The sequence below is a fragment of the Panicum virgatum genome, chromosome 2K (genome assembly GCF_016808335.1).
Source record: "Panicum virgatum strain AP13 chromosome 2K, P.virgatum_v5, whole genome shotgun sequence".
In the NCBI taxonomy this organism is placed as follows: domain Eukaryota; kingdom Viridiplantae; phylum Streptophyta; class Magnoliopsida; order Poales; family Poaceae; genus Panicum; species Panicum virgatum.
The window spans coordinates 50625640-50692978 of NC_053137.1; the positions used below are offsets into that span (position 1 = coordinate 50625640).

Below are 67339 nucleotides of genomic sequence, written 5' to 3' on the forward strand. Positions count from 1 at the left end.
TACAGAACTCGTCTGTAAATCGCGAGACGAATCTAATGAGCCTAATTAATTCGGCATCATAGGTTGTTACTGTAGCATTACTGTAGCATTACTGTAGCAATTTAGCGTCTGATTACAGCCTACTTAGATTCATTAGATTCGTCTTGCCATTTACAGACAGCAGTCACAATGCGTTTTTTATTTCGTTTAGATTTAAGTCTCCACGCAGATGCCGGAATTTTTTTTTGGAATTTTGAATCTTGGAACTGAACAAGGACTAGGTTTGGCTTTCGATCCGTACGTGTAAGCAATCAATCGGGGTCAAAAGCCTAACGTGTCTGCGTCGCTTCTCGCGGACGTGGTTGGCATCACTAGCCAGATACGGCCGCTGGGGTACGGTGGTGTGCAAGCTCAATCGCCTTCGGACGGATCGGAGAAGAGTAGACAAACTTTGTCTCGTGCGAGTTTGAGGGAAAAGGAAATCCAAACCTTCCAGGCCGCGGCTCACGACGCTGACACTGGATTGTCACGGTGACTCTTATACTAGATCTGTACCACCATCCTGGATTGATACGGTGGCGACACATGAGGAAAAAAAACCCATGTACTGTATTCTCCAATTACGCATGCGAATATAGAATCATCGTTTGTTCTAAATGAGCATTAATAAGGCTTTATGTAGAAGACGAGAACGACAAGAAAGGTTAAGCCTGATAATAAAGAGCACACACACAATTGCAAACGATCGACGATCTGGACACGCCGCCGGCCGGCACTCGTGTCACCGGCTAGCTGGTACCTACCTCGGCAGGACGTGTACACGGAACGTTGCCCCCCTTCGAACCACGTAACGTGCGTACGTGACAGGGTGACCCGCAACGGAAGAAAAAGGTTTAAACCCAGCGCTGTCCGTCCGGACAACCCAAAACGGGTCGGCCGCACGAAACTAACCACCCGCCACAACTGTAGCCACGCCCACGCGGACACGGCCGGCCCGACGGGGGAGCAGAACAAAACCCGAGCCACCCGCGGCCGCGGCCGCGGCCAGGCAGGACCCCGGGCCCGCAACGGCGCTTGGCGGGCCCAGGCTGTCAAGGAGTCCGCCCCGCCGAGCTCAGGGGCTCAGGGGCTCAGGGCAGCAGGGGCTTGTATTATAAAGCGCCCGGCTCGGATCGATCCCTCTCCCCCAAATCAAATCCCCAAACACACAGCCAAACCCCGGGCCTGCTCCGCCGCTCCGCGCCGCGGGGTCGAGCGCCGCTGCCGACGAGGCCGCCAGCACCGCCGCCCCCTATGGCCATGGAGGTCAGCCGCAGAGTCCCGCCGCCGCACGGGGGGGCGGCTCCCGCGGGGCGCCAGCCGCGGCGCCGGGCGGCGGCCGGGGGCGAGGGGGAGCGGGAGCGGGTGCGGGTGCAGGCCGGGGACGCGCTGCCGCTCCCGATCCGGCACACGAACCTCTTCTTCTCGGCCCTCTTCGCCGCCTCGCTCGCGTACCTGATGCGGCGCTGGAGGGAGAAGATCCGCGCCTCCACGCCGCTCCACGTCGTCTCCCTCGCCGAGATCTTCGCCATCTGCGGCCTCGTCGCATCTCTCATCTACCTACTGAGTTTCTTCGGGATCGCGTTCGTCCAGTCCGTCGTCTCCAACAGCGACGACGAGGAGGACTACCTCATCGACGCCCGCCACGAGCCGTCGCCGGCCCCGGCCCCGGCCCCGTGCGCGCTGCTGGGGAACCCCGCCGCCGCGCCGGAGAAAATGCCGGAGGAGGACGAGGAGATCGTGGCCGCGGTCGTGGCCGGGAAGATCCCGTCCTACGTGCTGGAGACCAGCCTGGGGGACTGCCGCCGCGCCGCCGGGATCCGGCGGGAGGCGCTGCGGCGGATCACGGGGAGGGACATGGACGGCCTCCCGCTCGACGGGTTCGACTACGCGTCCATCCTCGGCCAGTGCTGCGAGCTGCCGGTGGGCTACGTGCAGCTGCCCGTGGGCGTCGCTGGCCCGCTCCTGCTCGACGGCCGCCGCCTCTACGTCCCCATGGCGACCACCGAGGGCTGCCTCGTCGCCAGCACCAACCGAGGGTTCAAGGCCATTGCCGAATCCGGCGGCGCCTCCAGCGTCGTGCTCAAGGACGGGATGACGCGAGCACCGGCCGTCCGGTTCCCGTCTGCCCGCCGCGCCGCTGAGCTCAAGGGATTCTTGGAGAATCCCGCCAACTTCGACACCCTGGCTACAGTGTTTAACAGGTAATGACGCTCAATTACAAATCAACGTCACATTGTCCCTTTCGACCCATGCTTCACGATTGCGCTGTAGGCTACTGTGACTCGTGTGTTAGACGATACGTCTCTGCCATCAGTTGTCATCTGTCAAATTTCTACTGATAATTGCTTGTACAGTTGCCCAGTTTTTTACCTTAAAACCCTGTTTTAAGTTAGGACGATTTGATGATCGAGCTGTTTTGGCCTTTGGGTGTGCAGGTCGAGCAGATTTGGCAGACTGCAGGGAGTGAAGTGCGCGATGGCAGGGAGGAACCTTTACATGAGGTTCACCTGCAGCACAGGGGATGCCATGGGGATGAACATGGTCTCCAAAGGCGTCCAGAATGTGCTGGACTACCTCCAGGATGACTTCCCTGATATGGATGTCATCAGCATATCAGGTTTGTCCCATATCATCATATATTCTTTTAAGTTTATTTATTTGTAAAATTTGAGTTGATGAGTTGTGCTGTGCCATTCACTTTCAAGTGCATACTTTAGGTAACGTTGTACATAACATAAATATCGGTTGTATGAGAATATTCAACACATATAATTGATTGTTAGGTTGCACATGTAAGCACTTTCAAATTGTGGAAATTTCTCTTCATCTTCACTCCAATTTTACCATTTTTTTCTAAATCAGACAGCGAACCATCTAGGCGTGACCCAGATAGCTGATGTTGACTGTGACCCAGATAGCTGATGTTGACTTCAATTGCTCCCGTTTGTAGCAGTGGGGCTAGCTTCTGCCTGGTTCATCCACCTGTATGCAATTAACAATTGAAAAACTAGTACTGATAAAGAGAAATCACACAAACGAAAATTTTAGAGACAACCACTGTGTTATTTTGCTTGTATACTTTTGCAATAGCATAAACAACAGCAACTGGCCCGTTTCCTACAGTACAGTTATGAAGTGACTTTGCACAATATTAAAATATCAATTGACTAGTGCTACAAGAGAGATTGGAGAAATAGAAACTGCAGCCTTTTGGTGGGTTTCTTTTAACTCGTTGATTACTAGCAAAAGGTTGGACCCTTTACGTTTATAAGCACAGTTGAATTGGTGTCAGTTAACATGATATGTTAGCAAAATTGTCTCCTGCCACAAAGCTTTGATATTCAACTGATCCTATGTAATGAAACAGGTAACTTCTGTTCTGACAAGAAGTCAGCTGCTATAAACTGGATTGAAGGGCGTGGAAAGTCTGTGGTTTGTGAGGCAGTAATCAAGGAAGATGTTGTGAAAAAGGTTCTCAAGACTAACGTTCAGGCACTAGTAGAATTGAACGTGATCAAGAACCTTGCTGGCTCAGCTGTTGCTGGAGCTCTTGGGGGTTTCAATGCCCATGCAAGCAACATTGTGACAGCCATCTTCATTGCAACTGGTCAGGACCCTGCACAGAATGTGGAGAGTTCCCAGTGCATGACAATGTTGGAAGCTATAAATGATGGCAAAGATCTCCACATCTCTGTTACCATGCCGTCTATTGAGGTATGAAACAATATTCTCTTGTGCTATTGATGTTTTGCTCTTTACTTAGTTTGTGGTCCCTAATCGTTTGACATCCATGACTTTTTAGTAGACCTAGTGATTTCTTGAAACAATTATATGCTGCCATGCCCTTCTTAAAATAGTTAGTTGCAATACAGTTTTTTTATAATAGGCAAGTGCCTTTTTTAAATACTGCGTTGAACTCATCAAGGAGCAGGTCTCTCATGCTAACAATACTGCAATATTGCTTCCTACCCTTCATTTAAGTACACATAGAACCTAGGAATTTCATTATGAAGCCATTGTACAATTGAGATGTCAAGCTATGCTTTTATGATCTTTAGAATTGATGGTGTCTATGTGATCATGGAGTTACCTCTTAATTATTATTCCTGCTTGAGCTGATCTGTATACAAAAAGGAATCTCTTGCCATTGTCTGATCTTGTTTTCATAATCAGCAGGCGCTGGCAATACCAGTCCACATCTATTTTATTAGTGCTTAGTAATCTGGAGTGGCATCTGCATATAGACACTTGCACAAGAGTTGTTTGCTAGTGTCATTATCTTGTGGCCATCCATTATACTACAACTGATGAGGTGTTGTCCTAACCAAAACACAGGTGGGCACGGTTGGAGGCGGCACGCAGCTGGTCTCACAGTCTGCCTGCTTGGACCTACTCGGCGTCAAAGGCGCGAACAGGGAATCCCCGGGGTCGAACGCGAGGCTCCTGGCCACGGTGGTTGCTGGTGCGGTCCTCGCTGGGGAGCTGTCCCTCATCTCTGCTCAAGCCGCTGGCCATCTGGTCCAGAGCCACATGAAATACAACAGATCCAGCAGAGACATGTCCAAGGCTGCAGAGGAAGCAGACGGACCCAAAAAATGCTGAATACTGCCTATTTGTTTGATGCCCCTTGGGAAAATGGAAGAGAAAGGGTTTCGTAGGTTTGATTCCTTGTGGCATGCGCAGGCCCGCATGAGGGTTAAAAGGAAGAAAACCCTTCAGGTAAAAGCGAAGATTCAGTCGACTTGTCATATATTTACCAGGCCGTGAAAGCTCTAGGTGTCAAACACCTCATGGATCCTGGAGTATGACGTATTTGATTATTCGTTGGTGTTGTAGCTGTTCGTCTCCTGTCGTTGGCACTTGATCCCTTTCCGCCACCCCTCACTCATTCTTAGCATCTTGTTTTGCCCGTCCCCTGCGACTTTGGAGAATCAGACCTGACCAAGGGGTTTGTCGTGGAACCATCACAGCAAGGCAGTCGCAGCCACTGGATACTTCCTCCGCTTTGGCGAGAAGTTCGCGTCGGCAGAGGTGCCTGATGCCTTTGTATTTTCAGCTCTGTAAATTTACCTTTATTCTTTTTCTTTTAAAACTTTTGAACCGTAGAGTCGTCGTCGGTGATGTGGGTTGTAAAGAAAAGATGTGGTCCGGAACAGTTTTTATATCTTCTTGTCTCCCTCGCTCGCTCATCTCAATTGTATGTTCCAGTTGCCTGCCTGCCCACGGATCGGGCTTTCTTTTTTAACAATAAAGCTGACACTTCGGCAAAGCGCCAAAGCCTGTTCCCGTTAACCAATTGTGTATCTGGCTTCAGCACTTGGGATCCAAGAGGCTCAGTGCTTCTCTATCTGCACAAGCAAGGCAAGCGTAGCATGTTCTCGTTCGTAACGCAAGAGTTCCAGTGTCCCACCCAATCAGTTAGATCCACGATTCGGAATTACGCATGGATGATGGGATTGGGAGGCCGCCAGGATTCTAAATCTATACCTATTTTTAAAGCATAAAATTTTCTTCTAAATTTTCAGATTGGTCCACCTAAATTTTTTATTTGATCCGCTTGTGTCATTGATAGGCGTGTCTTAGTTCATCGCGTAGGAGAGTCGGACTAACCATCCATCCACGACTTGATTATATAGATTTCTACAAATTAACACAAGGACAAATTTGATATTTACACTAACTTTGTCTGTAGCCGCCGCACGGGCATATTTGAGGTTTCTATCTAAATTTTTGATTTGGTCTGCCTCGTGTCATTGACATATGGGTTTTAGTCCATCCCGTATGCAAATCAGTCTAGCCTCATGACTCGATTATGTAGATCTCTACAAATTAATATACCGACAACTATACGTATCCGATACGTTAGTGAGGGAGCACTACTGCAGGCGATCTGAGTTCCGTCCCCGTGCCACGCCGGAGTGGGCACTGGTCTCATGGGTGAACGACAACACGACGGCGACCGGAAGCGGCGATCACAAACTCTCCATATGGGATGGGACGCACGCCGCGGGTGGGCGGCCGTGGGGCTCTCATGGAGTCATGCTGTCACGCAGGACGGCGGCTCGAGGCACCCGCGCGCTCGTGGTGTTCACGCGGTCGCGTAGCTGCACTGCACCGGTGCACGAGGTGTGCCGCACATCCTGGGGACCAAAGCTTTTGCGCACGTGAGTGGTGAACTGGACCGCGGTGGAGCTAGCTAGAGAGACCTCTTCTCTGATTTTCTGAATCATCGAAGAGGCTACAGGGCCTGGCTACGGCTTTGCCAATTGCCAGCGTCGCAGCCGTCGGCCGGCGCGGGACCAGAAGGAAGAAGCCGAGGATGATGATCACGGATGGGCAGCCGGGCATGTCCATCCTCCAGAGCCGGTCAGGCATGTCACAGCCTTGCGAACCATGCCTGCTGGCAGCAGCGAGGTCCGTGGCCTCAGTAACCATCTCGTCGTCGTCGCGCCGCGCTCTGGAATAAAAATTGGAATGGACTGTGGAGTGTCAAGCGAGCGAGCCCTGCCGCCCATTTTCCACGCCTGCCGCTGCAGGCGGCCGCCGGCGTCCTTTCCTCGTCGGCGCCCCCGCAATCCGCCGCCTTTGCCGTGCCGGGGCTCCGCGTGTTCGTACAAGATACGAGTGGGCCGTTGTTCACGATGCCTCCAAAATGGTCTCTGATCCGAGTGGGCCGGTGGGCTAGCGCCGTCGGCCGTTTGTGGATCCAGTGGGTCGTCGGCCCGATAGACTAGCTAAAACAGGCCGGGCTGGGTTGTATCGGATTACCGAAGTTGCAGTTCGCCAGTTCGGCTGTTGTTCGGCACAGCAAATCGTCGTTGACAATGTTTTCTTCGGAGTCCCATGTTCTTGTTTCAGACCTCAGACAGGCAGTTCGTTCAGAAGGCTGGCTTTTCCGTGGGAATCGAATCTCGAGCGTGTTCATGAGAAAGCTACCGACTGATGGCGCCCCAACGTTTTTTTGTCATATAATGCGCATAAGTGCGCAAGCTTCCACTTCCGTCTCCCATGATGCGATGCGCGACCTTTTGACTCTTTCTGCCTGATGACCCTTTGGACTCGTCCCATGAATCCATGATGCGATGCTGGTGCGGCCGGACTCGAACGGGTGGACGAGGGAGGATCGCGAGCACGAGTGGCCTCCTCGGCTGCAGGCTTGCAGCGACGCCACCGGGGCTGGCAGTGGCAGTCCTGGTGGCAGTGCAGGAGGGCAGCCAGGAGGTGGGCCACCGAGCACAGGACATTTGATACGAGTTGATACTCACTCTGGTCTGCTGGCTGCGGCTGGTACTGGTATGTTGTGAGAAAAAATTACTATTAACTAGTTGGTGGCTGATGTTGATTTGGTGTAAGAGAAAAATATTATTATTTGCTACCTGTGCTACGGCGCTAGAACCGCGAGTTACTCGTCGAGGCCTACTTTTCTTGCTTTCTACTCCGTATAGGGGGGGGGATTCAGAGGCGGATTCAAGTTTAAGCGACGTCCCTGTTCTTCCTCAATACCATTCCCTCTGCTGCTCATCAAGATTCCAGATGTCCCCTTGCATCTGCGTCCTCTATGGCGGGAGACATTGGTGCAAACGCCAGCATTGATTCTGCATGATGTAAGACGACTAGCTGCTTCGAGATGCTGAGCTCTTGATACTACATGGATAAGAAACTGCGTGTTCTTTTGACAGCAGCTCTACTGCCCCAGGCACTCAATCGCCCAACAAGGGCTGTGTTTAGTTCCAAAATTTTTGAATCCAAATTTCCTATTCACCTATCACATCAAATATTTTATCTCATGTATGAAGCATTAAGTGTAGGTAAATAAAAAAATTAATTGCATAGTTTTGATGTACACGACGAAACAAATTTTTTGAGCCTAGTTAGGTCATGGTAGTACAACAATTACCACAAACAAACAAAAAATGCTACAATGTACTACAGTGTTTAATGTGACCCTTTTTACCACCATTTTACCCATCTAAACACAGCCAAGACGGACATACTAGCGCCCTTATCCTGTTTGCAGGGGCTAGATCTGCGTGCCGTGATCCCAGATCCAACTAGTAGTACCCAAGTAGTCGCTGGGCATTTACGCAGCGGCAAGTCTTCTCCCGCACTGTTCCGCCCGTGGCCGGCGCGTCCAGAGCACCCCGGATGCCGGATAGCCAGCCAGATCGACCGATCGAGACACAGACGGCTTCGGGGGGGGGGGGGGGGGGGGGGGGGGCACCGGCCACGGCCGCGCGCGTGATCGCTTGCTTGCGTGCGGCGCGCAAGCGTAACGGCCGGCCTGATCCGATCCGCCCACCGCCGGTAGGTGGCGGCGCGCGCGCGGGTGCCGCCGCTGCAACGCACGCCGGGCCGGGACGGGGCGCGACCGCGACGGCGACGGCGACGGACGGCGGGAGCCGTGCGTCGGCGCGGCTGGCTTCAGCCCGAGATGCGGCGATCTCCCGGCCGGTGGCAGGTCGCCCGTGCCGACCGCGCGCGCGGCCGCCGGCTTCTGTCCCTCCCTCGCTTTTGTTCCGTTGCGTGCGTGATCCCGTGCCCGTGACGCGAGCGGGAGGCGTCCGGAGAGGCCGGCGTTGCACGCCACAGGCAGCCGGCCGGCCACATGCCAGCCCAGTTGTGGCCACGGGCGCTCGGCGTGATGGGGGGAAGAAACTAGGGTAGCAGCAGCAGTGCGATTGGAAAATTGGACTTCCGTGCAAGGAACCGCCCGGCCGGCCTTTTCTTCCGCGGGCCCTTGACTTTTCTGAAGCGACCGGACCGGCTCTCGGAGCTGCTGCGTGCAGCGGTGGTACGAAGTGCATTTCCTTCAGAAGAAACTCGAGATCTTTTCCTGGTCTGAACAGGCAGAACGCGAGGTTGGCTCAGAGCGAGCTGTGCCGAACGGAATTACGTGCTGGGTAACTGGGTTGCTGCGCTACCGGTGGAGCTGGGACTGGGACGCACTGGCAGGCGTAGCGGTAGCGGATCTGGGGGTGGCCAGCCTGGTCAACAATTCCAGCTAGTGGTCACCACGTCCTTTCGGTTGGCTCAGTCTGCAGGCAATGGGGGTGAATCGGAAGGCAGCCCGTGATCCAGATCCTGGAGAAGCTCGGGCGCTCGGCTACGAGGAGGTCCGATGTACTCGTACTAGTATCTGTGGGCAGTTGGTCCGGGGGTTGAGGTGCGGAGATGAATCACCAGGGGGGGTTCAGCGGCTTCGTCATCTTTCCGTAAAAGGGCAAACCTGTGCGGTAAATGGTAAAGGTCGACAAAAGGTTTGGCACCGAGCTCGCGCACGGCCAGGCCCACCGAGAACCAACCAACCCGGCGGGTGAATCTGATGAGTGATGGCGCGGGGCAGCAGACTGGCTGAGCTGCTGGTGAAGATGTTGGAATGACTACTGATGATGTGCTACTGCCTTTATCTCAGATTAAGTCTCTTTGGATCATCATTGGACATTAATTGTTAAATAAAAACGAAAGTATTATAGTATCAAAATTCAATAAAATCCGCGAACTAAACAAACCCTGAAAAGAAAAGGTGAAGCTACAGCAACTGCTTCGTGGTGCCTGTAGGCTGCTGTAGCCAGAAGCCCAGGAGGCCACAGGACAGCAGAAGGAAGGGAGAGCAGCATGGTTGGGTCTGGACTGGTGCCCCGTCAAAGGCGGCGGTATCGTTGGCCGGATCCAGAGCTTCTCCCGATCCACTTCCGCTTGGGTGCCTGTCAGTGAGTGGTGTGTGAAACGACCCGGGGATTACGTACGCCTTTACCCCACACGCACGCCTGCCTGCTCGCTTGCTTCCTTGGCTCGCCGAAAGCAACAGCGAAGCGATAGGTCCACTGATCCCAGCTCCAGCCCGCCACGCCCGGATGCCCGGATTAAACTAGCTGACCCATGTGGCCGTGAAAGCAGCGGCGCGATCGGTATACCGGACGGAATATGCCCGTGCCCTTGCGTGCAGCGATCTCGATGCCGATGCGATCCGGGCCGGGCGTCCGTGTCGCTGTCAGGCAGGCAGAATTCTCCCCACGGATTAAAGAACAAATAGGAACCCCGTTCCGTTCCAGCGGTCCAACCGACGCCCCGCGCCTGCTCCGTTCCGCGGCCTCAGCGGCACGGATCGTGTAACACTTCGGGTGTTAATTATCTTTCATTTAGACTAATTATAGTCATTAAGGTCTAAATCGACGGGACAAATTACTATGAAAATTTTCTAACAATCTTTGACTGGCTCAGCTCGGACCGGTCCGACCGATCGGAGCGACCGGTCAGACCGGTTGAAATGGGGCTAAGTGGTCCCACATCATTTAAACTACACTCTCACTTACTCTCACTCTTTCCCGTCGCCCCAGCTCTCTCGCTCTCTCCCGTGCTCTCTCTCACTCCAAACCCTAGAGACCCAAAACCCTCCCTCTACCCTTGATCTAAGGCCCAAGGGAGCTTCCATTGAGTGGTGAATCATCTATCCCGCGTGCTCCTTCCCTGGGCGGCTTGAGTTCGAGCTCTTGGTGCAAGGAAGAGCTCACCCCAAGGTAAATAAGCTAGGGTTTGGCAAGTCCCTTGTTCTAGGGGGTTTAAATCGATATCCTCCGGTCAATCATCTTTATTTATATTTCTAAGCTAGAGCCTAGATAGGTTTGTGCAGTGGGTTCAAGTTCTTGTGGGGGAAAACTCATTCTAGGTGTTTTAGCTTGTGTTTACTCGATCTCTTGTTCTAGATGGCTTTAAGCGATTCCCTTTGGTCAAACACATCCATTTGCATCCCAGAATTAGAGCCTAGATGGGTTTTGGAATTGGTGGACGATTTTGCCGCGCCAAGGATTCTAGGTTTTAATCTGGGTAGGACCGGTCTGGTAGGGGTCCGGACAGTCCGGCCATTGGTTCGGATACTCCGGGTTTGTGGTGGTTTAGACATTCCGGGTTTAGGTCTGGAAACTCCGGACTTGGGAGTCCGGATACTCCGAGTAGGTGTCCGAATACTCCGGATTTTTGGTCTCGAATCGCACAAAGGCCAGACCGGTCTGACCGGTTTGGTATACCGGTCTGACCGGTGCTAGCAGGGTTAAGAGGGTTTAATTAGGGTCAGTTGGCACAATTGGATAGAAATTAATTTGTTTGTTGATTACTTGTAATTTTTGCAAGTCATGCATGCACTCTCTCATATCATATGCATATACATACGTGTAGCAGCCGCAGCAGAGGAGGCGATATACGAGGTGGTTGCGGAGCCCCCGGAGCCATTAGAGCAGGCCCAGCAGGAGGAGAGGCATGGGAACCAGGCCCAGGGCCCAATGGACCCCGGTGCTGAGCAGCAGACGCAAGGCAAGCTCCGGTGCATGTCCTATTATTTTAACTTATGATTCATTATATATATAGCTATTATTTGTGCATTACGTTTTAGGAGTTATTTGGAACCCTAGTTGCATGAACCTTAGGATTCCTTGAGTTTATAGTAGTATGTATAGGTCGATAGCGATGCCATGCTTAATAGATCTCGATAGAAGACAGGTGATTTCTTGTCACTCGCGAGATACATGATATTTAGAAATCGAGTAATTATTGGTTACTCGCGAGATAAATATACAATTATCGTTATACTTCAGTATTTGAGTTATGGAATGAAATGTGGAAGTGATGGAAATTTGAGACCGGGCGGGGAATAATGATGATATGTAGGTATGGCAGCAGGATAGGGTTCCTGGTTGTCTTAGCCCCGTCTGTGTCGATTAAGGACCGGTCGTTGTCGGCAGTGCTGATCGGGGATTGAACTGTACTAACCGCATGCCGGGAGTAGGAGGTAGTCGAAACCGGTAAGCCTAGTACTACCTCACTTCGAAAGTATAGGACTGTTGTCGGTCGAAACCCACCGGCGAGCAGCGACAGGCAACACGAAGAGCCGGGAGGTTGCCGGGGCGCTGACAGGCACTGCTCCCTCGTCGACGTCCCGCAATTCCAGCACACGCCGCGGCTTTCGAAGACGCAGGGCGTGCCACCTGACCTATACCCGATCAGGAAGGTGCGAACGTGCTTGCAATAATTTGCCTGCATACACAAACACGTGGAAACATAAGTCCGAGCCGTGGTCGGCTCCCCGGGACGACTCTTGCATCGACTTTAAAGAGCCGATCGAGTCCCGGTGTCATATGTGATCTGTTGCATCCGGATATTGATGATTAAAGCGAATAACTGTAAGGCTGCTTCAATTAAATCTAATTGATTTAATCCACGACGGTAAATGCTTCACTGCTAAATCGAAACATCCTACACGTGATTGGGCCTAATAAACGTAACAGATAACCAAACCATAACCAAACCATAACCAAAACAGAGGCCTAAGAACTAGCAAGAGCCGATCCCCGGATCAATTCCCTGTTAAGAATAAAGCAGAGCATCTAACACGCCACCGGATCGTCCAACCCGTTTGCAAGGCCTAACCTAGCAGATATTACGCCAACTCTCAAGAATAAAAGCAAACCGTAACAGATCAGATCTACTAAACATAAGAGAAGCAGGGTGTTGCCTTTACGCTGCTAACTCTATGCAACAAGAGCTAGTATAAGATGATAATATGATCGTGTAAAGACAACATGATATTCGTAGACAATAAGCAACAAAGCACGACAGATCTACTAAAAGCCATGCTACGAACATCAGGATAACTAGTACTACTCGCCATCAAAAACGCTTCAGTACGAGTAATACCAAGGTAAAAGCAAGAACAACGCTGCCCTGATCGCAAGAAGCGATCAGGGTAGCATGGCGCTTACTTGGATGAAACCCTAAGATTAGGGGTGGCGATACGCCGAGATTGTTGATTGCGAGACGTGATGACGTTCTCTCTCTTTTTTGAATAACATAGGGTACATATTTATAGTCCGGAGACTTGGGAAACAATCTAAACTGATCTTGTCCCGATCGGACTCTATCTCTAATCTTAAACTAAATCTAAAGATACATGGCCCATGTGGCCCAAACGCTCACACAAGAGCCGATTTACAAACCTTCTTCAATCTCCTGCTTCAAGCTCATCTTGCTTTCGGCCCATAAATTAATCCTGTTAATTTATGGCGATAACAAGGACCCCATCTCACCTCCTGGGGTAGTCGAGTAGTCGCGGAGAAATGGGATGCATGTATTTAGTTTTGGTGGTCTCACGTTGAGCTCGGCTGACCATATGATGGTGGGGCGGTCCTGTAGTTCGAGGCGGGGAGGAGAATGATTGGTGCGTGTGGTCCGACGGGACTTATGCGTGCCGTGTTGGTTAGGTCCATCTTGCAAGGTTAAATCGGATCGATTCGCCGTGTCTCGTGGATATGTGGGCCTTGATCTCTTTGTCGCCTCGTAGAAAATTTAGTTAGAATATTAGTGATATATGATGGATACTACTTTGAATCATTATTGAATGCTCCAACATGGTTGCTTTAGATATGCAAACATTAGTGGATAGTCTTCCTATATAAAATATGCGGCTAAAATATTGAAAATAAGGATCCATCTATAGATGCATTTCTGCAAAATAAATCACCAGCTAGAAAGCTTTGCATGTCTAGATATGTGGTCTAAGTATACCAAATAGTCGGGTAAGTCTTACTGAGTATTAGTATACTCAGGGTTTGTTGCCACAATCATTTCATGCCATCCGGATGTTGACTTCTGTCTCTGCTGTGTCAAGTTCATCCGCCGAGATGCCATGGGGTGGGAAGTGGTGGAGCGAGACCCCTAGGCTAGGGAGTTGTCAGGTTGCACCCTTGAGGGCTGTGTGTGCAACCCCTCTGTTTTGCGAGGACCGGTCTGACCGGTGGTGTGGATCAGGCAGTGGCAGCCGGACTGACCGGTTGGGTGCAGGCAGGATAAGGTGGAGTAAAGTTTAGGTGTAGAATTTGTTCCTTTAAACACTGGCTACCCTTGTAATGTTTTGAAAAATTATTTCGTTTACGTAACCTTTATGAATATTTGGAACTCGGTTTGTAAAATAAGTGTTTCATGTTGTTTTCATTCCTGTATTTTCAACTATTATGTCGTATTTGTACCATCTGCGCCCACCTTCGCGTGGGACTACCGGTATTTTTCGATCGGGCCGTGGATTGAGAAAGAATCGTCAAATTAAACCATTAAGCTAATGCACCCATTGTGTTCAAATGACGACCATTACGTTTAATTAGAATTTTTATTTGGCGGTTTCGTCACAGATCGCGGCGACGGTGAGGGCGGGCGGGGGCGGCTGGTCCCCTCTCCCACCCTCGCGGCCTCGCCTAGGCGCCTCCGAGGTCCCGGGTGACGGGCGACCGGACCGGGCGAGCCTTTTGCACCCCCGCGGCCGCGAGCCCGCGCGGCCGCGTGCGCGCCGTCGCTCTCGTTGGAGCGGAGCGGAGCGGAGGGGGGAGCGCGCCCGCCCGCCCCGTCCGTGGCGCGGCGTGGCGTTCGTTTGACCCGGCGCGCGCGATGGGGCGGGGTGCTCTCGGTTGGGATTGGCTTCGGCCGGTCGCCGTCACGCTCGCGGGCGCGCGTCTCGGCTGGAAACCAGCCGGAAAACGGTGGGGATTCGGCGCAAGCCGCGGCGAGTGGTGGAGCTAGCCGCGCCCGGGTCCTCGTCTCGACGGCTGGCTGCTGACGGAGCGTCAACTAGCAGTAGCCGTGGCGGAGGACAGACTACTGTTGAGGTATGGCGCAAATCTTAATTCATGGTGATAGTATAAAAGAACTACCAAAATGAACAAGGATGTATAAGAAGTAGAACTCCGGTAGAACAAGGTATGGCAACGGTCACACCTTGCCATACTGAGAGCTCCGCCATTGGCAGTAGCCACTAGGTGCTAGTTGTGCGTCCGGTTCCCGTCGCGGGCGCCGCCAAGTTTATCGGCCACACGTGCGGGTGCGGCCACACCTCCCCGGCGAATAGTCAGGTCAGGCCTGGCGGTGGTTCTTCCTACAGCACATATTTTGCCCCCCACGAACAGTTCTCCGCCGGCGTCGCACTCGCGCCAACGGCGTCCCTCTGCCGAGCGCGGACGGCGTTGCCCGTCGTGCTGTTGTTACGGTACGGTGAAATCGGCCCGAAAGGTTGCTACGGCACGGTGAAATCGGCCCGAAAGGTTGTTACGGCACGGCGACGCGGGAGATCTACCGCTGTGTGAACTGCAAATCGTGGGACGATGTGAGATACCACGGCGTCGCTGTCATCCGCAAACAACCACCACCCGATCAGCAGCTAGCGTTCACATGTAAGCCAAGTGTCCCTTTCAGGTACGCGCACAGATCGCAGCGGGAGGAAGCATCCAACTCGTGCACGTACGGCGTACGATTTTTTCCCCCGGTGCAGGTTTTTTTTGTTCTGAACAAGGCTAGATTTCAGTGACACACTTCCAAGCTGATGAGCTATCAGCTTATGTATCATTAAATTGCATTCCTCTTGTGCCCAATCCGTCTGAACCATGAGGGCCACTCATGTTCGGCATAGTTTTTGAAGTTTTTCTTTCTGAAGATGGTATGGTTTGAAGTTAGTTTTATGAATAATGTTAGATGGACATTGTGGAAAGAAAATAGTGGTCCACATACAGCGACCTAACAAAGCCATAACCGGTAACTCTTTTTGGACCATAAATTTTTCTCATTGCCGATTGAAACTTGAGGTAAAAAAATCTCAATCGTACAGCAAAGTGTTTACCATTCATTCATGCACTTGTCAGACTCTCAGGCTCATGCACTTGTCTGCGTCATGCATGATGTAACCGGCTATAAGTGCTTCCTAATAATAGTACGACTTTTTCTAAACAGGTAAAATTACATTCGTAATAAAGCGGCGTGTTAAATTTTTTTTTAAAAAGAGGCGTGTTAGGTTGGAAGGCGTGATTTTTCCTACCAAAATTTAGTAGTATATATCCACGTATGTAGCTACACTTTGGATAGCTTTCAAATGATTCCGTATGATGATGGTTATTATGCCTTGGATTTTATGTTTGGTTCACGGGGCAACTAAAATGTGCTTACCTACGAGGTGTTAGATCCAGGAATATGTTTGATGCATAGAAAAGGGAGAAATATCTTTCAGTTTACAAATAGATGTAGAACCAGTATCCCCATTTCAAATCCAAATCGAAAAAGTCTATTCTATATATGTATAGACTCAAATTGTGTGAAGCAATTAAGATATTTGGCCTCTAGCTGAATACTAGCTCAAGGAAATTGCTATATGTGATTTTGCGATGTTATTATGTAGCAGCATTCAAAATTGATTCCTATCCCATGACTGAGCAGAGGAGATAAGAGATCTAAGTCGAGAACAAGAAATATGATTTGACGCTCCTTTTATTTAATTTTGGAATAAGCTGTTGATTTGCACAGTCAAGTTAATACCCTTAGTTGTAATAAGCGTGGTTGTCAGATTCGAATCGGACAATTTTGAAAAAGATAGTCACCTATAGGCTGCATGGTTTAATTAACACTCTAACATACACATATATTTGTTTGAACTATAGTCATATGGTTGTGATATAATAAGTCTAATCTATCTAGCAAAATCTTCCACGCAACTCTGACAAAGATGAAACCTCAAGGAATTATATTCCATATGAAGATAAATGTACGCGTATAGTGGAAGCATGTGCAAAAAGTAGTCATCAGCCATTTATTTTTTTCGAAGAAGACATGTCTCCACGCTTAAAATAGCCGCACAAAAATGTCGAATATGTTCTGTCAACAAACTAAGTACATCGCCATTTTCTTTCATGGGGTGAGACGATAAAAAGAAGAGGGGAAAAAGCCATGCGTTCTAGAAGCACCAGCTAGACCCAAAACTCCAAAAAGGCTTTTATCTGCAGGCCTCCGCGTATGATAATCTCACGACGACGTCACGCGAGCGCGGAGCGCCCCTGACGTGGGCGGAGACGCCGGCCTGGCTGGAGCCTTGTCGGTGGGAGCGGCTCGTGCTGGCGTATGTATCCGAACCACGTCCCAGACGACGCCGCTATCCGGACGCAACGACCTGGGCGCGCCTTGCAGTGACAGTAGGAGGAGAGGTGAGGAGGAGGAGGAGGAGGAGCCGCTAGCCGTCTAGTATGCCGTATAAATCCAGATCCCGGCCGGGGTTAAATCGCGTCCGCCTCTCGAAAACCTCTCCTCCCCGAAAGCGCACACCACAGCAGAGCAGGTAGAGAGAGACAGATCCGTCCGGCGCGCCCACCTCCTCTCGCCGATCGGCGCGGAGGTGGCCGAGTGGGGAGGAGCAGCCTCCCGGATCCGCCTCGCCGTCAGCTGTGAGTTGCTTCCCCGGGCCTCGATCTCCCCCTCTCTCTGTTCCTCTGTTTCTCCTCGGGAGCTGTTTGGTTTTGCGCTGTGTGGGCGCGTGCTGTTTGTTTGCGGTGGCTAGTGCAGGTGACCTCTCTGATCTGCGATCTCCGGGGGGCGCAGGCTGCTGACGCCGGTCTAACGAGCGGGGCGCCGCGGTTCTGTGCGCGCAGGATCGGGGCGTGATCCGCGGGGGGGAGGCGGCAATGACGGCCGAGGGGACGGCGTGCAACGGCGCCGGCGAGGCGCCCAAGGCGGAATTCCCGCAGGGGAAGGCGGCGCCCGTGCCGCCGGAGGAGAAGGCGGCCGCGGACCGCGTGGGCGAGGGCGAGGACGTCGGCGGGCCGTTCGTGATCGTGAACGGCGGCGACTCCGACGGCCACTCCGACCGCGGCTCAGATCTGGGCAGGGCGCTCGACGAGGACTCGCCCTCCGAGGAGGAGGACGTGCCCGCCTCCAATGCGGCTCCGGACGCGGCCGCGGGCGGGGATCACGGCGCCTCCGGCGGGGAAGTGAGCGCTCCGGGTGCAGTGCTGGTTGCTTCGTCGGCTGACGGGGCTGATCGTGCTGCCGACGGGGCTGAGGGTGACTCGGATGAAGGCAGAGGTGAGCCGAGTTCTGATTTTGTTACTCAAGTGCCGCGGCAGGAGGTTGCCGGGGAAGAGCACGGCGGGGCAGCCGCCTCGGCGTCCAGTGCGAGCGACCCTGCCGCCACTGGTGCTGATTCTGAGGCACCTGCTATGGATTCCGAGGTTGAAGGCAAGGAGGAAACAGTGGATGAAAGTGCTGCTACAGATTCCGCTGAATCAGTGATGCACGAGGTAGCTAGCAAAGAGCAGGATGGAGAGGATGCTGCTGCAGAGTCCTGTGGGCACGATGATGCACTAACATCTTCCAAATCCGGTTCTGCTGTTGTGGAATCCGAGGTTAATGGAGAGGATAGCAAAGAAGAACAGAGTCCTGCTGATGCTGCGGAGCCAGTAGTGCAGGGTACAGGTGGACCAATTGCTTTGGTGGAAAATGAGCATCTTTGTGCTGACATGAGGGCTGATTCGTTTCCAGCAGCAATTGAGTCTGAGAGTCAAGAGGATGCTGCTGTGGAATCTCTTGGGCATGATGGAGCCCCACTGCCTGCCGAGTCCAGTTCCGCTGCCATGGAGTCGGGGGCTAATGGGGAGGATAGCAAAGAAGAACAGAGCGCTGCTGATGTTGTCGAGCCGGTGGATGAGGGTATAGATGATGCATGTGCTTTGATGGCTAATGGGCATGTTTGTGCCGACATGAGGTCTGATTCATTTGAAGCTTCAACTGAGCCTGAGAGTCATGCTAATGAGAGCAAACCAGAACAGAATGCCACTGAAATTGCAGAATCAGCAGAGGGGAATGCTGTCCGTGAGGATGGCACAGACGCATCGCAGACCAATGGTCATATTTGTGTTGCATTAAGTTCCTACTCTTGTATAGTTGCTTCTGAGTCCGAGGATCGTGCCATTGAGACGGAAGGGCAAGAAACTAATCAGCAAGAGGAGGGAGCTCAACCAGCTAAGGATGAAGTATTGGAAGGATTGCTAGAAGCAGCTGACAGAAACTGTGAAGGTAGTGTCGAGGAACTCATAGAAGAGGAAGTCAATGCAGATGGACACAGCAATGCAGAAGGTGGTGCTGATGCGTCTAGGGAGTCGGACGTGGACAAGCAGGTACAAGGTGAAGCCACATGTGGTATTTTTCAATTAGAGGAGAAACAATCCTCAAATGAGGGAGTGGAGCTTCCTATGGAGAAAGTGACAAATGAAGCTGCCCCCGATATGTGTGAGCCGGAGGAAGTAACTGAGAATATGAGCCAAGACACCGTGCAGGGTGAGGCCAAGGATGGGGTTCCCATTTGCACACTTCATTCTTTGAAACCAGAAGAATCAGATCCTTCTGTTAAATCAAGCCTGGAACATAATGTCCATGATGGAACCACAGCAGAGTCAGATTTGAGAGCTGACAATGTGGTGGAAGTGGAAACTGCAGCTCGTGAAGTTGAGGAAATTGAGGTCAAAGATGAGGCAAATCTAGCTCCTTTCTTATCTCAGCAGAATTGTGAACCTTCAACAGAAACTGTAGAGCATGAGAAGATTGAAGCAGCAAGTGCTGGGCAGTCTAATGTAATTGAGAATGATGTAGCAGAAGTAGAACCAAAGAAAGAGCATGAGAGGGAGGTTGTTGATGCTATTCCATTGCAGAAAGCCTCAACTTTCCACAATGAGCAGAGGTCCATTGATTTGGTTGACAGTGATAGCATCAATCATTCTATAATGGTTACTGAGCTAGAATCTTGTGACCACGTACACACTGAAGAGAGCAGATCCAGAGAAATATCAGAGACCGCTATTGAGAAACTTGTATCTGGTGTTTCTTTGGAACATGCAACTATGGTGGGCGATGAAGCTGAAATGACTCCCGAAACAGAAAATGGATCTCAAGAAGAATCTAGTGATGCTGCTGTTGATCATGGTGAACCTGTCCAATTGAAAGGTGAACTTGTGGTTGATGATGCTCAACTTGGTTCAACTACAGGGTATGATTCTCTTGTGTCTGATACAGCTGGAAGTATTTCCGAAAAGGACGAATCAAGTGAGACTGTCGGAGGTAGCAAATCACAGGAAAACCAGTCAGAAATTTTTAACACATCTACTAAGTCTGATGAGCGTTCTGCCACAATTGGAAATGAAGTCCCCTCACCAATTAACGAGGCAGATGAGACATGCAATGGTACCTGTCCTGAAAATGTAAATGTGTCTATTAAATGTTCTGAAGAGGTCAAAACCAAATGCTTGGAAGGTAAGCAGCAATTTTTCACTGTGACGTTTTATTTGTTTAAGTCTCCTTAAGCTAATTATAGCCCACTTTGGGAGTTAAAATGCTTACTATCATAGTCCTTAAATAACAGCGTTAGAGCCTTCATCCACCGACACGGCTGTTCCAGCAGAAGACAAGAACAACGACCAGCATGCTCCTGGTGGGCTGCATGGAGATCATGCAGAGGTCATTGGGCCACAGTGGGTCTACATGATAAAAATCCCAAGATTTGCGGGTGAAGATATCTGGGCTAAGATGCAGGCTGCACAGGCTCGCTTAGATCAACTTACCCAGGAGAGAGATGCAATTAATGCTCTTAAGCAAGAGCAAAAGGTAATAAGCATCCAATGTTCAGCATCCTAATGTTTATCTTCTTTCCTTCACACTTCATATTCTGAACAAATGTACTGCAGGCTCTATGTGATGAATACAGGGAGAAGCTAGAGGCAGCACGGCGAGAAGAGAGGGAAGCTAGGGCTGCACATGGGGTTAAGAAGAATGATTTAAATAGTGTACGCTCAGTGATAGGGAAAATGCACCAAGCAAAGTCCATAGAAGAAATTGATGAGCTGGTAAGAATTCTGCAATGGTTGATCTCCACCCTGTAATATTGCACAATGGTCTTTAGATCTTAACTCCTTTTCTTTTGATGCTGTAGATTGTGATGAAAGAGAGGACTATGCAACATGAGACCATTTCTTTGAACGCAGAAAAGCAATTACTTAAAGAGATTAATGACCTAAAAGCCCAACGAAAGCAGTTGTCCTCCAATATGGGCTCAAAGGCTGAACTCAGTGAGGCATTCGACCAAAAAGATCATATTCATGAACGACACAAGGTATTGAATGCAGCACATCATAATTGACATCTTAATATCATTTAAACATTTTAATTTTTACATATTGACCATTTTTAAATATTGTATAGGCACTAAAAAAGGATTCAGATGTATTATTCACCAACCTGAAATCACTAGAGGAGAACACAAGAAAGATTCTTAAATCCTTTGAAGATGGGAAAATAGCCTTCAGGAAATTAAATGAGGAATACCGAGCTGCTAATGAATTACGTCAAAAGGCCTACAGTGAGTGGTCTGAGCTTAAAGCAGAGCCCTTTAAGAAGGTAGGAGTCTTTACTTGCTGCAGTTCTTGTGCATTTGGTTTCTGCAACATTTAGACAAGGGAATGGTGAATTTTGTGCGTCTCGTTTTACTGCACTCACAAATTTGAACTGTATGGAAGTCGTGAATCAAACAGTATATTGAATAGAGGACTAGTTTGAGAAGATACCTGGTTCCATGGGACTGAAAGATTGACTATGTGTTAGGAATTGTATTACCCTTTCAGTTTCATCAAGACATCACTCATCTGTGATGTTGTGCTCCTCGTCTCATCCTATCTGTTGTGCGCATGTGCTCATTTTATCAGAATTCAGTTTCTGAGCACTGGATAGGCAATTTCTTTGTTATACACTGCTCCTGCTTGCAACAAACAAAAGTAGTGTAGAACAAACTTACAGACACGTGATTTTCTTAAAGGGAAGCATGCGATCAGTATTTTATGGTTTCTTATTAGTTTTTTTTTTCTTCTAAAAACTGAATACGTTCCTTCACGTTTCTTTTGGTGTGCAGAACCAGTACTTTTTCACGTACAGGGATAACCGGAGGTTAGCAGAGGTTTACAAAACTTCTGGTGATATATATGGACTTAAGTCACACTGTAATGACAAGGTAAATATCAGATCCTGTCTTCAATATGGCTGCACTTGCGCATTCCATCTATATCAGCATTTAACCTGATTTTGATATTCTGTTGATTAAGCTGGTTTGATATTACCTGTCATTTATGTTAATTAAGGAGCAGTATGAGCTCATACCATTAATGTTTGTGAGTATTGCAGTACTGCAGCTAAGTTTTGTATCCTTAGTCCTGCCTTATTACAAGTGCCAGAGTTGTAGGGACTCCAACATTTTCTCATTTGATTGTTGTGCAGTCCCTGAAATCCAATGCTCGTCTTGCCTCGGCATTTTGTTAAAGTTCGACCCTCCCTGCACCCACCCTAAAATCCCATGCTTGTCTTGCCTCGACATTTTGTGATGTACTGACATTTTTTTCCTTCTTTCTTTTAGATCGAGAGAGTTATGAAAATGTGGAATGAAAATGAGGACTTTCGCAAGCAGTATGTTGAAGCAAACAAGTTTAGCACACTAAGGAGATTAGGGACCCTTGATGGACGAAGACTTGGCCCTAATGAAAATCCTCCAGTCATTCCAACCAGGAGACCAATGAATGCATCTCCATTGACTGCCTCAAGCCCGGACATGCCCACTTTAACTGCAGTACCACCACCTGTATTGGCTGCTCCATCTCCAGTCCCTACTAAAGAAGACTCCTTTCCTGTTTTGCCATCCCCTCAGATCAGTAAGCGCGCCAAATCAAAAGCATCTGGTAGCTCTTCTCAGAATAACAATGCTGTTTCGACATCAGAGGCAGAAGATATTAAACAAACTGAAAAGGAAAAGGCTCGTCTAATAGAGGAACAATTGGAGTTAGCTAGGAAGGCAGAGGAGTTGGCCCGTAAGGAGGAGGAATTGAGAAAAGAGAGGGCTGCAGCTGAAAAGGAGCGGCTCCGGTTGGAGCAGAAGGCCAAGGCTAAGGAGGCCGAGGAGCGAAAGAGGCGTAAAGCAGAGAAGGAGAAGGAAAGAGCTGAATTCAAAGCACGGAAGGAAACTGAGGAGAGGGAGAAGGTATGATATTTCTACATGTTTCTGCTTTGATATTTGAATTAATCTTAATGATACAATGGGGACTGTCTGCACAAGAAGTTTCTAATTGAAAACGTCACTTCCGAACATCTGCAGAAGAAAGCAAAGAAAGATAAGAAGAAAGGCACAACGCCAGCAGACTCCAGCGCTACCGGCGACAGCAATGCCGCAGCAATGGCTACAACGGATACTGACAGCAATGCTTCAGACAACCCAAGGGAAGTTGAAGCTCCTGAAGCGACAGCCCCCAAGAGGCTATCTAGACCGGCAGCTGCCATCAAGCAGCTGAACAGGGTGCAGCCCATGCCAGCGCCCCTGCGTAACAGGAGCAGGAGGAAAATGCGGCAGTACCTCCTTATCGCCGCGGCAGTGCTATCGGTTCTCGCGTTGTTCGTGGCTGGCAACTACATTCCCAAGTTGAAGTCGCTTCACCAGTAAGTTTATCCGCACTTCCTATGGGATGCCGAGCCCATAGGGACAAGAGGTGTGGTTTCTGATAGTAAAGGGACGGCAGTGCGAGTCCATACAGGGGACGAGGTGTGGGTTCTGATAGTAGCGGGACGGCCATTCTGCCGTGGTGAACTTGTTCTACCTAGACGGTGCTTCTTGGATTTCGACTGTTCGGGTTGGTTTGTATTTATTTTCCCATATATAGGTTGTGAAAGTTGGGGGTGTATTGCGTTCAAAAGTTATCGGATGGTGGTGAAATATTCGTTAGAACATGGTAATTAATAATAACTATATATTCTTTTTTGTACAACGTCTCTGGTGGTAGCGCTGACATGTCTGTGGTTTCATTTCATCCTGTGGCGCAATTTGTGGCCATCGTTCTGATGCCGCTCATCCTGAACTATGAAACATGGCAACATGGCCTTCAAAAATTAGTCCCCAAATTAGTTGGCTAATTTCGGTTGTAATTTGAAACACAAGCGCCGAAATACAAGTGCCGCAGCCTGTATATATATACTGTAGTTTGTTTTATGTGTCGTACGAGACGGCGAACGGCACGAAGAAGATGCAACACACACACACACGCGACACACCCCATTCCATTCATCTGAAGCTCCTCCTGCTCCTCCCGATGTTCTCGACCAAGGCCTCGCCGATGCCCTCCCCGATCCCCTCGATGAGGCCGCCGAGGACCCCGAACAGCGCGTTCACGGTGACCTTGGCCGCGGCGGCGATCGCGCTCCGCCTCTCCGGCGGCACGATGCCGTGCTCGTACAGCCCGTTCACCATGTCCTTGGCGCACCGGGCGTGGAGGCAGTACCCGCACGGCAGGCACCGGTACACGCGGTGGTGCTGGCCCGCCGCCGGCCCCGCGGACCGCCTCGCCGCCGTCGCCCGCCTGCACACCTGGCACACGAGGCTCGTCTCCGCGCCGTCCTGCGCCGCCAGCTCCAGCGGGTGCTCGTGCGCCGCCGGGAGCTCCATCCGCCGCGCCATCGCCGCGCAGCACGGGTGCATGTCGAACCCGCACGACGCGCACCGGAACGAGAAGCCCTTCACCGACTTGCCGCAGATGTCGCACTTGCACCGGAGAAACCCACCTAGATAGAACACAATACAATACAAAGCCAGCAGGTCAAGATAAAATTTTGCACCCCATTTCAAGAGACGAGCACCCACCTGCTGGCTTGGCGAAGAAGAGGAGGTGCGGGTGCTTGGGGTGGAACGGGTGGTCGTGGAGCGACGGCGGCGCCAGCGCGCAGAACTCGTGGAGCTGGAAGCCGCAGGCCTGGCACATGAACCGCTTCCCGGCGCCGTACTCCTTGCACCCCATGCACAGGAACAGGTAGGGGAAGTCGAACCGGGCCAGCCGGTGCTCCGGGTGGCTGAAGTGCACGATCTCGCCGTCCTCCTCCTCCGCCTCCTCCGCCGCCTCGCCCTCGCTCGTCTCGGGGGCACCTTCGGACGACGGCGGCAGCCTGCTGCTCAGCCCGCTCGGGTTCGTGGACACGCACCTGTCGCTGCTGCTGCTCATGTTGCTTGCGCTCTCCGTTTCTAGCAACACTTTCTTTTGCTCTTTATTTACCATTGCTGATGAAGTTATGATTTTGGGAACTTATATAAGGCGGCAACATAAATGGAAAGAGTGATCGGGAAGATCTCGCTGGCTGATGCATGGGTGCTTCACAGGCGGCGCAGAATTGAAACTGCTGCTCTGATCTACTCCAGCTATGACTGTGCAGGCTGCAGCCATCTTTACACCCCGTGGTAAAGCTAGGTTTTGATGCTTGTGTGACGATTAAGTCTGGCCTCCTGAGCGGAAGTAAACCGCCTCGAGAAATCTTCGCCCCCTCTGCGGCATCTAATTCCTGATGGGTTCAGAACCCGTGCCAAGCTAGGTACGAACAGAAATTGCCACTTTTAGAAACATGTTACTTGCATTGCGTTGCATGATGTGAAGAGGGTCTTGACACGTCGAGGACCCCGAGTCCCTGACATCGGCAGGTGTTGGCAGCTGCTTCTCCACGCCAGCCAGTCGCACTGTAGCAGTAGCGACCGCCAAGTATGAAGCAAGGAAAAAATATATAGGAAGATTGGGCCTTTTATGTTCGGCAACAAACTCAAACAGATGGTTAATGGGCCTCCGCAGTCCACTGGAGTCCATTCCACCAGGCGAAGACGAGGAGCACTCTTGCTTAGCTTTTGGCTGACAAGCCAGCCGATACGATTGTGGAATCGATTATTTTTTTCCTTTTCTTCTGAAGGAATATCTTACTCCCTCCGTATTACATGTATTAAATTTCGTATTAAGTTTATTCTAAATCAAATTTGGCAGATTTTAATTAAATTTATAGAAAAAATAATAACATTTTCAATATCAAATTATATGTTCATAGTGCATAGGTTGAATAATATAGTTGTTGCTATAACTTGATCAAAGTTAGCCAAATTTGATTTAGAACAAATCTAATATGATATGAAATGTAAATAAAAACAAAAGGAGTATCTTGCTTCGTTAGATCAAGCTTTGAATTATGATTTAGTTGGGGTGTGCCAAGCTTAAGCAATAGTGCAACGCTAAGGCGACACAAGAAGATCCTTCCCCCAAAAAATAAATTTAATATCATTGTGGGCACGTGTCCCACATATCAGATATTAAAATGATAAGAACAGATACTTACACTTGATCTTAGCCAAAAGGCCGAGAAAGGTATGAGATGCTAACATGCTCTGTCCCATCTTTTATTTGCTCCCCACAGGTTTAGTTTTCTTCTCCTTACCATGTGGTACTAAATACTAATCCTCTGGAACTAACGTTAGCCCCAGCTGGAGACCCCAATCTCCCAAAGCAAAAGGCCACCATGCGGATTCGCAACCGGCCGAGTAAGATTTCCAGGCCTTGCAGGCTTACAGCCCAGCTCAACGAACGGCCACGGCCCCTGCACGAGGCAGATTGTGTGTGGCAGAGACCCAGCTGCGAGCCCGTTGACATGTTAGGTCAAATACTGTGGGCCACAACTAATTTTCTGTGCTCGTGCCAAGGAGGAGCTAACGGACCGTCTTGCCCTGGACTCCGTCGTCGTGCGTTGGCTCTTGGCTGACCCGGACGTCGCGATCAGCTGCCGCGAGCCGTGACGACCGACAAGCCTACCGATCCCGCTCGGGATGCGTCAGACATGACATGACCTCAAACGATGGATCACAGTTCGTCCGTCGCTGTCCAACCGCATAACGATCGGTGTCGAGCCACCATTTGGCCGCCTAGCTAACCACCAGCTCCTCCTGTCCCCGTCAGCTGTCCGTGCTCGCCCTGACCGAGCTGCGAGCTGCGTGCATGGAGTGCTGCGCACGCTCTCTCCCCCTCTGTCGCCGTAGACGCTGGCAGCGTGACGAATCGGCCTGCGTCATCGCACGCGCGAGCACGCGGCGACCCTATAAAATGGCAGCGCGCCACTCGTGCGGCCGAGCAGAACTTGCCCAAACCAAGAATCCAACCAAGATCAGTAGTAACCAGACGGATCAGGTCGCGGATAAGCAGAGCAAGGCGCGCGCGCCGACGGATCGAAATGGGCTCCTGCGTCTCGTTCTCGCGCTCGCCGGCGGCGGCGTCCCCCGCAGCGGAGGAGTCGGCGGCGAGGCGTCAGCGGGCGGTGGCCGCCGCCAAGGTGGTGAACCTGGACGGCTCCATGGCGCAGTTCGCGGGGCCGGTCACGGCGCGCGAGGCGCTGCTGGAGCTGGCGCCGGGCGGCGGCGGCGGGCCGCCGCGCTTCCTCTGCAGCTCGGACGAGCTCGGCTTCGACGCGCCCGCCCGCGCGCTGGCCGCGGGCGAGGCGCTCCGGCCGGGGCAGCTCTACTTCGCGCTGCCCGCGCGCATGCAGCGCCGGCCTCTGTCCGCCGACGACATGGCCGCGCTCGCCGTCCGGGCCGCCACGGCGCTCGCGGTCGAGGCGGGCCTCGCCGCCGGAGGCTTGTCCCCTCAGCGGCGACCGAAACAGGGCGGGGCGGCGGCCGGCGACAGGCGGCGGCGGCGGCAGTCGACGGCGCGAGTGGCTCCGCTTCTCGTTGCCAGCGGCAAGGAGGACGACGGCCGGTCCGGCGTCGACGGTTCTTGGAGCAGCGACACGCACGGCGGAATCGCAAGGCGCAAGACGGGTCACAGGAGCGGCGGCGCTAGGCGCCGTCGTCCCGGCGTGCCGAAGAGGTTAAGCGCCATCGCCGAAGACGAAGAGTGATGCGCCGGTAAATCGACGGATTGGTGAGTCGTGATGACGACCAGGGGATGCCAATGCAACTAGGCTCTGTTTAGATCTTTACATGTAAACGCAAAAAAGCCGTAAACACATTAAAGTGAAACAGAATCTTGCTAATTTGAAACACTAAATGAAGTCTATTTACAAAACTTTTTGCATGGATGGACTGTAAATCGCGAGACGAATCTAATGAGCCTACTTAATCCATGATTTGCAACAGTGATGCTACAGTAACCATTCGCTAATTATTGATTAAATATGGATTAATTAGCATCATTAGATTCATCTCGCGATTTACAACCCATCTATGCAAAAAGTTTTACAAATAGACTTCATTTAATACTTCAAATGCCCTGTTTACATTTTTACAAGTTTTACAAATAGACTTCATTTATAAAATGAACTAAACACACCCTTGCTCGTCTGGACTCTGTCGTCGTGCCGTCTCGCTCCCCCCTGTTCGAAGATCGGCGGAGAAGCGAACGTAGTAGATGTACTAGGAGTAGAGTAGCATCACAATTTACAGTGCCCGTGCAGGGCACGAGGGCAACAGGCAGCTCCGATTCTTTCCTTTCGTGCGTGGACCCAGGATCCGGAGATAGATTGATATTGATGGTAGTATTAATAATAGACCAAACGGGCTTTATCTCATCGCCCACCCTCAATTTCCGCCGCCGGCTCATCCCCAAGACCTAGCGAATCCAGGACAAGCTCCGGCTCTTCTCCAGATTTGATCGATCGCCCCCCATGGCATCCGCCGCCTTCCCAGCGAGCTCCGAGCGCCGCGATGTCCCAAGCTTCGTCCTTCTGGACACCTGGAGCTACAACACCGGCCGCCCCAACGCCAGCGCCGCCACGTCCAAGACGAGCACCGGCCTGCCCATCGAGGTGACCCTGTGCCCCGTCCCGCCGCCAAACCTCTCCTACCTAATTGTCCGCTGCCCTGGTGTGGAGGTGGATCCCACGGATTTGTGGGAGGCGCCCAAGATCATCGGCGCGGATGCCGATCTCCTCCTCCTCTGTGTCCCCCGCGACAACTTGGCCAGCATGTTCCCGAGTCATAGCGACTACTTCGTCTACAAGCTGAACCAAGAACCGAGGCTGGATCTGATCCCGAACCCGTACCCCGATCGTTTCGCCGACGTGGAGTTCGCCATCCTGAGCTGCGGCAGCAGCTACGTTGTGGCTACTCTCCGGATCGAGTCGCACCATAAACTTTCTTTCACGCTGCACCTGTACCGCGCCGGACCCGACGGCGAGCCGGGGAGCTGGACCTCCAAGCCGGTGTCCGTGGAGGAGCCCCTGCGGGACAAGGTGTGCCCGATTCCTCGCGACGCGCGGAGGATCCTGTACCATACGCCGGCGAAGGCGATCGCCCTCGGCGGCGCCAAGGGCACGGTCGGGTGTAACAAATATAGCACCATTTATACAATTTTAAGTGATTTTGGTGATCGTATGACAACATAATTAATGGGGCTAATATTTTTATTAAATGAACATTTCTAAATCCCAGGGATGAAGTAAAAAGACCATACAAAGCAAAACACGAAGAAAGAACTTAAAAAAACGTTGAATTGGACGAGTTCTACTGAAATCAGTAGCACCGGAAGAACCGATGCCTATAGCATCGGTGCATCCGATGGTTGTCGGAAGATCCGACGTCTTGGCATTGGTGCAAGTCTGAGCGCCTCTGGAGATCAAGTGAAGAAAGAAGTGAAGCACCGGTTGAACCGACGGCTTCAAGATAGTCATTCATGCATTCAACGTATTATGTTCCAGAGACAATGTCAAGCGAGCAGGAGCGAAGCCTTTAGCACCGGATGAACTGATGCCACATCGGAGAAAGCGTCGGTGTAATGACGTCAGCAAGGAACAACGACTATCTGCGGATCAAGTGTCACCGGAAGAACCGACGGCTAAGCATCGGTTCAACCGATGGTCCCTGAAGGTGCTGCGGCCGTGTCAGAGAAGCCAACGGCTAGTTCAGAGCGCAGAGTGACCGGAAGAACCGATGCACTATGCACCGGATGTTCCGATGCCTGCGCAGAAAGCTGCTAACGGCTAGTTCGACTTGGATGCCTATATATATGAGCTCGCCCGGCCATTTGAAGTTTGCTGGAGTTGCTGGACATCCCACTCACACCCAAGAACACCTCCAAGCCATCCAAGAGCATAAAGATCAAATCCTTAGTCCTTAGCACAAGCTTTATGAGTGTTAGTGCTAGGTTAACTCTTGAGTGAGTGATCAAGTAAGGTTTAGATCCTTGTGCTGTGGTTCTAGAGTGAACCAAACCTGTATCTCGGTGCGCCGGCCTCCTTGGAGCATTGGTGGCTCGCCGGCACGTCAACGACCCTCCAGCTTGGTGTGGAGCGGCGTCGACAACATTGTGCAGGGGACGGAGACCCCTCCTTCGTGGGCAATCTCCCTTAGTGAAAATCGGGATCAAGGTGACCGTGATTGTGTTCACGGAAGAGAATTGATTGCCGGGAAGTGATCCTCTTCGTGAGTGCTTCAACGACGTGGATGTAGGGGTGACTTTGTGGCAATCCGAACCATGGGATAAATCCTCGTATCGAGAGTTCGCTTCCTCTCATCCCTCCCTTTAAACTTCCGCATTTCATATTGCAATTTGTGTACTTTTACTTTCTTAGTGTAGTATCTTGCTAGGATTGGCTATAGGTTGCAAAACTCTTTTGGGATGAGGGTTTCACACTAAGGTGAACCGTAGTTGCACATCTAGATAACTTGATCTAGTTTAAATTTTGTGTAAACTAGTTGGAGACATAGGTTAAAATTTTAATAGTGACTAATTTACCCTCTCCTCCTCTTAGGAGCACCCGACCGCTTTCACTGGGTCGATCTCTGGCGAGGCCTGCTCCTCTGCGACGTGCTGGAGGAGAGCCCCAAGCTCCGTGACGTGCCGCTGCCCCTGGCGGCCAGGGGCAACTGGGTGACGTCGCTGGAGGAGAGCCCCAAGCTCCGTGACGTGCCGCTGCCCCTGGCGGTCAGGGGCAACTGGGTGAAGTTCCTCAATGGCCCTCCGGGCGACTACCGCGACATTGCCGTCAACCAGAGCAGAGACGCGATCAAGTACGTCGAGATGGAAATCGCGGAGCCAGCTATGGTGCCCAGCAGGGCTCCGTCTGCATCTGATTTTGATTCCTACCACGAGTGGCTGCGCCGTGAGGAGCTCCCCGTGTCATACACCTTGGCCCCTGGCAGGTGGAAGGCCACCACATGGAGTATGCCCATCCCGGTCACCTCGTGGGAGAACTGGGAGCGCGGCAACGCGTGATCCGTTCGGAGGACATCGATCTCCCTGCTGACGACACAGTGGATTACGAGCTGCTGCACAAGCTCATGAGCAGCGGCGGCGACGACAAGGAGGCTTTTGCGGAGGCGCCCTTGTCGCTGGGATGCCTTCGCATGGCCTACCCCACCGTGAGCATGGACGACGACGATGATGTGGTTTACTTGTTGTCCAAAGGCACAGGCACCAGCGTTCGATCGGTGGAGATGGAAGTTGCTGTTGACGTGAGGACCGGGACCCTGCGAGGAGTGGCGAAGCTTGATACCAATAGGCACTGTGGTTTTAGGCGCAGATGCCTTGGTAGTGCGATCTCCAAATATCTCGAAACCATAGGTATTATTCCCACTGTTTCTCCGATCCCTCTTGCTTTGACGATACAATTATGCTAAGTTTTTTATGTTAATTTGAAAAACAAAACTGGAGGCTGCAGTCCTTGGTAGGGAAAAGAGGAGTGAATTCTTGTTGCATTTAGGTCGTTACTGTTTTCTTTATAAACTATTGCATTACTCCTACATTGTTTGCATTTTTCATATACTATGGTATCATTAGTAAATACGTCATTGATATTTTCTGTTTCTTCTAGTTCTAGTAGCATACTCCCTCTGTGTCGGTGTCCCGACCCGGGGGGCCCGGATCACAACTAGTAAATACTGCGTGTTTTCTCGTCCCAGATGATGATGCAAGAGGCAACACAGTAACGCACGGTTTATCCTGGTTCCGGCCGCGGGGCCGTACGTCCAGCAAAGGGGGTGTGCGAGGGCACTGTATTATCTTGCACCCGGAGTGCTTGCAGTAGAGGATACAAGCGAGGTGAGAGAGGGAGGGAAGCTCCCAAGTCTCTGCTAGAAGTGGAGTCGGTTGAGATGAGTGCTTAGTAGTCCTTGAACGTCCTCTTAGAAGAGAGAAGCCAGAGAGACCAGCCCCCGCTAAGGGGAGCCCGCCTCCTCCTTTTATAGTCACAAGGAGGGGCGGCGTACATGAGTGGGGCATGGAAGTTGTCGTCCTCCCCTGAATCGCGGGGGTACAGTGGTCGGACACTGTAGGAAGTACACTGTGGGAAGGCGGCGCGCGTCACAGTCATCCTGGATATCGTCCTTGGTCCTGCGAAGATCGTGCCGGTCGTCCTGCCAGCCCCTGCAGGTGGCGTGGTCGTCGCTGGTGCATGGTCTTCTATATATGGCGCGGTGGCATTCGGTGGGCCCTTCAGACTAGGGTCCTGCATGCACCAACGGTAGTGGTGGCGCGCGACGGCCCCGGACCCCCTGGTCGGAGTGCGGGCGTGCACACTAGAAGGTCCGGGGGACATGTGGAGGTCCCGGGCTCATCAAGGGGGGAGGCCCGGGGCTCCGTCCGTGTGCGCTGAGCGCTCCTCTCGGAAGGACACGTGACGTCGCCGGACCCCTTCCCCAGTGGGAGGCGAGTCCGGATGGTCGGTGTCGGCAGAACAATAATGGGAGCAGTGCCGAGCCCGTCTTGTCTCGCGTCGCATGTCCCACAGTGCCGCTACAGCCTCCGGGATGGCGGAGCGGTGACCGAAGTCAGCGGATGGGACCCCGGTCACATCCACTGTGGGAGTGGCGGCCTGACGCCGTCTATCCTGGGTGTCGTGGCGGAGTGACTGGCCTTTAATGCCTCCGTACGGCGAGTGGTTGGACGGCGGGGCTGTCTGTCCCTTGGGACGACGTGATGAGGTTGCGGATCGATAGAAGATGATGACCCGGCAGATCCTCATACTCGGTGAAGTTAGTGCTGATTGAAGAGGCGTAGGTGCGAGCGGCAGTGTTGCGCATCCTGAAGGGGAAGGGCGAAGGCGGAGTCGAGCCCCCCTGGGAGGCACTAGTGCCGCTGCAGGTGATGGTGCCGGCGCAGATGACGCCGAGGCACGTGATGATGAAACGGTGGCCCCGTTGGCCGCGATGCTGAGTTGCGACATGCCAGCCTCGACCCACGTGGGGGAGCTGTGGCGTGCCGCGCGACGCCGCTCTGCGCGTGTTTGTCGCGAGCGCTGACCTGAGCGCCTGTCGTGCCGGGCCGGTGAAGTCGGGGTGATGGGGTTGCGTCTGGGCGAGATAAGCCGCATGAGGTAGCCGTTGCCGGTCGCTCTGAACTCGAGACTCCCGAACCAGATCACAAATCCCGCTGGGAGCAGATCCGAGACACCCATAGGGTATGGGTTGGATCTGCTCGCCATCCCTGGAGATCAAATGGGAAAAAGAGAGAAAATGTCACGCAGCCCCCCCTACCTGGCGCGCCAACTGTCGGTGTCCCGACCCGGGGGGCCCGGATCCCAACTAGTAAATGCTGCGTGTTTCCTCGTCCCAGATGATGATGCAAGACGCAACACAGTAACACACGGTTTATCCTGGTTCCGGCCGCGGGGCTGTACGTCCAGCAAAGGGGGTGTGCGAGGGCACGGTATTATCTTGCACCCGGAGTGCTTGCAGTAGAGGATACAAGCGAGGTGAGAGAGGGAGGGAAGCTCCCAAGTCTCTGCTAAAAGTGGAGTCGGTTGAGATGAGTGCTTAGTAGTCCTTGAACGTCCTCTTGGAAGAGAGAAGCCAGAGAGACCAGCCCCCGCTAAGGGGAGCCCGCCTCCTCCTTTTATAGTCACAAGGAGGGGCGGCGTACATGAGTGGGGCATGGAAGTCGTCGTCCTCCCCTGAATTGCGGGGGTACAGTGGTCGGACACTGTAGGAAGTACATTGTGGGAAGGCGGCGCGCGTCACAGTCATCCTGGATATCGCCCTTGGTCCTGCGAAGATCGTGCCGGTCGTCCTGCCAGCCCCTGCAGGTGGCGTGGTCGTCGCTGGTGCATGGTCTTCTATATATGGCGCGGTGGCATTCGGTGGGCCCTTCAGACTAGGGTCCTGCATGCACCAACGGTAGTGGTGGCGCGCGACGGCCCCGGACCCCCTGGTCGGAGTGCGGGCGTGCACACTAGAAGGTCCGGGGGACACGTGGAGGTCCCGGGCTCCTCAAGGGGGGAGGCCCGAGGCTCCGTCCGTGTGCGCTGAGCGCTCCTCTCGGAAGGACACGTGATGTCGCCGGACCCCTTCCCCAGTGGGAGGCGAGTCCGGATGGTCGGTGTCGGCAGAACAGTAACGGGAGCAGTGCCGAGCCCGTCTTGTCTCGCGTCGCATGTCCCACAGTGCCGCTACAGCCTCCGGGATGGCGGAGCGGTGACCGAAGTCAGCGGATGGGACCCCGGTCACATCCACTGTGGGAGTGGCGGCCTGACGCCGTCTGTCCTGGGCGTCGTGGCGGAGTGGCTGGCCTTTAATCCCTCCGTACGGCGAGTGGTTGGGCGGCGGGGCTGTCTGTCCCTTGTGCCGAGGGGTGGCCTCGAGCGAGGCGGAGATGGCTTACCCGCTCGAGGGTAGATTCGCTACCCTCGAGCGAGACGGAGATGGCTTACCCGCTCGAGGGTAGATTCGCTACCCTCGAGCGAGACGGAGATGGCTTACCCGCTCGAGGATAGATCCGCTACCCTCGAGCGAGGCGGAGATGTCTTACCCGCTCGAGGGTAGATTCGCTACCCTCGAGCGAGGCGGAGATGGCTTACCCGCTCGAGGATAGATCCGCTACCCTCGAGCGAGGCGGAGATGGCTTACCCGCTCGAGGATAGATCTGCTACCCTCGAGCGAGGCGGAGATTGTCCAGCGGGCCCGAGAGGGACCCTCGAGAGAGGCGGAGATCGTTCCGCGGGTTCGAGGGGGATGTGAATGGGCCACACGCTGGGCTCCGTTGAGTCCCTTCCTTTCTTCCAGATTGGAAGGAGGCCGTGGGCCTTTGTGGGCCCAGTTGTCTTAATATGTGTTTGCGTTTTAAAGCGATCTTAGTACCCCGATTAGGGTGTCCCTAATCATGGTACCCGACACTCCGTCTTTATTTACATGTCGTATTAGATTTGTTCTAAGTCAAACTTGGATAACGTTGACTAAGTCTATAGAAAAATATAGCAACAATTGAAACAAATGTGTTGGTTTAAATATTATATTTTTTCAATAAATTTGGTCAACGTTAGCTAGGTTTGATTGAGGACAAATCAAATTCGATATGTAAATAAAAATAGAGGGAGTATATTTTGCTAACATGCATTTGAATACAAATAATTAATAATCAAAGGCATATGGCCTATCACAATTCCCGAAAACAAGTAAAAAGGTCTTAGTCTTGAGTGAAGCCAACTTGAATGCATAGTTACTATTTAATGATATATTACTTCAACTTATGTTTGCCCATATGTACCACCTACATGAATGCTAGCCCCCTTTTGTTGAAAGGGTCGATTCTTTTTTCTAGATTGGGCACACTCCCCCCGTCCCACAAATTAAGACCGTTCGTTTAGAAAATTTTAGACATAGTATATATTACTAGTAATGAAAAAGGATCATATTACTCCTAATTAACTATACCAGTTGTGATTAAAGACTGCTATGTATTTGGTTTTCTAGATCTTCAATAAATACAAATGCATTGAAATAAGAAAAGTAACATCTACTTAAGCATTTGATTAGTTCCATGTTCTTCTCTATGTAATTATTTCTTGGTATTTGGTATTACTTTAATTAGATGGGCTTTACTACAATCTAATGAACAGACTTTGAGCTAAAATCTTTGCGGAACGGAGGGAGTATTTGATAAATTATGAGCTATTTAATTTGATGTAGGTATAAGCGGGATATATATCAACAAGTCAGTGGCGGAGCCACGTTGAAGGTTGTGGCAAAATTTTTACAATATAATCCCTAGATTTTGACTATGTTTGCTTTCAATTTTATACATGTCTATGAAGTGCCACACCCCCCTCTATTTGTTACACGTGCAAGACACTGTATCCACCTTTACTGCAGCCTCTGGTTAGATGGAGTATCACTCGCTCAAGGAGTTGGACGGTTGGCGAAGTTTTGAAACCAGAAAACCTATCTGGGTCGTGGTACGGTGGTGCACTTTGGAAGGATGCTCAAGAGAGAGAGTTAGTAATAAGTTAATAAAGTAAAGACAAGACCGTAATATTGTTTTACGTGGTTGTGTAATGAACTATCTTTGCCCTCCCAAAATTTGGTTATGTTAACAATCGACTTCATTTGATAGTTTTGGCAGAGGGCAGTTGATGGTCCTCATTCCTCAACCGTCCTATTTGAATCCAACAGACCTCTTTTCTGCAACCCCCCCCCCCCCCCCCCCCGTCTAAGATGTACTGTTCTGCCTTTTCCCTGATGGCTTGCCTGTCCACCGGCTGTTTGGTATCTATAAATTGAGTAGAATTGAATTTTGAATTCAAATGTCCATCTCTTGTCTTCTCTCCTACTATCTCGGTTCCAAATTATATGTCATTTTGATTTTTCTAATTATACAGTTTTTACTATAAATTACTGAAATAATGGTCGAATTTTTATTTTTATAAGAGTTTCTCTGAATATTCTAGCACATTAAAGTGAAAGCTAAAAAATGCTAAAAATAATAAGATATGATATGATGCACATGAGTAGCATCGTATCATGGCATGCACAGTCGTACATGTTTTTTCTTTCAGAGGAGCAACAACTTCCATAGAATCGTTGGCTATAAAGCCCTTGAAGCCTGAAGGCAACTGGCTCATACCAAATAAATTACTAGGTGCAAACGAGGACACACGCACACACACACACACGCGCGCGCGCGCGCGCGCACACACACACACACACTTCCCTTAGTATTGCTAATTCATGAGTCATTATTACAATTTTTCTTTTGGCAAAAACCAACAGGAATCAAATTGACTTGTAGATGTCAAATTCTTCAGTTCGCAAGTTAGGCCACCGGTAGAGGAAAGTCTGAACGACCTATTCGTTGTGCAGTGCGTTCTTCAGCATCGTGGAGTAGTCCATCTCCGCCCAGATGCGAAGCAGCAGTGATCCCGGCGATACATGCCAGAACTTGACGTCTTGCCGTTAGGTTCGGTAGACCTCCGCGCTTCTTCGGTCAAACCGTTCGTGTGATTGTGATGTCGGAATTTTCCCGACGAATAATCTCCCAGCACAGCTTCTAAAAAGGCAAAAAAAAAAAAGGAACCCCCAGTGAGCGTCCGTGCCGTGCGCCCCCCGCCCCCGGGTTTCGCAATCCCCTGACGCGAGCCGTGACGATACGTAGCCGCCGCCGCCGCCTTGGCACCACAGACCACTCGCTGTCACCTGCGATGCCAAGACCAAGACCACCCACCACCACTGCACGGTGCTGGTGCACACGACCTTTCCCTTTCAGCGACGCCGCTTCCGTTCACCTGCCACTTCGTCCCAGGCAGACGACAGCGATTAGCAGAGGCCAGAGGGCAAAGCAGATCGTACCACAAAATCACCCAAGAAGGTTCATGGTTTCTGCACACTTTGACCTCTCCAGCTTAGCTGCAATAGTGCTACTCTTATCAGTCAGTCGTCTACCCTCCGGCCTCGCACGTTTGATATGGACAGGTGACGAATTCGCCCACGTCATCCTCATCGATCGAGCACGTTGTGCCTTTCCCCAACCTGCGCCCCCCTCCCCAAGCATCTCTCCTAGTATAAAAGAAGCAGCAGCGACTGAACCTACCTCTAACCATATCGAATTGGATAGTTGGATTTGGACGTTGGATCATCCTCTCCGCCACACAGAGGCACAGAGCCAGAGACAGAGATCACAAGTGAAGAAGACCAATGGGTTCGTGCGTCTCCCGCTCCACAGCGGTGCCGTCGGAGGCGGCGGCGGCGGCGGCGGCGGAATCGTCCGTGCGCGCGCTGACGGCCAAGGTCGTGGGCCTCGACGGCTCCCTGGCGCAGTTTGCGGCGCCCGTCACGGCGCACGAGGCCCTGCTGGCCACCGGCGGCACAGCGCCGTCGCCGCCGCGCGCTAGCTTCCTCTGCTGCTCGGACGAGCTGGACTTCGACGCGCCCGCCCGCGCGCTGGGCGCGCGCGACGCGCTCCAGCCCGGGCAGCTCTACTTCGCGCTGCCGGCCGCCATGCTCGGGCGGCCGCTGCCCGCGCAGGACATGGCCGCGCTCGCCGCCAGGGCCGCCGCGGCTCTAGGGACGGCGCCCGTCGTCGTCACCGCCGCCGCCGCGGGCGTGCCGTCGCGGGGCAGGAGCAAGGCCGGCGCGGCCAGCGACAAGCGGCAGCGACGGCAGGCCGCGGGGCGCCGGCGAGTCGCGCCGCTCGTCGACGTCGTTGCGAGCGCGCACGCGGGCGGCGGATCATCATACGGCGACGCGCCCATGGCGGAGTCCGGCGACCGAACCGTGGGCAAGGCGAGGTGGGGAGTCGGCCACGGAGGTGCCCCTCGCCGTGTGCCGAGATTGAGCGCGATCGCGGAAGCAGCTAGCGAGACATCCATCGATCAGCAGTACTAGCTTGATCAGGGAGGTTTAGGCGTTTAGCAAGCCAATTTAGTTTAGATGGTTCCATCTGTGTGAGGATACAGGTGTACAGTGCGTGTGCAGTACAGTTTTGATTCTTTGTCATGATTAAATCTGGCGATTGATCAATGAAATTGGGATTGATTCGTTTTTTCCCCAGTTGTTTTCGTTTCAGTGAAATTAAACAAGCGATGTAACAATTCGATGTTTCATGGGCCCTAATTTGGACCGGGCCAGAGTTTTCCCCCGCTGAGAGACTTTTACTTTTAGGGCTGAAACAGATCAATCCGCCGAATCCAGCCACCAAAGCCCATAGTATTTTCTAGGAAACCTCTGGGCCGGTAGGGAGTGTGGCCGCATGTTCAGCCTCAAATCCTCCAGTTCAGCGGCTTTTCGCGTACACCCTGGGTGGTGGTAGGGCGTGTGGCCGCATGTGCGTGTGACTCGAATACGCTATAAATCATTAAAAAAATCTGTTGATCCATGACGATTGAATTTCGTCATATATCACTAAAAAATTGTTATAAAATAATATCTATGACGATCTCAAATAGCGTCATGTATTGAGCATCATATATCACACCTCGTGACGTTCCTTAAATTTTCATCATGGATTATTTAATCCATGACGTTTTAAAATCGTCATAGAATGTCTCCGGGCCCCTGAAGCCTAACCCAAACCTATTTTCTATGATAAAAATAAACGCCACAAATAGTATAATTTTCGTCACAGATTCAATTGCCACGTCACACAATGATGACATGGAGGATGACGTGGCTGTTGACTTGGCGATGACGTAGATAGCAATGATGACGTGGTCAATGACCCGGCAATGACGTGGGACTGACATGGTAGGTGACGTGACAATCGACATGGCAAGTGACGTGGCGAATAACATCAGCAGCACAGCCCATGAGTTGATGGGCCGAATTCAAAGTGGGCCACCAAGTTGGCCCTGATTTCAGGCCTAGATTAATTCTCAGCTAACAAGATTTCAGCCCAAGATTAATACCCAAGCTCATGAAAAAAAGCAGGGCCCATTTTCCTGATCAATTCATTACCATTTCAGTCCAAATCAAGATATAAACCAGCCAATATATAAATAAATTATGTTCCAATATCTCATCACATACATACAACATCAAAGTTTCTCAATTCAACATGAATTCAGTCTAATTCCAGTTAATCTGGAACAAAATCTCACAGTACTGGGAAAAAAAAGAAGCTTCAAGCAAACCCATGTTTCAAGCACGAGCTCAAGTTTTGCATCATTCTCAGCTTTTAATTGCAGGCCTGCATATGATATAGCAAACATGGTGAGTACAATTGTTGCATTACTTTTCTCAACCAAAATTGACTTTACTCGTTCTGAACTTAGAATAGAAAAGCATTTGGATTACTACTTCATGAGTCAGAACTAACAATCAACTATTCACTTGTATAAGCATTTGGATTACTACTTCATGAGTCAGAACTAACAATCAACTATTCACTTGTATAAGCATTTGGATTACTACTTCATGAGTCAGAACTAACAATCAACTATTCACTTGTATGTTGAGACGAATATGGAATATACTCAAAACAGCTAACTACTAGGCATTAAGCGTTTCAATTCAGATAGCTATAATTCATGTTTTGATAATACAAAAACATGGCATGATTAGTCCTTAGCTGTTCTTATACACAGCATGAATACTTCACACAAGTTCAGAGCTATCAGATATCTCTTGTAATTTAAAAAATCAATATTTAAAAACATATATCAGATTTATAGTTTCTTTAGTTAGCATGTGTTACACCAAGAATTAGCACCAAAATAGACACATGCAGGGAGGAAGTGAGCAGCAAGCACTACTGAAACTAGCCACAATCTCAACATCAACTATAGCTATACAAATATGAACATATATTATGCTGTAATGATGCAGACAGACCTGCCAAACCCCAGTGGTAATGCTATCAAGTCTTAGTCATCTTTAAGGGTCTGGGTTCGAATCCACAATACTACCTACGTGTTTCTCATATTTTCGAATTAAAACTTGAGTAAGTTAATGTATATATAGGATAATACCAAACTCAAGCACAAGTGAAGGCGTAACGTAGTGGAAGGTTGCTAAGATTCGTAACTCCAAAACCCCGGTTCGATCCTTCCCCCCTTCCTCTCCCGTTTGAGCCTATTTTCCCCCTCCGCTGGTCCTCCTGTTGCGGGCTGAAGCTGGGCTTGGCGCAAAGAGAACAGGGATGAGAGAGAGGAGGCCCGAAGGGGGCAAAAAACAGCTCGGCCCAGACACAAGTGAAAGTGAGCACGACCCTTATTTTTGGCCCCTACGCCGGAGGGGAGGAGAGTGCCGTATTATGCAACAAGACTGCAAAAGAAACAATGTTCTCAGCATAATCACAAACAGTCAAGTTGCGTGGTGGTAATGGCCTTCACTTCCTACCTGGCACTGCGCAACCAATGCAGAATTTTTGGATTAAAAGTTCTCCTGGCACTGCGCAAGTGGGCCCCACTCGGCATACCACGTGTGCGTTCACTAGGCTGCCACGTAAGCATCAAATAAGAGAAGCAAAAACTTAAATTAAAAATGAAGAATGCCAAAACATATAAATTAAAAATGAAGAATGCCAAAACATATAGTTAAAATAATTATGACGATTTCTATGACATTAATGTTAAAACATCATGTTTTGAGGGCTCAATTACGACGAATTCAATAAAACGTCATATTTTGTGGGCTCACTTATGACAAATTCAATAAAACGTCGTAAAATTCTGGGTCTAGGGTCCATACCTGTAAATTCGTCATAAATTATGTACAATTCAGTCATAAATTATGTACAATTGTGACGCTCTTTAAAATATCATAAAATTTTTGTCGTAAATCACCACATTTTTGTTTTTAGTAAATGGACTTTGATGAAAAGACACACCACACCAGGGCAGATTCGCAACGTTTTCAGCGCTGGCTTTCGTGACAGACAGGTGGAGGAAACATGTTTCCAGAAGTACGTGCAAGATTCCTTCCTAGCTCCCACCACCACACACAGCCGTCAGCCGTGCATGCATAGCATATCTTTCGTATTATGTGTTGCCCAGTTGCAGATGGAAGGAACCTAGCTGGAGGATTGGCGTCACCGTAAGCGTCTAGCTGTTTGGTAGCTAGTCTGTAGGCTACGATGTGTGTAGACTGTCCAGTTCATGTGGCTGAGATGTGCAGAGCACGCAACGGGGGGGGGGGGGGGGGGGGGGAGGGGGCAATCCTTCTTATTATTACGACCAGCACTTGTTGTGTCGACATATGTAGACGCGTCGGTCGATGTCGTAAGGTCGGCCTCTGCACCCCTGCAAATACGGACACCGTAGTACGTACCTGCTTAGCTGAAAGGATACGACTAGCTACCTCAGCGCAGTACAGTCGCGATGATGCCACACGCATAGCAGTAGCAGACAGTTGAACTAACCGCATACGTTGGTTCCGTGGATGGACGGAGATGTCGAGGAGAGATTAAACTCGCGGGCTAGTTGCGCCTTGTCTCCTTGAACCCTTCTCCTCAGATCTGGCAAGCGGCAAGTGACGGAGAGAAGAATAGCTACTAGTGGCAAGTAGCACTGTCACCGCAATGCCGTGTCGTCTCTTGGCGTGTTGCGAATTAAGCAAGCTGCCGGCGGGCTTCCTAACCACGGCGCGCGCGCGCACCTTCTCCTCTGACGCCTACATACGTACTGTCCTACGTACCGGTGATAGTGGCAGTACTACCGATCGCGGCGATCACTACAGTTTACCCGTCACCGGACGGGGACCGAATAATGGGCGGGCGTGCTTGCAATCATCATCTGAATCCGGTCGACGACGACGACAAACGTACGTGCTGTATGTGTTTTTCTCCATCCTCCTAACGGGAGTAGCACCGGACAGTATGGTACTACCATTTCTCCTACATTATTGCATGCCACAATCACAATCTTTCGCACGAGTGGAAAAGCGAGGGTGCCGACTAATACTCTTTTCTTTTCTCTGATGAGAAAGGTGACTGAATACTGATACTAATCCTACTCCAACTGCAAGCAAGTCATCGGTAAGCTTGGGCGATCTCGCAGGCAAAAAAAAAAGAGAAGCAGCTTTGACCTTGACCACGTACAGACGGAGATCTGCCACACCACACCGAGATCGCTTTACGCGGATGCGTGCTTACTCTGAGATACGAGAGAACGAGCTTCTTCCGCCCATGATCCATCCAACTATTCCGCAGAACGAACAAAGCACGCACCCTTCCATCCCAACATTGGCCTGCCCAGCTGTGAAGGAAAGGATCAAAGGACGACGGATCATCGACGGCCGGCGAAAAATAAGTACCCCCAACTGTACCCGTATAGGAAAAGGAGGACGCCGCGCCGGTCCGGTGGTCCCGCGGGCCTATCCATGTCGGGACGGCTGCCTCCCTCCCAGCCGCGGCGCCATGAAATTTCCCCGGCCTCGCAAAGGTTCCGGGACCCCGATAGTGAGGGACCGCAGGCCAGAGGCAGATGCAGAGATGCTGGGTGTGCGTGCGCCCCGCTTTCGTTTCGCCCGCCCTTGGATCCGATCGATCATCCGACCGGCGGCCACCTAGCGCGGGCGCAATGAATCGGCCGCCACCGACGCACGGCCGCACGCACGCACACATGGACAGCCTCGCAGGCGAGGTGGGCCCGGCCCGTCACGCGTCTCCGAGCTCCGGGAGCCACACGTGTACGCCTACGCCCCCAGCAGCAGCGCTCGCCGCTGGCTCGTGTCCGCGATACATCTGATGTGACAATAGAAAAATAGAAAAATAGGAGTGAGAGTGACGACCAGTGATGAGCAAATACGTAGTCTAAAAACATGTAAGAGAAATATATAGATCTAATAAAATATTTTTTTATTTCTCACCTCCACATCAATATACTAAGTATAGCTATTACAATCGCGGACGCCCGGAGCGCCCAGCACCAAAAACTGCAGACTGCATGCTACAGTGGCCGCGGCAGCAGCTGCCACGGCCATACAGCGCGGGCCACGGCCATACAGCGCGGGGCCATCCCGCCGCGCACGTAACGCAGCGACAGGTAGGTGGCCTGACGGCCACCAACCTCCCCTTGACGCCGACGTGTGGGTCGCCGCGCCGACGCCGTCTAGGTTCGTGCACGCCGTGTCGCCGTCTCGCCGACCCGCCCCGCCCGACGAAACGAAACGAGCACGCGCGCGCCGCAATCCCAGCGCCCCCTGCCGCAGATCCCGTGTAGTTTGTTTAGGCCTCGCGCCCGCGTCGGGATGCCGTGCCATGCCGCCCCGTGCCCGCTCGCTCGTCGAACGAAGATGCTCCTCGCCTCGCCATGTTTGTTTACTCGCGTCGCCGGAGCGCATAGAATAATCCACCGCGGATCCGTCGCCCCCCGACGACCCCATCGGATCCGGGCCCATCCTTGTCACTCCGATCTCCGGCCGCCGATCCTTTTATTTATTTATTAAGTATAATTCGACGACGAATAATGCCCAGCAGTGGACTCGTGGCGGTACTAGCACGAGCTGTGCAAACACGATGCGCTGCGAACCTGAGACGCGCGCATGCGTCCACGGTACAGTGCCACGGTGGTGGGGCACCGCCGTTTACGAGCCGGCTCCCCCCGCGCGCCTCTGCTTGTCCGCTGGCCTCGGGAGCGCACGGCGCGGGCGCGGGCCGCGCCGGCATCTCCGGGCTCGGAGCTCATGCGGCCACTGGCTGTTGCACGTCGGCTCCCTCCCCGTGCTCGGCGGATGACAGCGACCCGGTGACCGCTTGTCCTCCCGGACCCGGTGGCGCGCCGGTGACGGGATCGCCCCGCCCGGCGCCCGGACCCGGAGCTGTTCGCTCGAGCGCCCGGCCTGGCCTGGCCGCATTATTGCGGGGGATCACAGATTCACAGGATGACAGGACAGTGGATAGCGAGGAGGATGCCGTGTCCGGTGAGACGTTGCGTCGGAGCAGAGTTCCGAAGGCCGGAACGTAGATAAATAAAAAAATTAATTGTATAGTTTTATATATACGATGAGACAAATTTTTTGAGACTAATTACATCATGGTAGGACAATTATTACCAAAAAAACGAAAAATGGTACAGTATCCGATGCAATTTTTTTACCACTATTTTACGGATCTAACACACAGCCCTGCTCGCTTTTGCGCAGGAAGGGTCACGGGAAGGAGCGGGCGTGTGCAGGCAGGGCCGGCGGCACGCCATCTTGGTGCAAGGCACCGTCGGTTCGGTTTGAGTTTGACCGACCGCCGGGGCTCACTCAACCGCGTTGCTTTCGCTTCCGGTACACAGAAAGGTGAGGCTGCATTGCCCCCGTTAGCAGTGTCAAAGGACAGGCACGTTCCGTCGCACACGAATTCGAAGCAAACGCATCCTATTTTTTTGGTTTTCAGAAACAAGGGAACCGACATTGTGCACAGGATGATGGGAGAGCCAGTGCTCCATGAATGGATTTCAGAAGCTCAGGTGTCCAGCTCCCCCCAATTTGCAATGCGGCTGGCCACCAGATTTTAGGACCGGATCGGATGGCCGTAAATGATCTATCATGAGCTCCTCTGCTCCTGTCACTAATATGGCATCACTCACAAGTCAGAAGTAGTAGTAGTAATCAAGTTGCGTGTCAAAAAACAAAAAAAGTTTGTCTGCTGCTGATGGAGTGACGGATCAAGAATGGTGGTTATCTCCGGCCTGACCACTCTGCATTCCCAAGAAAACCACGAAACAACACACAGGGCCGCAGCAACCAAATCCCCCGCATTATTCCCACCTGCCCTCCCTGCTCCCCGACCCAATAATAATTCAGTCATTCTCTCTCACTCGCATCTCCCTCGCCAAGAAAACAAAAAAGATTTGGTGCCTGTCCCCAGCTTCTGATGCTGCTACTAATCCACCGAGTATCATCATCGTCTCCTCCTCCCTGCTAGTGCTGATTAGACTGCACTACCGCAGTGGTTTGGGAATGGAGTCGGCCGCTGGCCTTTCCCTGTTCCTTCGGTTAAAGAACTAACAGCGGTGGGACAACGAGGATTGATGCCATTGCCCGATTCTTCTTTCTCTCCACCTCCCTTCTTTTAAGCACCTGCTTTCCCTGGCCTTCTTTTCCATTCCCATTTGTTTTGGCGGCGGCTGCTGCGCCAGCTTTCCTGTGCCCCTTTCGTCTCCCGGGGTATTCTCCTGCTCTCCCCTCCAGCCTCTCTGTCTCGTCCTTATACCAGCTCCATTGGCAAGCTACGAGGAGCCTGCTCTGCTTCTCCTCCATTGTTCTTGGCTACTAGTTCTGTCGCAGACTCGCAGGTACCCAAGAAAGCCTTGCCTTTTCCTTTGCAGGAGCGACTAAGCTCAGCTCTTTCGAGAACCGGTGCAGCTGAGCTCCAGGCTCCAGCTCCCCGGACAAAGCTGAGCCACGGCGGCATCCTTTCTCGCTCTGTACATGGACAGCTCACTGTTCGCCACAACAGCTCAAGGTACGGCATGCATCCCTTCTGCCAGATGCTCATATTCTTTGCTACTACTTCAGCAATGTTAATCCAGCCTGATAAGATCACTGAGTGAGTGATCAGATGCATCTCTGTGGAGATCGCTAGCACTGCACGTGCTACTCATGGCCATGGATTGATCGATGGCTGGCGCTTGGCAGGTTCTCGGAGGTGAGGGGAGAGAAGGCTTGGTCGGCGATGGAAAGGGAGTCGAGGTCAGGGGTGCTCTCGGAGACGGGGTCCTGCGCCGGCACGCCGAGGTCGGTCCAATCGTCTCGCAGTCTCCAGCACCGGTACTCTTCACGGAGGTTAGAGCTGTACTCCTCTCAGCGTCCTGAAACCTGCAAGAAACTTTTCTCCTCAAACTTGTTCAATTCGTCATGAGCAGCTTCCGTAGGAAATTAAGCGCCCATTAGTGCAGAGGAATATTAATTCGCAAGCGCTGAATAGATGTGCAGCCGTGCAGGGAACCTGAATAAAGGCCACAAGTGGATTGCTACCTGTAGCATTCTAACCGTGTTTAAGCCCTGTTCAGATCATCATCCGTATTTGGGAGTACACAGCAATTATGCATTATTTCAGTTCAGCAGCCTATTAACTTCTTTCTGTACAGTTCAACCGTCCTATTCATATCGCATTGAATTCCTTTAGACCACAAGTACGGTACCACTGTACCGCTGTAGTGTAGTCCACTGTCTAGAATTCATCTTCAAGAAAATGGTTCACAATGGTATCAACTATCAGTATGGATTAACCTACTCTTAGATTTACTTTTACCACACAGCCGCAAAAATAGTAAGGCAGAAAATTTTCCTAGCAATTCCCTAAGTTTAGACAAGGCTTAGGGGTTATGAAGCCTTTCAATTAATTTGTGTCAATACATCAAAATTGGAAAGTAATGTTCTAATAATTTACTGCTGTCGTTTTAGCATTCTGAAGACGCATGAAGGCGCACCAGATATGTCACCACGATTCTCCTATTGCAAGCCTGTGAGTAAATTGGATCCATCTTGCGATTTGTTTTCATATACATTTTATGGTTTACTTATTGGAACGACCTTTCGTCATGCAGACAACCCACAGAGAGAAGATGATCAACAGAAGGCACTCACTTAACTTGCCAGAGCAATTGCCAGACCATTGCTCCAGAAAAGCGACAGAACGAACACAAAAGGCTACCTCAAAGGTTTGTAGCAACTCCTACAAAATTATTCCAAAAGGTTGAGGACAGTATATGTTTTTCTTAAAGCAGATGAAAGACAAGATGCATATGTTATATGCTACTGTTCATTCACTAGTAATGCTCTTAATACATCACTGACATTGATATCCAGAGGGGATGTAATTGTAGGCCAAGACTGTCCTTTGAATATTTAATCTTTTTTTTTCAGGGAAAAGTTTTAAATCTTTGCAATGAAAACTGAATTGAGAAATATGTTACTGTCCATCTGTCACTGCCTCACTGGTCCTTTTATTCTGTGTATGGTTTCTTAGTTGTGACCTTGCAATTCTGCAGTCTGTTGCAGATTTAGTTGGGGAGATTGCAGCTCTTGAGCAGGAAGTCATACGCAAGGAACTACATCTGCTTTCCCTCTATAGAAGAGCATTTGATCAATATGTATCTGAATCCTGCAGCTTCACAAGTGAGGTACATAATGAAAGATCGGATCAGATATATATCATATATGAAGTCTAAATGTCAATGTCCTAATATTACTGTAACTAGCAGCAGGTGGACCAAGAAACCTTGAAAAACATTGACGAAGGCGCACTCCGTTTAAGGGTTATAAAGCAATCTGCAGCCTTCAACTTGCCAACCGTCTCAAATTCTGTTAGTGTGCAGACCATTTCTTTCATTCTTTCATACTAATGGCACCATCTTTCTAGCTGAAAAAAAAAATGACACAGCTCTCATAGGCTACAGGAGGTACCTAAATCAGGTGCAAGGCATTCCAGCCTTGTGAACTTCTTGAGTGCTTCTATTTCAGAATATGTGCCTAAGATCTCATGCAAATTATCGGAGGACATTTTGAGCTGCATTGGTGCTGTCTACTGCAAACTTTCAAGCACGCAACGGCAAGACGCAGAATGCATGACTTCACCAAGTCCTGTTTCATCTTCAAGTACTTTTTCTCCGAGGCGCCGTAATGACAGTTGGAGCCCTCGGTTCAACTTTGATAGCCCACGTCAGTATGGATTCCAGAAAGAGAAGAATGAACAAAACATAGACATGATTGTCATTCCGAGGATACATATCGATGCTGACAAGTTTGATTATGCCTCAAAAATGTTGGAGACTATCAGGTAAAGCAACCGAAGCGAGGAAAACAGCATGTTTTCTAGGTGCTGATTTAATGAAGACAAATTTCTTCAGGTGCTAGTTTATGTATTTATTCATGCTGTGCCCCACAGGTCCCTGATACAGCGCCTCGAAAAAGTTGACCCAATGAAGATGACACATGAGGAGCAGCTCTGCTTTTGGATTAATATCCACAATGCTCTAGTGATGCATGTATTGCTCAGTCCTGAAAATCCCATCTCACCTTTCCTGTGTCCCACTGTTAGCCCCATAATTCAGAACTCATGCTTAACCTGCATTGCTGCCTTGTGATATGACAGGCTTTTCTGGCCTATGGTCTACACGACAAGCGCATGAAGAGCACGGACATGATTCTGAAGGTACAGCATTTCATCTGCTAGTGCTATCTCTGTTTACAGACAAATGTATCTGACCATTTCGGCATTTTTTTCGTCAGGCTGCGTACAACGTGGGTGGGCAATCAGTAAACGCCCAGATTATTCAGAACTCGATTCTTGGATGCCAGTCCCATCGCCCATCATTGGTACGTCCATGAGCAAACTATGGCATTTCCTTCAGCAACAAAAACAGAGCCACTCATCAGAAATTCAGAGCAAACAAACTAACAAGAAGAACGTTTTCAGTGGGTCCGCGCGCTATTCACGCCGTCGAAAAGATCCACGGCAGGGACGGCCAGGCACCCCTACACCCTCCACCACCCCGAGCCGATCGCGCACTTCGCGCTGTCGACCGGGGCATTTTCAGACCCGCCTGTAAGCTCCCAGCCCTAGCATCTTCAGAGCCGATGGCGACCGGCAGGAGGGCACTGGCACGCCAAGTCCTCACCACCGCAGAACTTTCTCTTGCTGCGCTGCAGGTCCGGCTGTACACGGCGAAGAAGATCCACCAGCAGCTGGAGACGGCGCGGACGGAGTTCATCCAGGGCAGCGTGGTGGTGCGGAAGCAGGCCCTGCTGCTGCCCAAGGTGCTGCACTACTACGCCAGGGACGCCGCGCTGGAGCTGCGGCACCTGGTGGAGCTCGTGTGCGAGAGCATGCCGGAGGCCCAGCGGGAGCGCTGCCCGAGGAGGAGGGCCGACAAGTGCGTCGAGTGGATGCCGTACAAGTCCGCCTTCAGATACGTTGTACATAGGGACCTGGCTGACTAGACGCCACATGTGGTGTTGTTTCCGCTGCTGCTGGCTTCTGTCCATCGAGACACCTGCCACAGTGTAAGTAGTGTGGGGTGTGCATGCGAGTGTGTGGCTGTAGATACGGGTGTGGCTGCGAATTGTGAGTAGTTTTGAGTTAGGGCTGGTGGCTCAAACACTGTACATTTTTCTTTCTGTGGATGTGCATTGAGGAATTTGGGATTAAGATTATGAACTGATGAATTTTGACCCCCTCAAAAAAAAACTGATTATTTTTTCCTCTCTCTCCGGCTCGGTGCTGCTGTCACGCTTCCGGTGATCATCAGTTCATCACCGACAACCACAAGCACAGCAAGAGGTTCGCAGAAAAGATGGAGACAATAAAGGTAAAGCGAATGGCTAGATTTTATTTAAGTAGTCGTACAATCCGTGAGCGATGAACTGAGAGCAGCTGCTTAAGAAAGGACGCTGACACGACATGGAATTATTGAAACGTATTTGGCTCGGAGCCAACGATTTGTGGACGTGATCCGACTGACTCTGTTTGGCTATGGCCTGTTCTTGACGACGACAGCTTCCCCCTCCATCACAACGGGCACTCCAGCAGGTGGCCCTGGTCTTTGAGCGACTGGACACAGTCGTCGAACATCTCCTGCAATCCCCTGAACTTGAAGCCCAGCGCCTGCAGCTTGGACGTGTTCAGCTGGTACGTCTGCTTGCCGTAGGGGTTGTCCAGCCTGCAGAGCGATTTCAGGAGGCGCGTTTCGGTCAGAGCTTTATTTGGGTTCATCTGATCAGTGGCACATATCTGAATTCTGAACGACGACGAACCTCCGAGGTATGGGGAAGACCGGGTATCGTTTCGCAAGGAAGGAGACCAGCTCGTCGTTGTCCAGCACCACCGAGCTGCACAGGTATCTCCCGGTGGCCTCGGGCGTCTCGTACACGAGGATATGGCTGCTCGCGACATCGTCGATGTGGACGTACCCCATCCTTCCGTAGCAGCTGAATCTGGCAGTGTCACCTGAAAAGCCATTTTGTTAGGATTCACTAGAAAAGCTGAATACCTATCATGGTGAAGATGTGAAAAACAGGGCTAGATGGTGGTATACTGGTATTGTAAGGAACATGGATACCTTGGAATAAGCCTAGGACATCTGAAGCTGTAACGCATAATTCGTGGGATAAACTGGGCCCAATCACAAATGAGGGAAGAACAGTCACAAGGTCAATGCCATTCTCTTTGGCGAACTCCCATGCTGCTTTCTCTGCAAATACCTTCGCCAGGCCATACCATAGCTTTGGATGGAAAAAAAGGGATAAACACCATTCTCAGATCAACGTTTGACAGTACATGGAATGCAAATACAACGTTTGAAGTTAAGCTAAGGAGTAGATTCTTCAATTTATCACCTGCATCTTTTCACATAGTGGCACAGAGCTCCATATTGTTTCATCCAGTGAGATATTCGGCTGAGCATCATCCCTGATCCTCACCGCAGATGACGAAGATGTAAGAACAACCCTTTTCAGAAATGGGTTCTTTTTGCACGATCTTAGCACATTCAGAGTACCGTTTACTGCAGGAATAAGCGTTGCTTCCTGCAACATGAACACCACATGAAAACAGTTTAACTTCAGGTAGATGCATTTCCAAAGAAGGAAACTAGAATTTGAACTAAAACTTCTAAAGCCAAAATAAAACAGCAAATCTATACACAAAAGAGTGAACTGTTTAAAGCAAAAGCAACATGCCTTGCTACTAGAATCAGATTTAGCGAGGACAGGAGATGCAGTGTGGAAGACGCCTTCACAATCCATCACAGCTTCATCAAAGCTCCCTTCCTCCAACAGATCAGCTTGCACAATCTGCAGTCTCTCTTTAGCACCAGGCAATTTCCAAAGGTGTGACACTTTCTGGCGATTTCCTGAAAAATCAGAAAAAAAAAGTTCATTGTACAAGCATCAATATACAATATAATCAAGAGGATGATAGCAAAAGGATTGATATGTGTGTAAATACCTGGGTCTCTGACAGTCCCTACCACATGATATCCAGACTCAAGAAGCTGTTTGATAAGCCAAGAGGCAATGAAGCCTGAAGCCCCAGTCACGCACACTTTACCCTTACTTGAGCTCACCATTTTCTAAGACAGTTGCAAGGGATGCTGAGCTCTGGTCCGAATCCACCTTCTCTTATACGCACCACAAGGAATATTCTAGAGAAGGAAGAGCAAGAATTGTACATCACAGCAACCCAGTTACGGTGATCATGATAAACAGATACAAGCTGGGTTGGTGGGGGGTAGATTTACAATCCATTCAGGAGGTATCCCATTCTAGGTGACAAGTTGGTATGAAATAAAGTTGGGTGATTTAAAATGAAGTTTGCAGGCTCTTATGCCAATTTTCTTTGTTCATCCCATCATCTTGTGACTGTCAAAAAAGAAAGGGAGACAGCGGGCAATGCATGGCATGATCAAGACGCGTAGGTGATCCTTTTAGCTGGTTGGGAACAGTCATGATTCATCAGTCAAACGAATGTGGTTGTTTCCAGACTTCCAGTCGATGTTGCAGCCATTGCAAATCCAATTACACTATCTTTTGAGGAGAAAACGCTGTGGCAAGAGCATCAACAACCCCATGGAAACTGCTGAACCTGGTGCTCACGACGTCCACCTCGACGTTGAGGCTCCTGGCGCCGTCGGCGGTGACCGGCCCGTGCGCGGCCACGACCATGCCGGGCCAGCGCTCCCTCAGCCGCGCCCAGCTCCACCCCGCGGCGTCCAGCCCCTTGAGCAGGCCCTCCACCTCGGCCGTGCTCGTGAACACGACGGCGTCGGGCGCCGCGGCGTCCGTGTCCACCAGCGGCCCCGCGCAGCCCGGGCCCGCCCAGCACGTGGTGTACGCCGGCGCGCGCACGGCAACCCAACCGGCCGCCTCGAGCCCCGCGAGGAACTCCGGCACGACGGGGGGCTCGCGCAGGCCGACGACGTCCGGGACCGGGCAGAGCACGCGGCGGCCGGACCCGGGGCCCAGCGCCTCCACGAGGCCGGCCGGGGTGGCCACGTCGGGGACGAGGACGGCTACCCTCGTCCCGGCGTCGCCGCAGAGGCGCGAGAGGAAAGCGCGGTCGAGGAGGTCGGCGTCGCTGCCCAGGGCCGCGACTGTGAAGGGGAGCGCGGAGGCGGAGGCGCCGGAGCCGGAGCCGGAGAGCGGGCGGTGGGAGGTCGGGAGGGCGCGGGCGAAGGCGGAGATGCCGGAGCGGGAGGTGAAGGCGATCGCGGCGAAGGGGTCCAGGGCGCCTGGCAGGAGGAAGGGGCTGAGGCGGTCGGGGCCGTGCGGCTGGACGGCGACGGTGGGCACGGGGACCGGGCGCGCGCCGCGCTGCCGCAGGAGCGCGCCCAGGCGGCCGCCGTAGGCGCCGCCGCCGCCCGTCTGCGGCGTCGTGAACGCCACCCGGCGGCCGGCGAGCGACAGGGCCTCGGGCGGCGGCTGCGCCATTGATTTCCTTCTTCCAGGGGAAGGCGCCGTGCCCGCGCGGGGGTGCTAATCTAGAGAACGGATTATCCACTACCTTCTTCTGCGTTACGGGAACAGAGTGGATAAATTTTCAGACCCAGGATCTGTTGCATTTCCTGTGGTTTGTCCTCTGTGGTAACCGGATCGCAGGAAAGGAAAATTTGGGAAGAAGCAGCGAGGACACCGTAATTACAGAAATTTTTTTTAAAGCAGACTCGAGTCGAGGAGGAAGAGCACAACGCAGTCTATTCTTCAGAGAATCACACCGTGATCGTTTTTTTTATTTGAGAAAATCACGCCGTGATCGAGTGCGGTTGCTAAAAAAAAAGTTGCCGTGACAAGGCCCAAGGTCAACCCTTGCTCGCATTCGTTGCATGGGCCGCCCTAGGTACAGGGCTCAAGGCCCACTCACCCCCACACCTTTTTTTTTGAATCCCACGCCACACCGCTTGGGCGGTTTTTCTTTTTTATATTTTTAAAAATAAAAATTTCAAAAATATATGTCCGTTTTGAAATATTTCAAAAATACCCCTGGTCGCCCCCATAGGGCGACAGGCTTTAAGTGTAATTTTTTTTCAAATTCACAATGAGGTCCCTGGAAGAAAAAAAAGGTCATGTCGCCCGTGGGCGACAGGGGCCTGTCGCCCCCGCCTCGGGCGACCGCTGGGCCCAGCACGCGCCCCGGCCCACGGACGCGGCAGGGGGGCCTGTCGCCCCCCCTCGGGCGACAGGGGCGGCCTGTCGCCCCCCCTCGGGCGACCGGGGTATCCCTCTATAAAAACTCCAACCCTCCCCATACCCCCTATAAAAGCTCCAACTCTCCCCTTCCCTCCTCATTTGAGCCCGAAAATTCCACAAAAAATCCAGAAAAAAAGAGAGGAGTGAGGAGAAGTAAAGCGGCGAAGCCCTGCCGGATTCAGCACTTGTGATCTGCAGGTTAGTACATTTAGTTTATATATTGTTATATTTAAGTACTACGTATTTAAATATGAGTAATTTAAGTAGGGGTGAGTAATTTAATTTAATTAGTGCTATAGTAGAACCATTTAAGTAGGAGTTCAATGATACTTTAGTTTGTAGTTACGTAGTAGTAAATTAGTTTAGAAAATTAGTTCTACGCATTTATTATTACAATTGCAGTACTATTAGAGACGTGTTTATAAATTAATTATGATTTAGAATAGAATTTGGCATATGCAGTATAGAATTTGAGTGTCATCACGTAGTTATGAATACTTATACGTTGTAGTTGAATTTCATACTTAGTTTTTACGGATTATTGAATAAGTTAGTGAAGTAAAGAGTATAACTCGATAAGTATTATATGATATACAGATATGTCGAGCAAGATGCAGTTTCAAGTATTTTATGGTGAATACAATGTTATGTATGGGCCAAATGGAGTAGATCTTTCTGCCTTTAAGCGCACATCTAGCGGCATAAATAAACCTCTGGAAAGGAGTTTTGGTTCCATATGTAAGTGGCTGCAGCGTGGGTTCCATGTTGATCCGTTGACACATGTGATCACTGTCCAGTCTCTTGTTAATTGGGAGGTAGAAAGTGAATTATGAGAATTGATGATGATACACAGCACTGATGACTGGCAGAAGTACATGCAAGCAGCTCTAGAGCGTGGGTGGCCTCTGGCCATTCTTGTTCAAATCCGGGAGAAGACAGAAAATGAAATCCAACATTGTGCAGATCAAGGAACTCCGAGTATTCGAAGAGAGACCAATTATGTTGAGCAAGATGAGTCAGAAGAGTCAGAGAACCAAAGCATGGGACCACAGGGCCTTGCTGATGAGGGAGAGAGGATACATAGCATTGTGGACGAGATGGAGGCAGAAGATCAAATCGCAATAGAGATGGAAGAATATGAGGGCTCATCTGATGACGAGCAGTACTCATTGCCAAAAGAGTGGAAGGAGATGTCGCAGAAGATGTACGAAATCAGGAGTGGGAGTACAGAGGGAATGAGGTAGTGCAAGGTGCAACATATCCAAACATTGAAGCCGTAAAAGATGCTGTGAGACTATGGGCAATATCATTGAAACGAGAATTCAGAGTCGTAAAGTCTGGCAGTAAAGAATATGAGGTGAAGTGTGTGAATGATGGATGTCCATGGCGAGTACATGCATTTAAGGGAAAATGGAAGTCCAACTGGAAATGTTCCATTGTCACAGAGCACACTTGTTTGCTGTCAGAAGTTCTTCCCTCGCATCGCAATATATCATGCGACTTTGTTGCAAAGCAAATGTATGGGTTTATTATGGACAACCTTAATTATGAGCCAAAAATGATTGTTCGACACATTGAGCAGACTTACCAGTACACCATCAGTTATTTGAAGGCATGGAAGGCTAAACAAAGGGTGTTGGAGATGCGGTTCGGCACATACGAGGCTTCATATGATAACCTACCTCGTATGTTATCCCAGGTTGCTGCTAGAAATCCTGGAAGCTTTTATGACATATACCTCGTACCAGCCGTGACTAGGGGACAAAGAATTATGCAACGAGCCTTCTTTTGCATAGGTGTTTGTGTTAGAGCATTTCAGTTTTGTCTTCCGGTGATCTGTATTGATGGCACATTTTTGACTGGAAGGTATAAAGGTCAGATACTCACCGCAATCGGTGTAGATTGCAACAACCAAATAGTTCCGCTCGCATTTGCATTTGTTGAGAATGAGAACATAGACAGTTGGTATTGGTTCCTTGAACGAGTGAAGATTCATGTTGTTGCTGCACGCCCAGATGTGTGCCTTATTAGTGATAGACATGCAGGTATCCTGCAATCAATACTGAAATTGCAACGTGGAACTGCGACAACGCCTCCATTGTGGCCCGATGTCCAAAACAGGTGGTGCATTAGGCATATGGGTGCAAACTTCTATGAGCACTTCAAGAACAAGGATCTTAAGAACCTGTTTAAGAGGTTGTGCACCCAAAATCAATAGAGAAAATTCAATGTATTATGGCAGATGCTTGATCAGTTGACTACAGAGCTAGTGAAGGCAAGGGCATCAGGAGCAGGCACGAGTCAGGCTGCAGAGGCTAGGGATTCAATTGAGAAGCCATTTTCACACTGGATTCGAGGTGCACCTAAGGAGAAATGGTCATTTCTTTATGATACCAACGGAACACGGTATGATATTCAGACAACGAACCATGCAGAGTGTTTCAATATGGTTATGCGTTCTTGTCATACCTTTCCTCTTGTGGGAATTGTTGAGTTCATCATGTATGGGTGCATGAAGTATTTCAGAGAGCGTTACACGGCTGCAAGCATAAACATCAGCAACCCCCAAATTCAGTTTTGTAAAAGAGTGTCACAATATATGCAAGAGAAGATTGAAAATGCCAAACTGCACCGCGTCATATCGACAGGTACAATGGAGCATAGATTTGAGGTTCTATGCAAGGATAGAACTGGTCGTGGTATCCGTAGAGATAGGGTGGTACAGGAGAGTTTGATTACAGTTGATGGCCAACCCTTCTGCTCCTGCATGAAGCCTAAGTTATTGCATTTGCCATGCTCCCATCTCATTGCGGCATGTGCTGAGTCTGCGTTGCAGCCGGGAGTATTTGTTTCACCGTACTTCAGCAAGGAAGCAGCTGTATCCACATGGGGACATGAGGTTTCCGGATGTTCTCACCTACTCCGAGGGCCATGTCCGTGCCCAACAGAGGGCTAAGAGGGTCCGACGCCCTAGGGGTGGTTAGATGTATCTGATGTTTGTATCTCTGATGTTTATTTGTAATGAGATAGCTGTGGACCGCTGTAAGGATCACCGGGGTGTCCGACCCTAGAGGGGGAGGGGGTGAATAGGGTCGCTAATCGCTTTTTAACCTAGGGCTCAAACTAATTGCATAAGATAAACCTAACACTTCCTATACATGCTAGTTATGACTAAGGTTTAACTATGTTACTCTCTACTTACCCCTAAAAGACTTGCAACCTAGCCGATCCTAATCAAACTAACTAGGAAAGTAAGGGTACGCAAGAAAGAGTAAATGCGCAAACGTAATATGGTAAGTAAAGAGGTAAGTGCAAGAGGGATGCAAACTCCCGAGTAGACACGATCATGTAATATGGTTCGGCACAAACGCCTACGTCCACGGGACACCGAGGCTCTTCCGATCACCGTCTTGCACTACGCCGCCAAGGCGATGCCGGCAAGCAAAGGCAAGTGCCACTAAGATACCAAGTCTCGTGCACCGCCACCGTCTCTCTCGGTCACCCGGCCGTAATCCACTACGGAGCTTCTCCACCAAGGAGGGGGGCTCCTCTTCCCCCGCACAAAGTGTAGTTGCCACTCCACACCAAGACGGAGGGTCACACGACGGATCACAAGTTGCTTACCGCAGCAAGACTTCTCTCAAGGGAGCTCTCGCAAGAACTAATCCCTATTACAAGCACTAAGCACTCTCACAAGTGTGCTTAAGCCTATATGATGTACAATGAAGCTCTATGGTGGTTGGAGATGTTCTTGGGTGTGTGTGGGATGTCCAGCAACTCCAGCAAACTTCAAATGGCCGGGGTGAGGCGTATATATAGGCCACCAAGTCTTGTAGCCGTTGCTCCAACGGTCAGCTGAAAATCTGCGTATCACCGGAAGAACCGATGCCTCTGGCAGGGGTAGCGTCGGTTCTTCCGGTCACTCATAAACCGAAGTAGCCGTTGAAGTCCTGACAGCTGATGCAGTGACCACCGGTTGAACCGATGCTTTGTTCCGATGCATCACCGGTTCATCCGGTGCTTAAGAATCTTCTCCAGACAGCTGACGTCATTACACCGATGGTATGCACCGATGCTTCACCGGTTCAACCGGTGCTGAAGAATCTTCTCCTGGGTCTTGACATTGTCTCTGGAATATAGGACGCCAATGCACCGATGCCCCCTTTTTGACCCGTCGGTTCAACCGGTGACTATAGGCTGACTTGGCTTCGATTCCCTTTTGCACCAAACTTCATAGCACCGGTTCTTCCGACAAGCGTCGGATGCACTGATGCTTAGGGGCAGCCCTTCGGGCCTTGCTATGCCTATCTTCTCTTTCTCTTTGTCATCACTTGAACCTAAAAGCATGAGAATGGTCATCTTAACAATCATATTAGTCCAAGTGTTGTGTTGTCATTCGATCACCAAAATCACTTGAAATGGCATAAATGGTGTCATGTTCCTTACAACCGCTTATTTGTATCCGATGTTTATGATTGTGGTAGTTTACTTGTCATTTGTTTCTATAGATACTATTGATGTGAACTTATTATGTTTGTGGGTTCCATAATGCTCGTGAAATAAGGGAAGTTCTTGCGATTTTTTCCCGTGATTTAATGAAGGAAAAGTTAGGTGCGGTAGGAGTTAGCGGCCGAGATCCTGCCGGCGATGATGACGACTACACGCTCGAATAGCTCAAAATAGGAACCATAGTGTATCTAGCTGCGAGTACGAGATCACAGGTTGCCACTGCTCAGCACGGCGATCACGGGTTTCCCAAATGTGGCATTCTTTGCCCAGACATACGTGACCCAATAGCAGTGCCCTTCCACCATTTCAAAAAGTACGCAATTCGGCAGAGTTTCGCCGTTTTTCTTCTTCTCACCCCTCTGTTTTTTCCTAAATTTTTATGCTCAAATGATAAAGGGAATGGCGGCATATGGCAGGCTCAAATGACAAAGAGGCCCCTGTCGCCCCATGGGTGGGCGACAGGCCCCTGTCGCCCGTTGGGGGGGCGATATGATCTTTTTTTTCTTCCAGGGACCTCATTGCGAATTTGAAAAAAAAATACACTTAAGGCCTGTCGCCCTATGGGGGGCGACCGGGGGTATTTTTGAAATATTTTAAAACGGACATATATATTTGAAATTTTTATTTTTAAAAAATATAAAAAAGAAAAAACCGCACCGGTTGGTGGATGTGGCCCGGCGTGTAGCGTGCAGCGTGCAGCTGTGTTGCCCACTTTGCCCTGCACTGCACGGGTGTCAAACTGGAAACCTGCACAATGGTTTGCGTAATTGCATCGCTTGTGCTGTTGAAAATATCCTCACGAATTGTTTTTGCTGGTATCCTCACAAATTGGAGGTGTGTAGGCACCCATAGCCATAGGTTGGACTTTTGCTTGCTGGGCATGGTTGGTTGTTTGTAGGCACCCATAGAGCGCAGCGTACTGGGTGATGATCGACGTCGCTGGAATCTATCCAGTGAAAAAGAAAAACTACCGTGCTAGCTCCATCGCGCGCGTTTCCCGGACTTCTGCAGCAGCGAGTGTTTTCAGTCTGATACCTGCCTACATGTTCGAAGTCATATTTTTTTCTTTTTTTATGAAACAGGAGAAATCCCCTATTGATTATATATATAAATTATTAAATAAAGAAATGTTCTTACACAAAAAAAAACTCAAGAAACAAAGAAAAAATAAAGAAAATAAGGGAGATTATAAAAGGTTGTCTATCCCTACTGATTATTTTTTTTCCTTTTCTCCACACTAGCATAAGGCTGTCTCCAACGGTTCAAGCTAGCACTGGCTTATCGCTACAGTGGCCTTGTTAGGTTCCGCAAGATTCCTAGCGCGCACGCTTCTCGGAAAAAGAATCTCGCATGCATGAAGTACTAAATGAAGTCTATTTACAAAATCTTTTTAGGGATGGGTGTAACTTTTCGCGACGAATCTAATGACGGTAATTAATCGATGATTTGCTACAGTGATGCTATAGTACCATCATCTAATCGCGCAGTCAAAGGCCTCGTTAGATTCTTTATTATCACTAGCGCATGGGTTCTGAAGTTGGTTTTGTAAACTGACTTTGTTTGACACCGTAATTAGCGGTCAAAGTTGTTACTATTCCTAGCGCGCTACAATTCTAGCACCAACCAAACAAGGCCGGTATCTCATGGTCTATACACACAGTATTTTGAACTCCGTGCTGAGAGAGGCAACCACCTCAGGCTCTGAGCGAGACTATCGCGCCACGGAGCGACTGGCTCTAGGGTCCTAGCAACTCCAACCCACCTCTCATCCCACCTCCTATCCTGAATTTAGGAGGAAGAAACACAATAAAAATGCTCCAACTAGACCCTCATCTAGTTTCTAACTTGGAAAAATTCCACTTTTGACCCCTCAACTATTGAGTTTGTTCAACTTTAACCCCCAACTACAAAACCGGACACAATGCACACCCAAACTTTCAAAACCAGATCAATTTATACCCTAGGACTGATTTGGGTGGTATTGAGCTGACGTGGCGGTGGTTTTGACTGCGTTGACCATGACGTGGACAAAATTGGCCACGTGAACGCTCTACTTCCTTCTTCCCGACGCCAGCGACGACCACGACGAGGGCGCGGGGTCACAACTTCCTCCGCCGGCCCCAGCCAGAGCTCTCCTCGGCCTCAGCAGCGGCGGTGTCGGCGGTCGCGGCGGCGCGAGCTCGGCACATCTCGGGCGGCGGCGAGCGGGGGACTCGACCGCGCAAGGAGGGCCGCAGCCCGCGCGGGTATATCTACCACCGCACACACGTCCCTCGGCTCGGCGCCCCTCCGCCTCTCCCCTCTCCCCCCGCCGCATTTCGGCCTCGGTGGCCACGGACATGGCCTCTTCGGTGGCCGCCATGCCCCACGAGCCCGCGCAGTGGAGGGACCTCTCCCGCCCCACCCTGTCCAGGGGATTCTTCAACTCCTCATCCCGCCGCCGCAGCCCGCGTCCTCCTTCTCCTCCTCCTCCCCGGACGCCGGTGCCGGTGCTTCCTCCTCCGCGAGCGAGCCCACCCCCAGGCGCCGCCGCCAGATCCTCGAGGTCCCGCCCCCGCCGAGCAGCGCCAGGGAGGCCGAGCTCTCCGAGCTGGCGTCCGCCATGCAACCCGTCGCCGTGCGCGCGGCCGTGTTCCGCGAGCCGTCCCCGGCGCCCTCCGACAACTCCTCGTCCTCCGCCGGAGCGCCCATCGAGCTCCCGCCGTTGGGGCCCCATCATCGCTTGACGAGCCCGATCCGCTCCTGCAGGGCGCCGGCGGGGCGGCCATCTCCGTCCGGAGCGGTCTCGCCCCCATCACCGCTTGACGTCCCGGTCTTCGCCTTTCTCGCCACGCCGCACCGTGCGTGCCCCACCTGCACCGTGCCTGCATTCGCGCGTGTCACGCCCGTGGCAGAGCACGCCGCCGTCCGTCGATCCCAAAACAGGGGAGCTCTGGTGCCGACCAAATTCGCGAGGCACAGCCCATCACCATCCGATTCCTCAGGCGGGGAGCACCCCCACCACCACCGTGACCTCCCCAGCCCATTGTCCCATCTCGCCGCGCGCCACCGCGTCCTCCCGCCGGCGAGCTGCGCCGCCCTCAGGCCACCGTCCGCCGCGCCGGTGAGCTTGCCCTTCTGCGCCTTCTCGTTTCGATTCGAGGCCATAAATGGAGTCTCCTAGGTTCCCCCGTCATGATGCTTCCGCTAACTTTTGGCGTTCTCAGCTTGGTCGCCGGGGATGCAGAGTGTCGCCGCCGCCGAGGACCCCGCGCTCGGCGAGGATGGCACGCGGGAGGCCGACCTCCGCGACCTGCTCCTCTTCCTCTACATCCAGTTCTACAAAGGGAAGGGGAAGGGGATGAGCACGGGGATGAGGAGTAGATGCTCGTTCCCATCCCCGGCGCACCGCTCCTCCACGACAGCGGCGCCGCCGTCGCCGCAGCGCCGGGCAGTCGTGCGTGCACATGGTCGCCGGATGAACTGGCGGCGGCTGTGACCTAGCTCCTTGCCCCCCGCGCGCATGGCCGCTTCGCGCAGGGTGACTGGCTTCTCGCCCGCGCGCACCGTAGCAGCCCCGGCCCGCACGCCCGCGCCACCGCCGTCGATGCGGAGGCTCTGCTCGGTTCCCTTTCTCTCTCCGAGTCTCTCTCCCCCTCACTAAGGCACGTGGGCCTCGGGCCCCACCTAACGGCCACCTCAGCGCCACGTGTCCAAAATCGCCGCCACGTCATCGTGAAATCCCAAAATCGGCCTGAGGGTATAAATTGACCGGTTTGTAGAGTTGAGGTACCTAAATTAGACGATTTTGAAGTTGGGGGTCAAAATTAGACTTCTCGAAGAGTTGAGAGGCTAAAAATAGACTTTTTTCCTTCTAACTTTAGGAGAACTCTCACCCGACGCTCGCGACCTCCTACATCTAGGAGCTCTGCTCTGGACTCTCATCCGAACAAGACGCGCAACCACCGGCCTTCCCGCGCCGCCGGGGACATATCCCTACCTGCCTTCCGCTCCACCGCAGTCGCAGCGGCCGTGCCTCGCAGCTAGATCTGAGACAAAAGCACACACACAGAGAGAGAGGGATAGTAGATGTGCGCCGCCGCCGCTCAGTGCACCCCGTACGGAGGTAGACGAAGGACCGGAGGAGCACCTCGCCTTGCGCGGCCGGCGGCAGCATAGCTCATTGCAGATCGAGCCGCACCACGGCCCACGTCTGTGCAACGGAGGGAGGCGAGCTAGACGTCCGCGGGCGGGCTGAAGGATTGCAGAACCAGCGTTTTGCAGGGGAGACTGGAGAGCAGTGTTCACCTTACCGCCGGTAAACCGGCGATTACCGCCAAAATTTACCGATACCGCTACTAGACGGCAACACTTACCGGTAGCGGTAACCGGTGTTTTCCGATTCAAAATTTAAAAATACAAAAGTCAAAAAAACAGTTACCGCTACAATAAAAATGGTAAAATCTACAGTGCAAACGGTAAGGTGAACTCTGCTGGAGAGACAATGTCATATATGTCCCGTTTGTTTGACTAGCTTCGATTTTGCTCAAACGTGTACTTAAGCATGGCTATTGCTCGCACAGTGACACACTAATTTATTGCAGATTTCCGATTAGTTGTGACAATATTACGTTCTGATTTTTTATCCATAGTAGTTTGATCAGAATAATAGACAAAGCATGCATCGATCTGTTGATTCAGTTTATGTGTATGTTGTGCAAGGAGTAAGATGTATAGTTGGGTGAAAGAGTTTGATAAAAAACATTGTTCACTTCTAAAACCGTGGCTCATGGTAGTTACTCAATATTAATAAAATATGAAAGAGCTCGATATAGGAAGGTAAATATGAGAGTTCTGTTGAAGTGCTCTATAGAGTAGGAGAAAGAAATGGGATGAGAGACTTTCATTTGAGAGGAATAGGGGGTAAAAATAGGAGTTTGGTTGGAATTGCTTTAACTGCCTCCTCGTTTTGCCACTATTCACCAAATAAAAAAATATGAACTAGGGTAATAGTCGCCGATGGAGGAGGCCTAGCGTGTTCAGATTTGACACGGGAACTCTACAGGAGTACACGTAAGCACATCGCGGCGTCTTCAGGAAATAGTTGCAACGTGGCAGCCACAAAAATGTGTCGTCTTGTGTTGGTGTTTATCTTGTTGGCGAGGAAAAGAAAAGAAAGGCGTCATTTCTTGTCAAAAGTATATTGCGCACAGTTTGTTCAGGCTGCAAACTCTAAACTGCCCTCGTGTATTAAAAAAAGGCGTTTTCAGTTCCGACAGAAAAACGGAATTGAAAGAGCGAGTGATTGTTTGGTGCGCTACAAAATTACTCCCTCCTTCCCCGTTTATAAGGCATGGTGGAACATGACACGGTCTTCTAAACAACATTTTGACCATTTATTTATCATATATTATATCACTTTTGATTATAAATTTATAATCATTGTAAAATATATTTGATTATGAATCCAATCATATGAAATTTGCATTATAAAAATAAAATTTTAATAGTCAAATTATTGGTCAAAGATGACAAGGTTTGAATCTTGATATACGTGTATGCCTTATAAACAGGGAAGGAGGGAGTAGAAACAGATCGAGTTTGGGATAGTTACAAAACTTTCTAATGCGGTGTCAAACGCTTTCTGTTTCGAATTTTTTTTTTCGCAAAGACCGCCTTTTGTACGGTGCTTGTCAGGGCAGGATCGTATACAGACACGCTGCACACAGAGAGCCGTCGCACGAATCTCAAGACCCGAGTTAACAGAACTCGTCCATATAACTACTGTAGCTACAGTACATAATAGTTCTCCCAGCCGAAGGGGAAAAGGTTAAAAAAAAATATCAGCGATCAGAGAAAACAGAAGACTGGCCTATCCCCTCCAGACTCCAGTGTGCCGCCTCCTGCTCTGCATCTGCTTATCCCGTCTGCTCGCCGGGCGCAAGCTCCTCCTCGACTCCCGCGTAGGATTTTCGTAGCGGCAGCCAGCATGGGAGGCGCCGCCATCTCGAGCCACGGCCTCTCCTGCGCTGCCCCGGCCGCCGTCCCGCTGAACCCACGGGCGCGGCGCGCTTCCGCCGCCGGCCACCGGAGCAGCCCCCAGCTGCTCCTGAGGACCGACCTCCCGGCGCCCGCCGCCCTCTGCCGAGCTCGCTCGCAGTCTTCTTCCTCGTCTAATGTGGTGAGTACCGGGGGGAGGTAGCTCGGGCCGCCGGTTCTTGTACTCCTTGTGCTAAGGCAGTTGCTCATGTGCCAGTTGTACGGTTGTTCTAACCCCTCTGGCTGGGTTCTTTGTTGATCGAGTAGAACTTTGGGAGAGGGGACGATGCGGACAAGCTGCTCGAGGATTTGCTCAAACAGCACGGCGAGGTGGTGTACAGCTCGGGAGGCTCACCGTCCCCGGCCGTCGAGGCCGACGACGCCGCCGAGTGCTTGTCCTGTACGTGCCCCCCCGCTCTCTCCCTGACTCCCCATCGCATCTCCTGATGCTTGTCTGCGTTGTCGCCAGTCTGTGTGTTGTGTTGTGTTGTGTTGTGTTGTGTTGTGTACCAATCTCCTCTCCTTCGAGTTAGCAGGTCGAAGAACAAGGAGGGATTGGTACTTAATTGGATAGAATTTGGGGTTAGCACAACTGCACAAGCACGGGACTGGGAAGGAGACGATTTGGGGGAGAATTTCATTGATGCCATGCCTCAACGGCTCTTTCCAGTTTAAGCAAGATTCTGCCCAGTGGGCCTCACGCACACCGTCATATTAACAAAAATGTGACCCCAAACTATTACGTTTCGAATCCCTCTTGCCTATTCATCCAGAAGCACCACGGTTTCATTGTTGCCAAACAAAAATGTTTAGAAAGTAGTATTGTTGCCCAGTGGCCAGAACCGGAAGAAACATTTTGATGCTAAAGGACACACCCAGCTAGTGAACCAAGCCATACAGATAAAAGATTGCAAATTTGAACCTAAAGCATGCAGACCCTTCCTAGTGCAGTGCAACTATTAAATTGCGCCCCTGCCTAGGGCCTGTTTGTTTCCGCGTTTGCTTGAATTCGGAGCCAAATAAGCAGTTTAATCCCGCCAAACTGTTTGCGTTTGACGCTCGTTGCTCAGCCGCCGGCAACCGATAAGCGAGAGTTACAACGTGCAGACTCAAAATTGCGAGAAGCGAGCTCCCCGCCGCTTAACGCTTATGCGCACCACGCTTTTTTTGGCACGCAGTCCCAAACAGGGCACTAGTGCAGTGCAAACTATGAATTGCATGGTTGCATATATTGTTCTTCATACTACCAGGCAGTCACAGATTGTTAAACAAATCATTTCTACTGTTAATATTTTGTTATAAAGGTTAAACCTGATCATTATTTACTTTATTTTCAGTTGCTGTCTCCCTGGCTAAAGTTGCAAGCGAGATAAAGGCTGCTGACATTCGTGTGCTTTGTGTGAAGCGGCTTGTTTACTGGACTAGGTTCTTCATCATTCTCACTGCCTTCTCAAATGCTCAGATTGATGCTATCAGGTACCTATTGAGTTTTCTCTTGCTGAATGTCAAGACTCAAGATTATTTAACAACTTGCTCATGCAACCTTTACTGAATGAGAACTTGAAAATGCATTACTTGCACAGCTTAGGTTGACATGGAATTGTGCTTTTACCTTGTAGTTCCAAGATGAGAGATATCGGTGAGAAGCAGTTTAGCAAAGTTGCATCTGGTGATACGAAACCAAATTCTTGGACCTTACTGGACTTTGGCAAGTCTCTATTTTCATGATATGTTTATCTCTATTAGCTTTACTCATTTCACATTTCCAACATCAACTGCAAGATCTAATTATTTGTTTTGGAAGAAAGAAAAAATCTTAACTGCAGTATGCATCGGATATAGAGTAGCTCCCTGACTGTGGAATTGCATAACAGCTCCTATTTTATCACTCAAGTCCATGATATGTTTTTCTGTTAGTTTTCACTTTTCAGACAAAACTTTAGCAATGATAATATTATGTTGTCATAACTAATATTTAAGGAAACATGCTCATGACATGTTTCTGTCCGCCACATGGGGAAAAAGAAGAAGAAATTGTATCTTAACTCTTACTCATAGTCTAAGGTTAGTTTCACTATTCCGTTGTAAATTTGACGCAACTCAACTCTTACTTCTAGTCTTCTACCTAGCCTATTTCTGAATTCTTCTTATGTATTCCATTTTGCCAGAGAAAGGATGTTCTTGTATTGAATGCTTGATGCTGTTATCCAGTTTTTTCCCCATGGGCATTTGACAATATTTTGCACTCCTACAGGGGATGTTGTTGTTCATATATTTCTTCCTCAGCAGCGAGCATTCTACAATTTGGAAGAGTTCTATGGTAATGCTACACCCATTGAACTCCCATTTGACACCCAGTTGCAGTGATCAGTGAACGTGCAATTGGAGACACTCAATCAAGCAACCAACTGGGGACTGCTTACTCCACTGAGAAACGAGTTTTTTCTGCCGGCAGAAAACAGTGTATTGCCGAGAGTCTTGACATGGCCATCTCATCGATCAGATATGGAGAGCTTCCCAGAGATAGATCGCGCACTTGTCACAAAACTCAACTTGCAAATGTTGCCTGCCCACTGCTCCTTTCGAGTGTAATAGAAGTGTCACCTTGGTGCAGACAGTGTCATTTCTCTGAACTATCAATCTTGTAAAAAAGAAGAGGAATAGGATCTAGGAGACTATCAGATTATGAATTTATTATGATACTGTGACTGTCAACTCTATTTTTGGCTTAACCCAGGATCATGATATTTGTTATGTCAATCATGTAGGAGTATTCGCTTCCTGCTATATATAGTTTTAGACTCCTCCCTCGGATTCGAAAACAGATGTCGTTTTAGACTGTTCTACTTTTTTCCAGTCTATTTGGAAGCTTTGGATAATTTTTCACCTTTAAACAGGGGTGGTACATGGCCTTGAAATTTGACTTAGATAATCTAAGGGCCGGGTTCTTTTAGGGCTGGGCTCTAACTTTATACAATTTTAAACTAAAAATATATAAGAGTCAAGTTGGATCGTGAAAAAATCACTAGGGCCTTGAAATTTGACTTAGATAATCTAAGGGCCATGATCCGTTATCACCCAGTATGTAAATGAATACCACCCAGTCAAGTTCTATGCAGAAAAAAGCAGAGGTTTCATTCACGCCTGAAAGTTGTTGTTTGGGTAAGGTGAAAAAATTCAGCTAGGCAAAGAAAATTTGAGTACAAAGTAGCATGGTTCAGACGTTTCTTCACTATACAGTTTACCGGTGAGCACGAACATTTAATGCGCATCGAATTGGACCTAAAAGCGGGACAAGTTCCTTATCAATGCCAA

At 50.7% G+C, this 67339-nt stretch overlaps 9 protein-coding genes and 1 pseudogene across 13 annotated transcripts; 6 read left to right on the plus strand and 4 right to left on the minus strand.

Moving 5' to 3' along the window:
- The first annotated feature begins 1164 nt into the window (after positions 1-1164).
- On the plus strand, positions 1165-5298 carry LOC120683379 (3-hydroxy-3-methylglutaryl-coenzyme A reductase 3-like). Its single transcript, XM_039965460.1, has 4 exons — positions 1165-2222; positions 2457-2638; positions 3389-3735; positions 4357-5298. Exons 1-4 carry the CDS (start codon positions 1273-1275, stop codon positions 4621-4623), a joined length of 1746 nt encoding a protein of 581 aa, XP_039821394.1. The 5' UTR covers positions 1165-1272; the 3' UTR covers positions 4624-5298.
- Positions 5299-17005: 11707 nt separating this feature from the next.
- LOC120683388 lies at positions 17006-23650 on the plus strand. 2 transcript variants are annotated; one of them, XM_039965470.1, is made up of 9 exons: positions 17006-17258; positions 17463-20115; positions 20225-20466; positions 20547-20705; positions 20792-20971; positions 21061-21255; positions 21764-21862; positions 22262-22879; positions 22994-23650. In XM_039965470.1, exons 2-9 carry the CDS (start codon positions 17496-17498, stop codon positions 23333-23335), a joined length of 4455 nt encoding a protein of 1484 aa, XP_039821404.1. In that variant the 5' UTR covers positions 17006-17258; positions 17463-17495; the 3' UTR covers positions 23336-23650. The 2 variants fall into 2 exon arrangements, with proteins under 2 accessions (XP_039821404.1, XP_039821413.1); XM_039965479.1 differs by having other exon boundaries at positions 17100-17376.
- Positions 23651-23778: 128 nt separating this feature from the next.
- LOC120683405 (diacylglycerol kinase theta-like) lies at positions 23779-24987 on the minus strand. The gene is made up of 2 exons (XM_039965486.1): positions 24527-24987; positions 23779-24447 (listed from the first exon to the last, which is right to left on the minus strand). Exons 1-2 carry the CDS (start codon positions 24933-24935, stop codon positions 23951-23953), a joined length of 906 nt encoding a protein of 301 aa, XP_039821420.1. The 5' UTR covers positions 24936-24987; the 3' UTR covers positions 23779-23950.
- A 903-nt stretch (positions 24988-25890) lies between these two features.
- Positions 25891-26061, minus strand: LOC120696344 (annotated as a pseudogene).
- A 764-nt stretch (positions 26062-26825) lies between these two features.
- On the plus strand, positions 26826-28248 carry LOC120696113. Its single transcript, XM_039979260.1, has 2 exons — positions 26826-27638; positions 28012-28248. The coding sequence occupies exon 1, from the start codon at positions 26914-26916 to the stop codon at positions 27577-27579; it is 666 nt and encodes a 221-aa protein (XP_039835194.1). The 5' UTR covers positions 26826-26913; the 3' UTR covers positions 27580-27638; positions 28012-28248.
- A 9071-nt stretch (positions 28249-37319) lies between these two features.
- Positions 37320-38433, plus strand: LOC120696114. The gene has a single exon (XM_039979261.1). It carries the CDS (start codon positions 37580-37582, stop codon positions 38267-38269), a length of 690 nt encoding a protein of 229 aa, XP_039835195.1. The 5' UTR covers positions 37320-37579; the 3' UTR covers positions 38270-38433.
- A 6638-nt stretch (positions 38434-45071) lies between these two features.
- Positions 45072-49480, plus strand: LOC120683415. 4 transcript variants are annotated; one of them, XM_039965511.1, is made up of 13 exons: positions 45417-45453; positions 45485-45776; positions 45950-46096; positions 46718-46778; positions 46861-46974; positions 47305-47436; positions 47518-47619; positions 47713-48092; positions 48201-48300; positions 48408-48467; positions 48545-48631; positions 48732-48860; positions 48942-49480. In XM_039965511.1, the coding sequence occupies exons 3-13, from the start codon at positions 45987-45989 to the stop codon at positions 49320-49322; spliced, it is 1656 nt and encodes a 551-aa protein (XP_039821445.1). In that variant the 5' UTR covers positions 45417-45453; positions 45485-45776; positions 45950-45986; the 3' UTR covers positions 49323-49480. The 4 variants fall into 4 exon arrangements, with proteins under 4 accessions (XP_039821431.1, XP_039821451.1, XP_039821439.1 ...); XM_039965497.1 differs by having other exon boundaries at positions 45072-45776; positions 47521-47619; XM_039965517.1 differs by having other exon boundaries at positions 45077-45776; positions 47521-47619; positions 48965-49480.
- A 138-nt stretch (positions 49481-49618) lies between these two features.
- Positions 49619-51807, minus strand: LOC120683442 (tetraketide alpha-pyrone reductase 1-like). Its single transcript, XM_039965527.1, has 6 exons — positions 51261-51807; positions 50993-51165; positions 50651-50839; positions 50374-50536; positions 50069-50261; positions 49619-49974 (listed from the first exon to the last, which is right to left on the minus strand). The coding sequence occupies exons 1-6, from the start codon at positions 51379-51381 to the stop codon at positions 49824-49826; spliced, it is 990 nt and encodes a 329-aa protein (XP_039821461.1). The 5' UTR covers positions 51382-51807; the 3' UTR covers positions 49619-49823.
- Positions 51763-52934, minus strand: LOC120683454. The gene has a single exon (XM_039965535.1). It carries the CDS (start codon positions 52739-52741, stop codon positions 51830-51832), a length of 912 nt encoding a protein of 303 aa, XP_039821469.1. The 5' UTR covers positions 52742-52934; the 3' UTR covers positions 51763-51829.
- A 10870-nt stretch (positions 52935-63804) lies between these two features.
- On the plus strand, positions 63805-66806 carry LOC120683465 (protein Iojap, chloroplastic-like). The gene is made up of 5 exons (XM_039965543.1): positions 63805-64166; positions 64292-64424; positions 65362-65500; positions 65644-65732; positions 66279-66806. Exons 1-5 carry the CDS (start codon positions 63975-63977, stop codon positions 66389-66391), a joined length of 666 nt encoding a protein of 221 aa, XP_039821477.1. The 5' UTR covers positions 63805-63974; the 3' UTR covers positions 66392-66806.
- The last annotated feature ends 533 nt before the right edge of the window (positions 66807-67339 follow it).

What these genes read in the sequence shown, in the direction of transcription:
- LOC120683379 (XM_039965460.1), top strand. Translation starts at nt 1,273, where the DNA reads ATGGCCATGGAGGTCAGCCGCAGAGTCCCGCCGCCGCACGGGGGGGCG. An exon ending in CTGGCTACAGTGTTTAACAG is followed by an intron (nt 2,223 to 2,456) that starts GTAATGACGCTC and finishes TTGGGTGTGCAG; the next exon opens with GTCGAGCAGATTTGGCAGAC. An exon ending in GGATGTCATCAGCATATCAG is followed by an intron (nt 2,639 to 3,388) that starts GTTTGTCCCATA and finishes GTAATGAAACAG; the next exon opens with GTAACTTCTGTTCTGACAAG.
- LOC120683388 (XM_039965470.1), top strand. Translation starts at nt 17,496, where the DNA reads ATGACGGCCGAGGGGACGGCGTGCAACGGCGCCGGCGAGGCGCCCAAG. An exon ending in CTCTTAAGCAAGAGCAAAAG is followed by an intron (nt 20,467 to 20,546) that starts GTAATAAGCATC and finishes AATGTACTGCAG; the next exon opens with GCTCTATGTGATGAATACAG. An exon ending in AAGCAGAGCCCTTTAAGAAG is followed by an intron (nt 21,256 to 21,763) that starts GTAGGAGTCTTT and finishes TTTGGTGTGCAG; the next exon opens with AACCAGTACTTTTTCACGTA.
- LOC120683405 (XM_039965486.1), bottom strand. Translation starts at nt 24,935, where the DNA reads ATGGTAAATAAAGAGCAAAAGAAAGTGTTGCTAGAAACGGAGAGCGCA. An exon ending in CTTCTTCGCCAAGCCAGCAG is followed by an intron (nt 24,448 to 24,526) that starts GTGGGTGCTCGT and finishes TGTTCTATCTAG; the next exon opens with GTGGGTTTCTCCGGTGCAAG.
- LOC120696113 (XM_039979260.1), top strand. Translation starts at nt 26,914, where the DNA reads ATGGGCTCCTGCGTCTCGTTCTCGCGCTCGCCGGCGGCGGCGTCCCCC.
- LOC120696114 (XM_039979261.1), top strand. Translation starts at nt 37,580, where the DNA reads ATGGGTTCGTGCGTCTCCCGCTCCACAGCGGTGCCGTCGGAGGCGGCG.
- LOC120683415 (XM_039965511.1), top strand. Translation starts at nt 45,987, where the DNA reads ATGGAAAGGGAGTCGAGGTCAGGGGTGCTCTCGGAGACGGGGTCCTGC. An exon ending in TGCCAACCGTCTCAAATTCT is followed by an intron (nt 47,620 to 47,712) that starts GTTAGTGTGCAG and finishes CATAGGCTACAG; the next exon opens with GAGGTACCTAAATCAGGTGC. An exon ending in GCACGGACATGATTCTGAAG is followed by an intron (nt 48,468 to 48,544) that starts GTACAGCATTTC and finishes TTTTTTCGTCAG; the next exon opens with GCTGCGTACAACGTGGGTGG.
- LOC120683442 (XM_039965527.1), bottom strand. Translation starts at nt 51,381, where the DNA reads ATGGTGAGCTCAAGTAAGGGTAAAGTGTGCGTGACTGGGGCTTCAGGC. An exon ending in AGGGACTGTCAGAGACCCAG is followed by an intron (nt 51,166 to 51,260) that starts GTATTTACACAC and finishes CTGATTTTTCAG; the next exon opens with GAAATCGCCAGAAAGTGTCA. An exon ending in CACTATGTGAAAAGATGCAG is followed by an intron (nt 50,537 to 50,650) that starts GTGATAAATTGA and finishes TTCCATCCAAAG; the next exon opens with CTATGGTATGGCCTGGCGAA.
- LOC120683454 (XM_039965535.1), bottom strand. Translation starts at nt 52,741, where the DNA reads ATGGCGCAGCCGCCGCCCGAGGCCCTGTCGCTCGCCGGCCGCCGGGTG.
- LOC120683465 (XM_039965543.1), top strand. Translation starts at nt 63,975, where the DNA reads ATGGGAGGCGCCGCCATCTCGAGCCACGGCCTCTCCTGCGCTGCCCCG. An exon ending in GCTCAGATTGATGCTATCAG is followed by an intron (nt 65,501 to 65,643) that starts GTACCTATTGAG and finishes TTTACCTTGTAG; the next exon opens with TTCCAAGATGAGAGATATCG. An exon ending in TTGGACCTTACTGGACTTTG is followed by an intron (nt 65,733 to 66,278) that starts GCAAGTCTCTAT and finishes GCACTCCTACAG; the next exon opens with GGGATGTTGTTGTTCATATA.